This window comes from Salmo salar, chromosome ssa26, assembly GCF_905237065.1.
Source record: "Salmo salar chromosome ssa26, Ssal_v3.1, whole genome shotgun sequence".
In the NCBI taxonomy this organism is placed as follows: Eukaryota; Metazoa; Chordata; class Actinopteri; order Salmoniformes; family Salmonidae; genus Salmo; species Salmo salar.
Window position 1 is genome coordinate 39394315 of NC_059467.1, and position 72089 is coordinate 39466403.

Consider the following 72089-nt stretch of genomic DNA (forward strand, 5'->3'; position numbering starts at 1 on the left):
GGACCCTGGGGTGGGGGGTCACCTTGGACCCTGGGGTGGGGGTCAGCATGGACCCTGGGGTGGGGGGGTCACCATGGACCCTGGGGTGGGGGGGTCACCTTGGACCCTGGGGTGGGGGGTCAGCATGGACCCTGGGTAGGTAGGGGGGGTCACCATGGACCCTGGGGTGGGGGTCAGCATGGACCCTGGGGTTGGGGTCACCTTGGACCCTGGGGTGGGGGTCAGCATGGACCCTGGGGTGGGGGTCACCTTGGACCCTGGGGTGTGGGGTCAGCATGGACCCTGGGGTGGGGGGGACACCATGGACCCTGGGGTGGGGGGGTCACCATGGACCCTGGCGTGGGGGTCAGCATGGACCGTGGGGTGGGGGGTCACCTTGGACCCTGGGGTGGGGGGTCAGCATGGACCCTGGGGTGGGGGGGGTCACCATGGACCCTGGGGTGGGGGGGTCACCATGGACCCTGGGGTGGGGGTCAGCGTGGACCCTGGGGTGGGCGGGTCAGCATGGACCCTGGGGTGGGGGGGTCAGCATGAACCCTGGGGTGGGGGTCACCATGGAACCTGGGGTGGGGGGGGTCAGCATGAACCCTGGGGTGGGGGGGGTCAGCATGGACCCTGGGGTGGAGGGGTCAGCATGAACCCTGGGGTGGGGGGGTCACCATGGACCCTGGGGTGGGGGGGTCAGCATGAACCCTGGGGTGGGGGTCACCATGGAACCTGGGGCGGGTGTTCACCATGGACCCTTGGGTGGGGGGGGGTCCAAATCCTTGGGGACTGAAAGTGTTTGGGGATGGAAAAGTGGTAACGGGAGTTGAGAGTGTGTGCATGAGTTTGTGCGGTGGTTAAGAGTCGGGTATATGAGTAAGTTGTGTTTGTGTGTTTGTGTGTGTGTGCTTGCTGACTTACGTTTGTGCTTCCGTGCATGTGCGTGCTTGCATACAGTAAGTGTGTATATGGGAGTGGGAGGTCAGGGGGAGGAGGGAGGGGGGAGAACCCAGCTGACGAGGTCGCTCTCTGGGACACTGGCAGGCCAAACATCCCCCAGGCTGGCCTCTGAGCTCCACCTCTGACAGCCCTGATAGTTATTGCTCAATGACATTCCATGCTTTCCTTCAGTTTCCTGTAAGATTGATTTCTCAGATAGGTTTGAAATATCTCCAGAACCCTAGAGCAGGGTGACTGGCACCGTGGCATTGACAGAAAAGAGAAGGAGAGAGAAAGAGCGAGAACGAGTGAGAGAGAAAGACAGAAAGACCAAAGAGAGAGAAAGAGAGAAAGACCAAAGAGAGAGAAAGAGAGAAAGACAGAAAAGAGAGAAAGAGAGAGAGAGAGAAAGACAGAGAAAGAGAGAAAGGGGAGACAGAGACGGAGAGATAGAGATAGAGGGAAAGAGAGGAGGGGGTAGTGAATATGAGAGAGGATAGAAAAGGGAGACAGAGACAGAGAGATAGAGATAGAGGGAAAGAGAGGAGGGGGTAGTGAATATGAGAGAGGATAGAAAGGGGACAAACATTATACATATTAAGCACGGAGAATAGATGGCAGAATGAATATCATGTCAATTACAATTCCCCAAATACACTATAGACAATCCTGTCTCCCTGCCTCAAAAGAGCAAAGACATTTCCTGAGAGAAAAATGTACTTTATCTGGCGTGACTTCTGATGTATATTTTTGAATTGAATCAAAAGCGTCACGTTTGAAGTTGTTTCTAAAAGAGCTATTGAAACCAATCAGAACCAATTTGGGCACAGGCCTATACATAAACAACTGATATGATGCTTGCATGACCATTATCTTTCAGCCTTTTACAGTACACTGTGATAGCCCTCCCCGAGTGACTTCTAGAATTGGACTGCCTCCTGATAAAGTGTTTCTCTTCTCCTCCAAAGCTCAGCGTTCCCCTGTGCACATTACTCTGCGTTATGTTTCACTATCACTGAGCATTTGAACACATTAACTGTTTGTTATTTAGAGGGGGTGTGCATCGCATTTAAACTCTTTAATGCAATTTAACAATGCCACGTATTCTCTTCACGTTTCATTGGGGTCTCCTACGTGTGAAATCGCCGGGGCTCGCCTTGCCCTGGCGCCACGGCACGGTCGGCACGGCGACGCTAGGGCCACATCGTAGAGCGGCAGATGTGGGAGGGAGAGCGAAATTAATTGCTTCACATTGTTCAGTGGGTGTGTGGGCACCTTCAGCGAATTAACCGCAGTCGGAGCTCTCCGACCGTCCGCCTCATGGAAATTAGGTGCGAAGCGTCTCACTCGCAGCTGAAACCAATCGCAGGCATTGCATCCAATTAGCTTATCTAGACCCCAATCCGCATGCTTAACTTAGCGTTTGGCGACGCGTAAAAGGGGAAAATATATATTTTTTTACAATATACTGTAAATAGGCATCTCTGATTGTTTAATGTTATTTTCCCTGCCAGATAATGCCTTACTCTGTTAACAGTGTTATGTTATTTTCCCTGCCAGATAATGCCTTACTCTGTTAACAGTTTTATGTTATTTTCCCTGCCAGATAATGCCTTAGTCTGTTAACAGTGTTGTTATTTTCCCTGCCAGATAATGCCTTACTCTGTTAACAGTGTTGTTATTTTCCCTGCCAGATAATGCCTTACTCTGTTAACAGTTTTATGTTATTTTCCCTGCCAGATAATGCCTTACTCTGTTAACAGTGTTGTTATTTTCCCTGCCAGATAATGCCTTACTCTGTTAACAGTGTTGTTATTTTCCCTGCCAGATAATGCCTTACCCTGTTAACAGTTTTATGTTATTTTCCCTGCCAGATAATGCCTTACTCTGTTAACAGTGTTGTTATTTTCCCTGCCAGATAATGCCTTACTCTGTTAACAGTGTTATGTTATTTTCCCTGCCAGATAATGCCTTACTCTGTTAACAGTTTTATGTTATTTTCCCTGTCAGATAATGCCTTACCCTGTTAACAGTTTTATGTTATTTTCCCTGCCAGATAATGCCTTACTCTGTTAACAGTGTTATGTTATTTTCCCTGCCAGATAATGCCTTACCCTGTTAACAGTTTTATGTTATTTTCGCTGCCAGATAATGCCTTACTCTGTTGACAGTTTTATGTTATTTTCCCTGCCAGATAATGCCTTACTCTGTAAACAGTTTTATGTTATTTTCCCTGCCAGATAATGCCTTACTCTGTTAACAGTGTTATGTTATTTTCGCTGCCAGATAATGCCTTACTCTGTTGACAGTTTTATGTTATTTTCCCTGCCAGATAATGCCTTACTCTGTTAACAGTTTTATGTTATTTTCCCTGCCAGATAATGCCTTACTCTGTTAACAGTTTTATGTTATTTTCGCTGCCAGATAATGCCTTACTCTGTAGTAGTTTTTCAAAAATAAAAAACGTTGTCTTGAGTTTTCCTACGATTTTAGTCCAAAAACGTTGTTTCAGAAAGAAAAATCAACCGCTGGACATTGCCTTTAAATTCTCAACCATCTGGTAGAGCATGTTTTGACAACGGATTTGGAAGTGGAAAAAAATATTCACTTGAACTTGATTGGTCAACTCTCCCAGCCATCCTGCATCAATTTGCATAATTTGTATAATTTTGGGTTGCTGCAGTTCAGTGGTGGCACTTTAACGTTGCCCACTCAGAGGGCTGTCAGAAAATTCAGAATCAGAGACGTGATAAAAGTTAGGAATTCAGTTGGTGAGGGATTAATATTGCACCATTACTTTTAGTAGAGACCTTGAAGAGTAAGAATATGAAAATAAATACTTAAAATCTAAAAAGGCAAAACATATAACAATTTATAACAATATAACAATATGATTGAATATGACTGAATTGTTGAAAACACTATATTAGGCAACATAAATAGGTTAAACCACATTTCATGACCCATGATGGGGTCAATGAATCAATATTCTGACTTGAGGTCGCACATAAAATAATGCCTTTAATAGTAATAAAAAGGTCTCTGACATCTATTATTTCAGAATGTAGTCTGAACATGGTGGAAGAATCTGGATCATTTGACATTTAACAAAACCATTTTCAGGGACATTGGAATATACACCACCTAAAACCGCATTGATTTCAAGGTCATTTAATACTCATGTTGGACATACAAAATCGCCATACATTTGACATCATTCCTTATCTATCCATGCTTAACTACCTACAAAAGCCATTGAAGCAGACCTAAAGTAATGTTTGTAATATTCTTGAAGTGTGTAAAAATGCTATGCAAATTGTGATTCTAATATGGCATTGCTGGTATGAACTTTTGACTTCTCAACAACTTGATAGAACTCTGTTATTTCCCAAATAAACATCAGTTGGAAAAATAAATATGGCATGTTGTTATTTAAATAGTTAGGAATGTAAGATGAAAGTGAGTGCTGAAGTGAGTGCTATAAATAATGTATACATGTTTTGAATGACCAGAAAAATTGGTTACATAAAGATGGGCATGCCATTGGTAGACATTCCATCAGTACCTGGTGAAATAACTAGCACACAACACACAGGATGTTTAATCAAATATATATTCATGTCTGAATAACTACATTACTAACATGTACACACGTGGGAGTAATGATTTATAAATGGTGAGCAAAATGTTTATAAATGCCTTATAAATGTTTTATTGTGGACCGAAAGTGCAACTATTCAGTGAATGTCTCTGTCCTAAATATTTTAAACTGCACATTGTTTTGAAGATACAATCACTTTCTTTCAACTGACATTGTTTCAATAACAAACGTCAACTATATCCTTTATCAGTCCGTCATGATGAAATATACTGTTATCCAGCGTAGGAGTAATGCTGATAATGTTGTGATGGTCAGAATGTGTCCTCAGCCCTGGACTAGGACCATACTAGACTTGGTAATGAGGTAAAACACTGAGGCGATGCTCATTAATGACTGTTGGACGACAATCATTAGCAGCATATGGTGCTGTCTTACCATAACGACAGAGCAGAATATATCCACACACACATCAACTGAGATCCAGACTGAAGGCTCGTTCATTAACTGATCCCTAATTACTGATTAGATGACATCGCAACGTCATTTAGCTTTAATAAGTGACATTGGCAACTAGTGGAGTTTGTAATTATAGTGTTTAAGCATTTTGCTTTACCCTGTGTAGTCATGTTCTATCAAGTACTTGTTGTTAGAAGGATTTGAGATGATTCTAAACATTGCTCCATAGACTTCTACAGTATTCCTATGTAGGCCTGTAGACATGTACTTCATGTTTCTCTATCTGACATCATACTGACAGCATCCTTTGTGTGGCATGTAGAATGTGACAGGGCCTATTATCACCTCTGACCCTGCTGTAAACCATGTAGATATACAGTTGAACAATTCCTGACTTTAATCCCAGTAAACATTCCCTGTCTTAGGTCAGTTAGGATCACCACTTTTTTTAAGAATGTGAAATGTCAGAATAATAGTAGAGAGTATGATTTATTTCAGCTTTTATTTCTTTCATCACATTCCCAGTGGGTAAGAAGTTTACATACACTCAGTTAGTATTTGGTAGCATTGCCTTTAAATTGTTTAACTTGGGTCAAATGTTTCGGGTAGCCTTCCACAAGCTTCCCACAATAAGTTGGGTGAATTTTGGCCCATTCCTCCTGACTGAGCTTGTGTAACTGAGTCAGGATTATAGGCCTCCTTTCTCGCACACGCTTTTTCAGTTCTGCCCACAAATGTTCTATAGGATTGAGGTCAGGGCTTTGTGATGGCCACTCCAATACCTTGACTTTGTTGTCCTTAAGCCATTTTGCCACAACTTTGGAAGTATGCTTGGGGTCATTGTCCATGCTTCATGGTTGGGATGGTGTTCTTCGGCTTGCAAGCATTCCCCTTTTTCCTCCAAACATAACGATGGCCATTATGACCAAACAGTTCTATTATTGTTTCATCAGACCAGAGGACATTTCTCCAAAAAGTACGATCTTTGTCCCCATGTGCTGTTGCAAACCGTAGTCTGGCTTTTTTACTGTCGGTTTTGGAGATGCGACTTCTTCCATACTGAGCGGCCTTTCAGGTTATGTCGATAAAGGACTCCTTTTACTGTGGCTATAGATACTTTTGTACCTGTTTCCTCCAGCATCTTCACAAGGTCCTTTGCTGTTGTTCTGGGATTGATTTGCACTTTTTGCACCAAAGTACATTAACCTCTTGGGGCTAGGTGGGACGCTAGCGTGCCACCCGTGGTGCACTCCATCAACAGCAGGTGCATTTCAAGAGCGGCAAATTTGAATCCAAATAAATGTCAAAATTCAAATTTTTCAAAAATACAACTATGTTACACCATTTGAAAGATAAACATCTCCTTAATCTAACCACGTTTTACGATTTCAAAAAGGTTTTACGGCGAAAGCATAAATTTAGAGTATGTTAGGACAGTACATTTACAAGAGTTGTGTGTAATGTTTTGTCAAGTCAAAGACAGGGTCACCAAAACCATAAAACCAGCTAAAATGATGCACTAACCTTTTACAATCTCCATCAGATGACACTCCTAGGACATTATGTTAGACAATGCATGCATTTTTAGTTCTATCAAGTTCATATTTATATACAAAAACAGCGTTTTACTATGGCATTGATGTTGAGGAAATCGTTTCCCTCCAATAACCGGCAGTCAAGTCAGCGTCAGAAATTAAATAATTAAAATTAGAAAACATTGGTAAAATATTATATTGTCATTTAAAGAATTATAGATTTACATCTCTTGAACGCAATCAACTTGCCAGATTTAAAAATAACCTTACTGGGAAATCACACTTTGCAATAATCTGAGCACTGCGCCCAGAAAAATACGCGTTGCGATACAGACTAGACGTCATGTTGGGGAGATCTAAAATCGAAAATACTATGTAAATAATCCATTACCTTTGATTCTCTTCATCAGATGTCACTTCCAGGTATCACAGGTCCATAACGAATGTAGTTTTGTTCAAAAAAGCTCATCATTTATGTCCAAAAATCTCCGTCTCGTTAGCACATGATGTAAGCCAGCCGGACTTCTCGTCATGAACGAGGGGAAAAAATATATTTCCGTTCGTTCAAACATGTCAAACGTTGTATAGCATAAATCATTAGGGCCTTTTTTAACCAGAACATGAATAATATTCAAGGTGGACGAATGCATACTCTTTTATAACGTATTGGAACGAGGGTACCCAACATGAAGTAGCGCGCCAGGTGTCTAATGGGACATCACCGTTCCATGGCTCTTGTTCGGTCAGATCTCCCTCCAGAAGACTCAAAACACTTTGTAAAGGCTGGTGACATCTAGTGGAAGCAATAGGAAGTGCCAAAATATTCCTAAACCCCTGTGTTTTTCAATGGGATAGGTTTAAAGTCAATACAACACATCAGGTATCCACTTCCTGTCAGAAAATGTCTCAGGGTTTTGCCTGCCAAATGAGTTCTGTTATACTCACAGACACCATTCAAACAGTTTTGGAAACTTTAGAGTGTTTTCTATCCATATATAATAAGTATATGCATATTCTAGTTACTGGGTAGGATTAGTAACCAGATTAAATTGGGTACATTTTTTTTATCCAGACGTGCAAATGCTGCCCCCTAGACCCAACAGGTTAATCTCTAGGAGACAGAACGCTTCTCCTTCCTGAGCGGTATGACGACTGCGTGGTCCCATGGTGTTTATACTTGCGTACTATTGTTTGTACAGATGAATGTGGTACCTTCAAGCGTTTGGAAATTGCTCCCAAGGATGAACCAGACTTGTGGAGGTCTACAGTTTTTTTCCTGAGGTCTTGGCTGATTTCTTTTGATTTTTCCATGATGTTAAGCAGAAACACTGAGTTTGAAGGTAGGCCTTGAAATACATCAACAGGTACACCTCCAATTGGCTCAAATTATGTCAATTAGTCTATCAGAAGCTTCTAAAGCCATGACATCATTTTCTGGAATTTTCCAAGCTTTTTAAAGGCACAGTCAACTTAGTGTATGTAAACTTCTGACCCACTGGAATTGTGACAGTGAAGTATAAGTGAAGTAATCTGTCTGTAAACAATTGTTGGAAAAATGACTTGTGTCATGCACAAAGTAGATGTCCTAACCGACTTGCTCGAACTATAGTTTGTTAACAAGAAATTTGTGGAGTGGTTGAAAAATGAGTTTTAATGACTCCAACCTAAGTGTATGTAAACTTCCGACTTCAACTGTGTAACGCCCTGGCCATAGAGAGGGTTTTTTTGTTCTTTATTTTGGTTAGGCCAGGGTGTTACATTGTTCTATGTTCCTTTTTTCTATGTTTTTGTATTTCTTTGTTTTGGGCCGAGTAGGGTTCCTAATCAGAGGCAGCTGTCTATCGTTGTCTCTGATTAGGAATCATACTTAGGCAGCCTGTTTTCCTTTGGGGTTTTGTGGGTAGTTGTTTCTGTTGTGTGGTTTGCACCGACAGAACTGTTGGCGTTCATTTGTGTCTTATGTTCAAGTGTTTTGTATTATTAAAATTCAATATGAACACTCACCACGCTGCATCTTGGTCCCCTCTTCCAGACAATCGTTACAGAACTACCCACCACAACTGGATCAAGCAGCATGCTCGGGAGGAAATGGACACCTGGTCTCATCAGGAGTGGATTGGGAGGAGAGACTGGACTTGGGGCCAGGTGATTGACAGATATCGGAGCCTACCCGGGAAGAACGAGAGGCAGCCCCCACATTTTTTTTGGGGGGGACACACGGGTAGTTCGGCTGGACCAGGGGTGAGGCCTGAGTCAACTACCCATGCTTTTCAGGTGCCTGCCTCTCGCACTCTCTCTCCAGTACGTCCTGTTCCTGCTCCTCGCACTAGCCTTGTAGTGCCTCCTCCCAGGACCAGGCCTCCAGTGGGTCTCCCCAGCCTGGTGAGTCCTGTGCCTGCGCCCAGAGCCAGGCCTCCTTCATGTCTCCCCAGCCTGGTGAATCCTGGGCCAGAGCCGCCCCGCCAGTCTGGAGCCGCCAGAGCTGCCCGCCAGGCCAGAGCCGCCAGGGCCGCCCACCAGTCCGGAGCTGCCAGAGCTGCCCGCCAGTCCGGAGCCGCCAGAGCCGACCGCCAGTCCGGAGCCGCCAGAGCCGCCCGCCAGTCCGGAGCCGCCAGAGCCGCCCACATGTCCGGAGCCGCCAGAGCCGCCCACCAGCCTGGTGAGACCTGTGCCTGCGCCCAGGGCCAGGCCTCCTTCATGTCTCCCCAGCCTGGTGAATCCTGGGCCAGAGCCGCCCGCCAGCCCGGAGCCGCCAGAGCCGCCCGCCAGCCTGGTGAGTCCTGTGCCTGCGCCCAGGGCCAGGCCTCCTTCATGTCTCCCCAGCCTGGTGAATCCTGGGCCAGAGCCGCCAGAGCCGCCCGCCAGCCCGGAGCCGCCAGGGCCATCCGCCAGCCCGGAGCCGCCAGGGCCGCCCGCCAGCCCGGAGCCGCCGGAGCCGCCCGCCAGCCTGGAGCCACCAGAGCAGCCAGGGTCGCCCGCCAACCGGGCGCAGCCAGGGTCGCCCGCCAGCCGGGCGCAGCCAGGGTCGCCCGCCAGCCGGGCGCAGCCAGGGTCGCCCGCCAGCCGGGCGCAGCCAGGGTCGCCCGCCAGCCGGGAGCAGCCAGGGTCGCCCGCCAGCCGGGAGCAGCCAGGGTCGCCAGCCAGCCGGGAGCAGCCAGGGTCGCCCGCCAGCCGGGCGCAGCCAGGGTCGCCCGCCAGTCCTCCGGTGCAGCCAGGGTCGCCCGCCAGCCGGGAGCAGCCAGGGTCGCCCGCCAGCCGGGCGCAGCCAGGGTCGCCCGCCAGCCGGGAGCAGCCAGGGTCGCACGCCAGCCGGGAGCAGCCAGGGTCGCCCGCCAGCCGGGCGCAGCCAGGGTCGCCCGCCAGTCCTCCGGCGCAGCCAGGGTCACCCGCCACCCGGGAGCAGCCAGGGTCGCCCGCCAGCCGGGAGCAGCCAGGGTCGCCCGCCAGCCGGGCGCAGCCAGGGTCGCCCGCCAGTCCTCTGGCGCAGCTAGGGGCGCCACCTAAGTGGCCGAAGCCAAGGGTGGAGCGGGGTCCACGTCCCGCACCCGAGCCGCCGCCGTAGGAAGGCCCACTCGGACCCTCCCCTTCAGAGTCAGGTTTTGCGGCCGGAGTCCGCACCTTTGGGGGGGACTGTAACGCTCTGGCCATAGAGAGGGGTTTTTTGTTCTTTATTTTGGTTAGGCCAGGGTGTTACATTGGGTGGGCGTTCTATGTTCCTTTTTCTATGTTTTTGTATTTCTTTGTTTTGGGCCGAGTAGGGTTCCTAATCAGAGGCAGCTGTCTATCGTTGTCTCTGATTAGGAATCATACTTAGGCAGCCTGTTTTCCTTTGGGGTTTTGTGGGTAGTTGTTTCTGTTGGCGTTCGTTTGTGTCTTATGTTCAAGTGTTTTGTATTATTAAAATTCAATATGAACACTCACCACGCTGCATCTTGGTCCCCTATTCCAGACGATCGTTACAAACTGTATATATACTGCTCAAAGAAATAAAGGGAACACTTAAACAACACATCCTAGATCTGAATTAAAGAAATAATCTTATTAAATACTTTTTTCTTTACATAGTTGAATGTGCTGACAACAAAATCACACAAAAATAATCAATGTAAATCCAATTTATCAAGCCATGGAGGTCTGGATTTGGAGTCACACTCTAAATTAAAGTGGAAAACCACACTACAGGCTGATCCAACTTTGATGTAATGTCCTTAAAACAAGTCAAAATGAGGCTCAGTAGTGTGTGTGGCCTCCATGTGCCTGTATGACCTCCCTACAACGCCTGGGCATGCTCCTGATGAGGTGGCGGATGGTCGCCTGAGGGATCTCCTCCCAGACCTGGACTAAAGCATCCGCCAACTCCTGGACAGTCTGTGGTGCAACGTGGCATTGGTGGATGGAGCGAGACATGATGTCCCAGATGTGCTCAATTGGATTCAGGTCTGGGGAACGGGCTGGCCAGTCCATAGCATCAATGCCTTCCTCTTGCAGGAACTGCTGACACACTCCAGTCACATGAGGTCTAGCATTGTCTTGCATTAGGAGGAACCCAGGGCCAACCGCACCAGCATATGGTCTCACAAGGGGTGAGACCTAATGGCAGTCAGGCTACATCTGGCGAGCACATGGAGGGCTGTGCGGCCCCCCAAAGAAATGCCACCCCACACCATGACTGGCCCACCGCCAAACCGGTCATGCTGGAGGATGTTGCAGACAGCAGAACGTTCTCCACGGCGTCTCCAGACTCTGTCACGTCTGTTACATGTGCTCAGTGTGAACCTGCTTTCATCTGTGAAGAGCACAGGGCGCCAGTGGCGAATTTGCCAATCTTGGTGTTCTCTGGCAAATGCCAAACGTCCTGCACGGTGTTGGGCTGTAAGCACAACCCCCACCTGTGGACGTCGGGCCCTCATACCACCCTCATGGAGTCTGTTTCTGACCGTTTGAGCAGACACATACACATTTGCGGCCTGCTGGAGGTCATTTTGCAGGGCTCTGGCAGTGCCTCTCCTGCTCCTCCTTGCACAAAGGCGGAGGTAGAGGTCCTGCTGCTGGGTTGTTGCCCTCCTACGGCCTCCTCCACGTCTCCTGATGTACTGGCCTGTCTCCTGGTAGCGCCTCCATGCTCTGGACACTACGCTGACAGACACAGCAAACCTTCTTGCCACAGCTCGCATTGATGTGCCATCCTGGATGAGCTGCACTACCTGAGCCACTTGTGTGGGTTGTAGACTCCGTCTCATGCTACCACTAGAGTGAAAGCACCGCCAGCATTCAAAAGTGACCAAAACATCAGCCAGGAAGCATAGGAACTGAGAAGTGGTCTGTGGTCCCCACCTGCAGAACCACTCCTTTATTGAGGGTGTCTTGCTAATTGCCTATAATTTCCACCTGGTGTCTATTCCATTTGCACAACAGCATGTGACATGTATTGTCAATCAGTGTTGCTTCCTAAGTGGACAGTTTGATTTCACAGAAGTGTGATTGACTTGGAGTTACATTGTGTTGTTTAAGTGTTCCCTTTATTTTTTTGAGCAGTGTATATATATATATTATGACCTCTGACCCTGCTGTAAACCATGTACTGTAGAGATATATATTTTATCACCTCTGACCCTGCTGTAAACTATATATATATATATATATATATATATATATATATATATATATATATATTATGACCTCTGACCCTGCTGTAAACCATGTAGATTTATATTATGACCTCTGACCCTGCAGTAAACCATGTAGATATCTTTATGTGTATCTATGCTAGTGAGTTAGGAGGACAGCAGTAGCCTTGCTCCACTGTTCCAGACTAATCCACTATAATAGCACACCTCACCCATCCACCTGCCCTCCCCCCCCCAATCCCCCATCTGTTTTTCTTAGGGGGGGGTTGGACAGGGGAGAGGGAGGGGAGAGAGGGTCGGGGGGCTGGGGTGTTGATGGAGAGGTGGTGCCCCCCTACCCCTGGGGCTATCCGCTGGAGCATGGCGACCGAGCTTGTCGCCCAGTGACCTGTGACAGGGGCATTATGAAGTGTGAGTGGCTGTCACCCTAACCGCCTGTGACAGCACAGCTCCCGGCACAGCTGCCCCAGCCTGCTCCGGCCAGGGACCGAAAGACAGAGGGAGGGGGAGAGAGAGACTATGGAGGAAGTAGGAGAGGAGGCTATGGTGAGTAAAGAGGGGAGCACGGACGAGGGATAGGGTGGGGGGGATGGAAGAGCGGAAAGAGGGGAGCAGAATGGGGGAATGGAAGGGGACAGGAGTATATTGGGGGTGCCATGCAGGTGAGACGGGGTCAGGGGGGAGTATATTGGGGGTGCCATGCAGGAGAGACGGGGACAGGAGGTGGTATACTGGGGGTGCCACGCAGGTGAGACGGGGTCAGGGGGAGTATATTGGGGGTGCCATGCAGGAGAGACGGGGACAGGAGGTGGTATACTGGGGGTGCCACGCAGGTGAGACGGGGTCAGGGGGAGTATATTGGGGGTGCCATGCAGGAGAGACGGGGACAGGAGGGGGTATACTGGGGGTGCCACGCAGGTGAGACGGGGTCAGGGGGAGTATATTGGGGGTGCCACGCAGGACAGAGGGGGGACAGGAGGGGGTATATTGGGGGTACCATGCAGGAGAGACGGGGACAGGAGGTGGTATACTGGGGGTGCCACGCAGGAGAGAGGGGGTCAGGGGGGAGTATATTGGGGGTGCCATGCAGGAGAGACGGGGTCAGGGGGAGTATATTGGGGGTGCCATGCAGGAGAGACGGGGTCAGGGGGAGTATATTGGGGGTGCCATGCAGGAGAGAGGGGGTCAGGGGGGCATATATTGGGGGTGCCATGCAGGAGACAGGGGGTTAGGTGGGAGTATATTGGGGGTGCCATACAGGAGAGAGGGGATCAGGGGGGAGTATATTGGGGGTGCATGCAGAAGAGAGGGGGTCAGGGGGAGTATATTGCGGGTCCCACGCAGAAGAGAGGGGGAAGGGGGGAGTATATTGGGGGTGCCATGCAAGAGAGAGGGGGTCAGGGGGGAGTATATTGGGGGTGCCATAGCTATAGCTGTGGTGACCCCTCTATCCTCTACTGTGTTCCTATAGCTGTGGTGACCCCTCTATCCTCCACTGTGTTCCTATAGCTGTGGTGATCCCTCTATCCTCCACTGTGTTCCTATAGCTGTGGTGACTCCTCTATCCTCTACTGTGTTCCTATAGCTGTGGTGACTCCTCTATCCTCCACTGTGTTCCTATAGCTGTGGTGACCCCTCTATCCTCCACTGTGTTCCTATAGCTGTGGTGACCCCTCTATCCTCTACTGTGTTCCTATAGCTGTGGTGACCCCTCTATCCTCTACTGTGTTCCTATAGCTGTGGTGACCCCTTTATCCTCCACTGTGTTCCTATAGCTGTGGTGACCACTCTATCCTCTACTGTGTTCCTATAGCTGTGTTGACCCCTCTATCCTCCACTGTGTTCCTATAGCTGTGGTGACCCCTCTATCCTCCACTGTGTTCCTATAGCTGTGGTGACCCCTCTATCCTCTACTGTGTTCCTATAACTGTGTTGACCCCTCTATCCTCCACTGTGTTCCTATAGCTGTGGTGACTCCTCTATCCTCTACTGTGTTCCTATAACTGTGTTGACCCCTCTATCCTCCACTGTGTTCCTATAGCTGTGGTGACTCCTCTATCCTCTACTGTGTTCCTATAACTGTGTTGACCCCTCTATCCTCCACTGTGTTCCTATAGCTGTGGTGACCCCTCTATCCTCCACTGTGTTCCTATAGCTGTGGTGACCCCTCTATCCTCCACTGTGTTCCTATAGCTGTGGTGACCCCTCTATCCTCTACTGTGTTCCTATAGCTGTGGTGACCACTCTATCCTCTACTGTGTTCCTATAGCTGTGTTGACCCCTCTATCCTCCACTGTGTTCCTATAGCTGTGGTGACCCCTCTATCCTCCACTGTGTTCCTATAGCTGTGGTGATCCCTCTATCCTCCACTGTGTTCCTATAGCTGTGGTGACTCCTCTATCCTCTACTGTGTTCCTATAGCTGTGGTGACCCCTCTATCCTCTACTGTGTTCCTATAGCTGTGGTGACCCCTCTATCCTCTACTGTGTTCCTATAGCTGTGGTGACCCCTCTATCCTCCACTGTGTTCCTATAGCTGTGGTGATCCCTCTATCCTCCACTGTGTTCCTATAGCTGTGGTGACTCCTCTATCCTCCACTGTGTTCCTATAGCTGTGGTGACCCCTCTATCCTCCACTGTGTTCCTATAGCTGTGGTGACCCCTCTATCCTCCACTGTGTTCCTATAGCTGTGGTGACCCCTCTATCCTCCACTGTGTTCCTATAGCTGTGGTGACTCCTCCACCCAGCCCAGCACCCATCCATGCCACAGCAGGCACTCAGAGAGAGAGAGGAGGATGAGGGGGAGCGTGGAAGAGGGAGAGAAAAGGGAGGACTAGCTGTTACCCACCAGGGCTAGCATTAGATGTGATCATGTTCTCTTTTTCTTTCTCTCTCTCTTTCTCTTTCCCTCTCTCTTTCTCTCTCACCCCCCCTCTCTTTCTCTTTCCCTCTCTCTTTCTCTCTCCCTCCCTCTCTCTTTCTCTCTCCCTCTCTTTTTCTCTCCTTCTCTCTCACTTTCTCTTTCTCTCTTTCTCTCTCCTCTCTCTCTTCCTCTCTCTTTATTATCAGTGTGGAGGAGCTCTGTTTTATCTTGTTCTCCTCGTGTATTAACTAACTTCTCATCCCTGTTCCTTCTCTAGGGGTCAGAGATCTTTGACACGTCTGAGCCCTCGTTACGAACCTCGTTAGAATAATTAACTCTTGTTATCATCTCAGAGAAAGGAGGGATGGTGACTTAATCCTATAAGGCTCAACAGCTCCTCTCTCCTCTCCTCAATCCCTCTTTCTTTTCAACCCTGTTTCATTCATTCACGACATACTCTCTACTTGCCCTCCCTCACACCTTCCATAGAAACCTCTGACAAAGAGGCAACGCCTGGTGATTAGAGCTGGTTACTGTTTTAAGCCAGGGCTAATGGGGAGCAGGCTAAGGGAATATGGTTACTGTTTTAAGCCAGGGCTAATGGGGAGCAGGCTAAGGGAATATGGTTACTGTTTTAAGCCAGGGCTAATGGGGAGCAGGCTAAGGGAATATGGTTACTGTTTTAAGCCAGGGCTAATGGGGAGCAGGCTAAGGGAATATGGTTACTGTTTTAAGCCAGGGCTAATGGGGAGCAGGGTAAGGAAATATGGTTACTGTTTTAATCCAGGGCTAATGGGGAGCAGGCTAAGGGAATATGGTTACTGTTTTAATCCAGGGCTAATGGGGAGCAGGGTAAGGAAATATGGTTACTGTTTTAAGCCAGGGCTAATGGGGAGCAGGCTAAGGGAATATGGTTACTGTTTTAATCCAGGGCTAATGGGGAGCAGGCTAAGGGAATATGGTTACTGTTTTAATCCAGGGCTAATGGGGAGCATGCTAAGGGAATATGGTTACTGTTTTAAGCCAGGGCTAATGGGGAGCAGGCTAAGGGAATATGGTTACTGTTTTAAGCCAGGGCTAATGGGGAGCAGGCTAAGGGAATATGGTTACTGTTTTAAGCCAGGGCTAATGGGGAGCAGGCTAAGGGAATATGGTTACTGTTTTAAGCCAGGGCTAATGGGGAGCAGGGTAAGGAAATATGGTTACTGTTTTAAGCCAGGGCTAATGGGGAGCAGGCTAAGGGAATATGGTTACTGTTTTAAGCCAGGGCTAATGGGGAGCAGGCTAAGGGAATATGGCATCACGAGGGGGTGGTCCCCCTCACCTTTCTCCCTGTCAGGATGTCCGTCAGGGCTGGAGCCTTCTATTCATCTAAATGAAGAATGATGTCGCTGGGTTGAGACATCAAGGCATATTCCATATTGGCGCTGATGAGCTGTTAATGATTTGTTTCTGTTTCAGTTCAATAAAGGACATTTTATTTTCAGGAACACAGTTAACGTCATTAGTGTCTTTGTTAATTTAATCATTGCTTCTTTTTCAGTACAGAATTACACAGATAAAATAAGCAGTAGCATCCAAAACAGAGAAGTGGAACACTGAAGTCATTATTTTGACTTAGACCTTCAAACTCCTTCAGAACACACTCTATATGGTTCTCTTCTCTCTATCCATCCTTCTCTCTATCCCTCTATCACGGCTGAGCTGAGTCCCCCCTCTTCGGGGGCTCTCTCTCCTGGTAGTCCCAGCTGGCACACTGAGCCTGGGCTGGACAGCTAGGAGGTCGTGCCAACTCTACTGGTGTAGAAAGGAACACACCAGGCAGGCCTGATGTTAACGTGCTGCATGCCATCTCCCCAGCCGCTGGCTGCCACGTATACACAAACATAATGTATACACACACACAAACAGACAGACAGACACACACACACACACACACACACACACACACACACACACACACACACACACACACACACACACACACACACACACACACACACAACCTCACAGAGACACAGACAGACACACTCACACACACAGAGACTCACACACACACACACACACACACACACACACACACACACACACACACACACACACACACACACACACACACACACAGACAGACAGACAGACAGACAGACAGACAGACAGACAGACAGACAGACAGACAGACAGACAGACAGACAGACAGACAGACAGACAGACAGACAGACAGACAGACAGACAGACAGACAGACGTAAACACACACACACTGTACTTCTCCTGTTCTATTCCTCCAGAGTTAGAAGGTGCAGGGCCTTTCTCAGTCAGAAACCCTTTCTGAATACACATCATTTCCCAGGCATGTAACAGCACACAGTATCAGTTCCTGCCAGTCGTTAGCAGAAGACCCTGGAGGGTCAGCTGTCCTGGGGGCTTGGTGTATATTGAGAACATGGAGAGTGGATGGATGAATGACCTGCCTGTAGTTATCCAACTTTGACTCCTCTGCCCGGGGCATGGCTCTGGCCCATCTCCCCTTAGCACTACCAAAGCCCTATCACACCATCAGTTCTCCAGCCAGTCCCCAATACCTCAGTAACCACTAGTACCACTAGCACTGGAATCATTAGATTCACCATCTTAGGTCAAGTTGGTAAATAGAACATACACAAATAGGGTGTAATATAGTGTAACTAGTGTAATATACTGTAATATAGTATAACTGGTGTAATATACTGTAATATAGTATAACTGGTGTAATATACTGTAATATAGTATAACTGGTGTAATATACTGTAATATAGTATAACTGGTGTAATATAGTATAACTGGTGTAATATAGCGTAATATAGTATAACTGGTGTAATATACTGTAATATAGTATAACTGGTGTAATATACTGTAATATAGTGTAATACACTGTAACTGGTGTAACATAGTGTAACTAGTGTAATATGGTGTAATGTAGTTTAACTAATGTAACTAGTGTAATATAGTGTAATATAGTGTAACTGGTGTAATATAGCGTAATATAGTATAACTGGTGTAATATAGTATAATTGGTGTAATATAGTGTAATATAGTGTAACTGGTGTAATATAGTGTAATATAGTATAACTGGTGTAATATAGTGTAATATAGTGTAACTGGTGTAATATAGTGTAATATAGTGTAACTAGTGTAATATACTGTAATATAGTGTAATACACTGTAACTGGTGTAACATAGTGTAACTAGTGTAATATGGTGTAATGTAGTTTAACTAATGTAACTAGTGTAATATAGTGTAATATAGTGTAACTGGTGTAATATAGTGTAACTGGTGTAATATAGTGTAACTGGTGTAATATAGTGTAATATAGTGTAACTGGTGTAATATAGTGTAACTGGTGTAATATAGTGTAATATAGTGTAACTGGTGAAATATAGTGTAACTGGTGTAATATAGTGTAATATAGTATAACTAGTGTTATATAGTGTAACTGGTGTAATATAGTGTAATATAGTGTAACTAGTGTAATATACTGTAATATAGTGTAATACACTGTAACTGGTGTAACATAGTGTAACTAGTGTAATATGGTGTAATATAGTTTAACTAATGTAACTAGTGTAATATAGTGTAATATAGTGTAACTGGTGTAATATAGTGTAACTGGTGTAATGTAGTGTAATATAGTGTAACTGGTGTAATATAGTGTAACTGGTGTAATATAGTGTAACTGGTGTAATATAGTGTAATATAGTGTAACTGGTGAAATATAGTGTAACAGTGTAATATAGTGTAATATAGTGTAACTGGTGTAATATAGTGTAACTGGTGTAATATAGTGTAATATAGTGTAACTGGTGTAATATAGCGTAATATAGTATAACTGGTGTAATATAGTGTAACTGGTGTAATATAGTGTAATATAGTGTAACTGGTGAAATATAGTGTAACTGGTGTAATATAGTGTAATATAGTGTAACTGGTGTAACATAGTGTAACTAGTGTAATATGGTGTAATGTAGTTTAACTGGTGTAATATAGTGTAATATAGTGTAACTGGTGTAATATAGCGTAATATAGTGTAACTGGTGTAATATAGCGTAATATAGTGTAACTAGTGTAATATAGTGTAACTGGTGTAATATAGTGTAACTGGTGTAACATAGTGTAACCAGTGTAATATGGTGTAATGTAGTTTAACTAATGTAACTAGTGTAATATAGTGTAATATAGTGTAACTGGTGTAATATAGCGTAATATAGTGTAACTAGTGTAATATAGTGTAACTGGTGTAATATAGTGTAATATAGTGTAACTGGTGTAATATATTGTAACTGGTGTAATATAGTGTAATATAGTGTAACTGGTGTAATATAGTGTAATATAGTGTAACTGGTGTAATATAGCGTAATATAGTGTAACTAGTGTAATATAGTGTAATATAGTGTAATATGGTGTAACTGGTGTAATATAGTGTAATATAGTGTAACGAGTGTAATATAGTGTAATATAGCGTAACTAGTGTAATATAGTGTAATATAGTGTAACTAGTGTAATATAGGGTAATATAGTGTAACTGGTGTAATATAGTGTAACTGGTGTAATATACTGTAATATAGTATAACTGGTGTAATATACTGTAATATAGTATAACTGGTGTAATATAGTATAACTGGTGTAATATAGCGTAATATAGTATAACTGGTGTAATATACTGTAATATAGTATAACTGGTGTAATATACTGTAATATAGTGTAATACACTGTAACTGGTGTAACATAGTGTAACTAGTGTAATATGGTGTAATGTAGTTTAACTAATGTAACTAGTGTAATATAGTGTAATATAGTGTAACTGGTGTAATATAGCGTAATATAGTATAACTGGTGTAATATAGTATAATTGGTGTAATATAGTGTAATATAGTGTAACTGGTGTAATATAGTGTAATATAGTATAACTGGTGTAATATAGTGTAATATAGTGTAACTGGTGTAATATAGTGTAATATAGTGTAACTAGTGTAATATACTGTAATATAGTGTAATACACTGTAACTGGTGTAACATAGTGTAACTAGTGTAATATGGTGTAATGTAGTTTAACTAATGTAACTAGTGTAATATAGTGTAATATAGTGTAACTGGTGTAATATAGTGTAACTGGTGTAATATAGTGTAACTGGTGTAATATAGTGTAATATAGTGTAACTGGTGTAATATAGTGTAACTGGTGTAATATAGTGTAATATAGTGTAACTGGTGAAATATAGTGTAACTGGTGTAATATAGTGTAATATAGTATAACTAGTGTTATATAGTGTAACTGGTGTAATATAGTGTAATATAGTGTAACTAGTGTAATATACTGTAATATAGTGTAATACACTGTAACTGGTGTAACATAGTGTAACTAGTGTAATATGGTGTAATATAGTTTAACTAATGTAACTAGTGTAATATAGTGTAATATAGTGTAACTGGTGTAATATAGTGTAACTGGTGTAATGTAGTGTAATATAGTGTAACTGGTGTAATATAGTGTAACTGGTGTAATATAGTGTAACTGGTGTAATATAGTGTAATATAGTGTAACTGGTGAAATATAGTGTAACAGTGTAATATAGTGTAATATAGTGTAACTGGTGTAATATAGTGTAACTGGTGTAATATAGTGTAATATAGTGTAACTGGTGTAATATAGCGTAATATAGTATAACTGGTGTAATATAGTGTAACTGGTGTAATATAGTGTAATATAGTGTAACTGGTGAAATATAGTGTAACTGGTGTAATATAGTGTAATATAGTGTAACTGGTGTAACATAGTGTAACTAGTGTAATATGGTGTAATGTAGTTTAACTGGTGTAATATAGTGTAATATAGTGTAACTGGTGTAATATAGCGTAATATAGTGTAACTGGTGTAATATAGCGTAATATAGTGTAACTAGTGTAATATAGTGTAACTGGTGTAATATAGTGTAACTGGTGTAACATAGTGTAACCAGTGTAATATGGTGTAATGTAGTTTAACTAATGTAACTAGTGTAATATAGTGTAATATAGTGTAACTGGTGTAATATAGCGTAATATAGTGTAACTAGTGTAATATAGTGTAACTGGTGTAATATAGTGTAATATAGTGTAACTGGTGTAATATATTGTAACTGGTGTAATATAGTGTAATATAGTGTAACTGGTGTAATATAGTGTAATATAGTGTAACTGGTGTAATATAGCGTAATATAGTGTAACTAGTGTAATATAGTGTAATATAGTGTAATATGGTGTAACTGGTGTAATATAGTGTAATATAGTGTAACGAGTGTAATATAGTGTAATATAGCGTAACTAGTGTAATATAGTGTAATATAGTGTAACTAGTGTAATATAGGGTAATATAGTGTAACTGGTGTAATATAGTGTAACTGGTGTAATATAGTGTAATATAGTGTAACTGGTGTAACATAGTGTAACTAGTGTAATATGGTATTAATGTAGTTTAACTAATGTAACTAGTGTAATATAGTGTAATATAGTGTAACTGGTGTAATATAGCGTAATATAGTGTAACAAGTGTAATATAGTGTAACTGGTGTAATATAGTGTAATATAGTGTAACTGGTGTAATATAGTGTAATATAGTGTAACTGGTGTAATATAGCGTAATATAGTGTAACTAGTGTAATATAGTGTAATATAGTGTAACTGGTGTAATATAGTGTAATATAGTGTAACTAGTGTAATATAGTATAATATAGTGTAACTGGATTAATATAGTGTAATACAGTGTAACTGGTGTAATATAGTGTAACTGGTGTAATATAGTGTAATATAGTGTAACTGGTGAAATATAGTGTAACTAGTGTAATATAGTGTAATATAGTGTAACTGGTGTAATATAGTGTAACTGGTGTAATATAGTGTAATATAGTGTAACTGGTGTAATATAGCGTAATATAGTATAACTGGTGTAATATAGTGTAACTGGTGTAATATAGTGTAATATAGTGTAACTGGTGAAATATAGTGTAACTGGTGTAATATAGTGTAATATAGTGTAACTGGTGTAACATAGTGTAACTAGTGTAATATGGTGTAATGTAGTTTAACTGGTGTAATATAGTGTAATATAGTGTAACTGGTGTAATATAGCGTAATATAGTGTAACTGGTGTAATATAGCGTAATATAGTGTAACTAGTGTAATATAGTGTAACTGGTGTAATATAGTGTAACTGGTGTAACATAGTGTAACCAGTGTAATATGGTGTAATGTAGTTTAACTAATGTAACTAGTGTAATATAGTGTAATATAGTGTAACTGGTGTAATATAGCGTAATATAGTGTAACTAGTGTAATATAGTGTAACTGGTGTAATATAGTGTAATATAGTGTAACTGGTGTAATATATTGTAACTGGTGTAATATAGTGTAATATAGTGTAACTGGTGTAATATAGTGTAATATAGTGTAACTGGTGTAATATAGCGTAATATAGTGTAACTAGTGTAATATAGTGTAATATAGTGTAATATGGTGTAACTGGTGTAATATAGTGTAATATAGTGTAACGAGTGTAATCTAGTGTAATATAGCGTAACTAGTGTAATATAGTGTAATATAGTGTAACTAGTGTAATATAGTGTAATATAGTGTAACTGGTGTAATATAGTGTAACTGGTGTAATATAGTGTAATATAGTGTAACTGGTGTAACATAGTGTAACTAGTGTAATATGGTGTAATGTAGTTTAACTAATGTAACTAGTGTAATATAGTGTAATATAGTGTAACTGGTGTAATATAGCGTAATATAGTGTAACAAGTGTAATATAGTGTAACTGGTGTAATATAGTGTAATATAGTGTAACTGGTGTAATATAGTGTAATATAGTGTAACTGGTGTAATATAGCGTAATATAGTGTAACTAGTGTAATATAGTGTAATATAGTGTAATATAGTGTAACTGGTGTAATATAGTGTAATATAGTGTAACTAGTGTAATATAGTATAATATAGTGTAACTGGATTAATATAGTGTAATACAGTGTAACTGGTGTAATATAGTGTAACTGGTGTAATATAGTGTAATATAGTGTAACTGGTGAAATATAGTGTAACTAGTGTAATATAGTGTAATATAGTGTAACTGGTGTAATATAGTGTAATATAGTGTAACTGGTGTAATATAGTGTAACTGTCTGTGCCTGGCCGGTTTCCCCTCTTTCCACTGGGATTCTCTGCCTCTACCCCTATTACGGGGGCTGAGTCACTGGCTTACTGGTGTTCTTCCATGCCGTCCCTGGGAGGGGTGCGTCACTTGAGTGGGTTGAGTCACTGACGTGGTCTTCCTGTCTGGGTTGGTGCCCCCCCTTGGGCTGTGCCGTGGCGGAGATCTTTGTGGGCTATACTCGGCCTTGTCCTGGGATGGTATGTTGGTGGTTGGAGATATCCCTCCGGTGGTGTGGAGGCTGTGCTTTGGCAAAGTGAGTGGGGTTATATCCTACCCGTTTGGCCTAGGAAGAAACCTGGTGTAAAATAGTGTAATATAGTGTAACAGGTGTAATAGTGTAACTGGTGTAATATAGTGTAATATAGTGTAACTGGTGAAATATAGTGTAACTGGTGTAATATAATGTAATACAGTGTAACTGGTGAAATATAGTGTAACTGGTGTAATATAGTGTAATATAGTGTAACTGGTGTAATATAGCGTAATATAGTGTAACTAGTGTAATATAGTGTAACTAGTGTAATATAGTGTAATATGGTGTAACGGGTGTAAAATAGTGTAATATAGTGTAACTGGTGTAATATAGTGTAATATAGTGTAACTAGTGTAATATAGTGTAACTGGTGTAGTATAGTGTAATATAGTGTAACTGGTGTAATATAGTGTAATATAGTGTAACTGGTGAAATATAGTGTAATATAGCGTAATATAGTGTAACTAGTGTAATATAGTGTAATATAGTGTAATATGGTGTAACTGGTGTAATATAGTGTAATATAGTGTAACTGGTGTAATATAGTGTAATATAGTGTAATATAGTGTAACTAGTGTAATATAGTGTAATATTGTGTATCTGGTGTAATATAGTGTAATATAGCGTAATATAGTGTAACTAGTGTAATATAGTGTAACTGGTGTAATATAGTGTAACTAGTGTAATATAGTGTAACTGGTGTAATATAGTGTAACTAGTGTAATATAGTGTAATATAGTGTAACTGGTGTAATATAGTGTAATATAGTGTAACTGGTGAAATATAGTGTAACTGGTGTAATATAATGTAATACAGTGTAACTGGTGAAATATAGTGTAACTGGTGTAATATAGTGTAATATAGTGTAACTGGTGTAATATAGCGTAATATAGTGTAACTAGTGTAATATAGTGTAACTAGTGTAATATAGTGTAATATGGTGTAACGGGTGTAAAATAGTGTAATATAGTGTAACTGGTGTAATATAGTGTAATATAGTGTAACTAGTGTAATATAGTGTAACTGGTGTAGTATAGTGTAATATAGTGTAACTGGTGTAATATAGTGTAATATAGTGTAACTGGTGAAATATAGTGTAATATAGCGTAATATAGTGTAACTAGTGTAATATAGTGTAATATAGTGTAATATGGTGTAACTGGTGTAATATAGTGTAATATAGTGTAACTGGTGTAATATAGTGTAATATAGTGTAATATAGTGTAACTAGTGTAATATAGTGTAATATTGTGTATCTGGTGTAATATAGTGTAATATAGCGTAATATAGTGTAACTAGTGTAATATAGTGTAACTGGTGTAATATAGTGTAACTAGTGTAATATAGTGTAACTGGTGTAATATAGTGTAACTAGTGTAATATAGTGTAATATAGTGTAACTGGTGTAATATAGTGTAATATAGTGTAACTGGTGTAATATAGTGTAACTGGTGTAATATAATGTAATATAGTGTAACTGGTGTAATATAGTGTAACTGATGTAATATAGTGTAATATAGTGTAACTGGTGTAATATGGTGTAACTGGTGTAATATAGTGTAATATAGTGTAACTGGTGTAATATAGTGTAACTGGTGTAATATAGTGTAATATAGTGTAACTAGTGTAATATAGTGTAACTGGTGTAATATAGTGTAATATAGTGTAACTGGTGTAATATAGTGTAACTGGTGTAATATAGTGTGGGGTTATATCCTACCTGTTTGGCCCTGTCCGGGGGTTTCATCGGATGGGGCCACAGTGTCTCCTGACCCCTCCTGTCTCAGCCTCCAGTATTTATGCTGCAGTGGTTTATGTGTCGGGGGGCTAGGGTCAGTCTGTCACATCTGGAGTATTTCTCTTGTCTTTTCCGGTGTCCTGTGTGAATTTAAATATGCTCTCTCTAATTCTCTCTTTCTCCTTCTTTCTTTCTCTCTCTCAGAGGACCTGAGCCCTAGGACCATGCCTCAGGACAACCTGGCTTGATGACTCCTTGCTGTCCCCAGTTCACCTGGCCGTGCTGCTGCTTCAGTTCCAACTGTTCTGCCTGCAGCTATGGAACCCTGACCTGTTCACCGGACGTGCTACCTGTCCCAGACCTGTTGTCCCAGACCTGCTGGAACCCTGACCTATTCACCGGACGTGCTACCTGTCCCAGACCTGCTGTTTTCAACTCTCTAGAGACAGCAGGAGCGGTAGAGATACTCTCAAAGATCGGCTATGAAAAAGCCAACTGACACTTACTCTTGTGTTGCTGACTTGTTGCACCCTCGACAACTACTATTATTATTATTATTTGACAATGCTGGTCATTTATGAACATTTGAACATCTAGGCCATGTGCTGTTATAATCTCCACCCGGCACAGACAGAAGAGAACTGGCCACCCCTCATAGCCTGGTTCCTCTCTAGGTTTCTTCCTAGGTTTTGGCCTTTCTAGGGAGTTTTTCCTAGCCACCGTGCTTCTACACCTGCATTGCTTGCTGTTTGGGGTTTTAGGCTGGGTTTCTGTACAGCACTTTGAGATATCAGCTGATGTAAGAAGGGCTATATAAATACATTTGATTTGATTTGATTTAGTGTAACTAGTGTAATATAGTGTAACTGGTGTAATATAGTGTAATATAGTGTAACTGGTGTAATATAGTGTAATATAGTGTAACTAGTGTAATATAGTGTAATATAGTGTAACTGGTGTAAAATAGTGTAATATAGTGTAACAGGTGTAATAGTGTAACTGGTGTAATATAGTGTAATATAGTGTAACTGGTGAAATATAGTGTAACTGGTGTAATATAATGTAATACAGTGTAACTGGTGAAATATAGTGTAACTGGTGTAATATAGTGTAATATAGTGTAACTGGTGTAATATAGCGTAATATAGTGTAACTAGTGTAATATAGTGTAACTAGTGTAATATAGTGTAATATGGTGTAACGGGTGTAAAATAGTGTAATATAGTGTAACTGGTGTAATATAGTGTAATATAGTGTAACTAGTGTAATATAGTGTAACTGGTGTAGTATAGTGTAATATAGTGTAACTGGTGTAATATAGTGTAATATAGTGTAACTGGTGAAATATAGTGTAATATAGCGTAATATATAGTGTAACTAGTGTAATATAGTGTAATATAGTGTAATATGGTGTAACTGGTGTAATATAGTGTAATATAGTGTAACTGGTGTAATATAGTGTAATATAGTGTAATATAGTGTAACTAGTGTAATATAGTGTAATATTGTGTATCTGGTGTAATATAGTGTAATATAGCGTAATATAGTGTAACTAGTGTAATATAGTGTAACTGGTGTAATATAGTGTAACTAGTGTAATATAGTGTAACTGGTGTAATATAGTGTAACTAGTGTAATATAGTGTAATATAGTGTAACTGGTGTAATATAGTGTAATATAGTGTAACTGGTGTAATATAGTGTAACTGGTGTAATATAATGTAATATAGTGTAACTGGTGTAATATAGTGTAACTGATGTAATATAGTGTAATATAGTGTAACTGGTGTAATATGGTGTAACTGGTGTAATATAGTGTAATATAGTGTAACTCGTGTAATATAGTGTAACTGGTGTAATATAGTGTAATATAGTGTAACTAGTGTAATATAGTGTAACTGGTGTAATATAGTGTAATATAGTGTAACTGGTGTAATATAGTGTAACTGGTGTAATATAGTGTAACTGGTGAAATATAGTGAAACTAGTGTAATATGGTGTAATATAGTTTAACTAGTGTAATATAGTTTAACTAATGTAACTAGTGTAATATAGTGTAACTGGTGTAATATAGTATAATATAGTGTAAGACAGTGTAATGGATGGGGGATGAAATGGAAATAGGTGTCGGTGGACTCTACAGCTGGAGCATGTCTGATCCCTAAATACAGTATCCCTCACCTGCCCCCAGTCTGATCCCTACATACAGTATTCCTCACCTGCCCCAGTCTGATCCCTAAATACAGTATTCCTCACCTGCCTCCAGTCTGATCCCTAAATACAGTATCCCTCACCTGCCCCCAGTCTGACCCCTACATACAGTATTCCTCACCTGCCCCAGTCTGATCCCTACATACAGTATCCCTCACCTGCCCCCAGTCTGATCCCTACATACAGTATCCCTCACCTGCCCCCAGTCTGATCCCTAAATACAGTATCCCTCACCTGCCCCCAGTCTGATCCCTACATACAGTATCCCTCACCTGCCCCCAGTCTGATCCCTAAATACAGTATTCCTCACCTGCCCCAGTCTGACCCCTACATACAGTATCCCTCACCTGCCCCCAGTCTGATCCCTACATACAGTATCCCTCACCTGCCCCAGTCTGATCCCTAAATACAGTATCCCTCACCTGCCCCCAGTCTGATCCCTACATACAGTATCCCTCACCTGCCCCCAGTCTGATCCCTAAATACAGTATCCCTCACCTGCCCCCAGTCTGATCCCTACATACAGTATCCCTCACCTGCCCCCAGTCTGATCCCTAAATACAGTATCCCTCACCTGCCCCCAGTCTGATCCCTACATACAGTATTCCTCACCTGCCCCAGTCTGATCCCTAAATACAGTATCCCTCACCTGCCCCCAGTCTGATCCCTACATACAGTATTCCTCACCTGCCCCCAGTCTGATCCCTACATACAGTATTCCTCACCTGCCTCAGTCTGATCCCTACATACAGTATCCCTCACCTGCCCCCAGTCTGATCCCTAAATAAAATATTCCTCACCTGCCCCCAGTCTGATCCCTACATACAGTATCCCTCACTTGCCCCAGTCTGATCCCTACATACAGTATCCCTCACCTGTCCCCAGTCTGATCCCTACATACAGTATACCTCACCTGCCTCAGTCTGATCCCTACATACAGGATCCCTCACCTGCCCTAGTCTGATCCCTAAATACAGTATCCCTCACCTGCCCCCAGTCTGATCCCTACATACAGTATACCTCACTTGCCCCAGTCTGATCCCTACATACAGTATCCCTCACTTGCCCCCAGTCTGATCCCTACATACAGTATCCCTCACCTGCCTCCAGTCTGACCCCTACATACAGTATTCCTCACCTGCCCCCAGTCTGATCCCTACATACAGTATTCCTCACCTGCCCCCAGTCTGATCCCTACATACACTATCCCTCACCTGCCCCAGTCTGATCCCTACATACAGTATCCCTCACCTGCCCCAGTCTGATCCTTACATACAGTATCCCTCACCTGCCCCCAGTCTGATCCCTACATACAGTATCCCTCACCTGCCCCAGTCTGATCCCTACATACAGTATTCCTCACCTGCCCCCAGTCTGATCCCTACATACAGTATCCCTCACCTGCCCCAGTCTGATCCTTACATACAGTATCCCTCACCTGCCCCCAGTCTGATCCCTACATACAATATTCCTCACCTGCCTCAGTTTGATCCCTACATACAGTATCCCTCACCTGCCCCCAGTCTGATCCCTAAATAAAATATTCCTCACCTGCCCCCAGTCTGATCCCTACATACAGTATCCCTCACTTGCCCCAGTCTGATCCCTACATACAGTATCCCTCACCTGTCCCCAGTCTGATCCCTACATACAGTATACCTCACCTGCCTCAGTCTGATCCCTACATACAGTATCCCTCACCTGCCCCAGTCTGATCCTTACATACAGTATCCCTCACCTGCCCCCAGTCTGATCCCTACATACAGTATCCCTCACCTGCCCCAGTCTGATCCCTACATACAGTATTCCTCACCTGCCCCCAGTCTGATCCCTACATACAGTATCCCTCACCTGCCCCAGTCTGATCCCTACATACAGTATCCCTCACCTGCCCCCAGTCTGATCCCTACATACAGTATTTCTCACCTGCCCCAGTCTGATCCCTACATACAGTATCCCTCACCTGCCCCAGTCTGATCCCTAAATACAGTATCCCTCACCTGCCCCCAGTCTGATCCCTACATACAGTATTCCTCACCTGCCCCCAGTCTGATCCCTACATACACTATCCCTCACCTGCCCCAGTCTGATCCCTACATACAGTATCCCTCACCTGCCCCAGTCTGATCCTTACATACAGTATCCCTCACCTGCCCCCAGTCTGATCCCTACATACAGTATCCCTCACCTGCCCCAGTCTGATCCTTACATACAGTATCCCTCACCTGCCCCCAGTCTGATCCCTACATACAGTATCCCTCACCTGCCCCCAGTCTGATCCCTACATACAGTATCCCTCACCTGCCCCCAGTCTGATCCCTACATACAGTATTCCTCACCTGCCCCCAGTCTGATCCCTACATACACTATCCCTCACCTGCCCCAGTCTGATCCCTACATACAGTATCCCTCACCTGCCCCAGTCTGATCCCTAAATACAGTATCCCTCACCTGCCCCCAGTCTGATCCCTACATACAGTATTCCTCACCTGCCCCCAGTCTTATCCCTACATACACTATCCCTCACCTGCCCCAGTCTGATCCCTACATACAGTATCCCTCACCTGCCCCAGTCTGATCCTTACATACAGTATCCCTCACCTGCCCCCAGTCTGATCCCTACATACAGTATCCCTCACCTGCCCCAGTCTGATCCTTACATACAGTATCCCTCACCTGCCCCCAGTCTGATCCCTACATACAGTATCCCTCACCTGCCCCCAGTCTGATCCCTACATACAGTATCCCTCACCTGCCCCAGTCTGATCCCTACATACAGTATCCCTCACCTGCCCCCAGTCTGATCCCTACATACAGTATCCCTCACCTGCCCCCAGTCTGACCCCTACATACAGTATCCCTCACCTGCCCCCAGTCTGATCCCTAAATACAGTATCCCTCACCTGCCCCCAGTCTGATCCCTACATACAGTATTCCTCACCTGCCCCAGTCTGATCCCTAAATACAGTATTCCTCACCTGCCTCCAGTCTGATCCCTAAATACAGTATCCCTCACCTGCCCCCAGTCTGACCCCTACATACAGTATTCCTCACCTGCCCCAGTCTGATCCCTACATACAGTATCCCTCACCTGCCCCCAGTCTGATCCCTACATACAGTATCCCTCACCTGCCCCCAGTCTGATCCCTAAATACAGTATCCCTCACCTGCCCCCAGTCTGATCCCTACATACAGTATCCCTCACCTGCCCCCAGTCTGATCCCTAAATACAGTATTCCTCACCTGCCCCAGTCTGACCCCTACATACAGTATCCCTCACCTGCCCCCAGTCTGATCCCTACATACAGTATCCCTCACCTGCCCCAGTCTGATCCCTAAATACAGTATCCCTCACCTGCCCCCAGTCTGATCCCTACATACAGTATCCCTCACCTGCCCCCAGTCTGATCCCTAAATACAGTATCCCTCACCTGCCCCCAGTCTGATCCCTACATACAGTATCCCTCACCTGCCCCCAGTCTGATCCCTAAATACAGTATCCCTCACCTGCCCCCAGTCTGATCCCTACATACAGTATTCCTCACCTGCCCCAGTCTGATCCCTAAATACAGTATCCCTCACCTGCCCCCAGTCTGATCCCTACATACAGTATTCCTCACCTGCCCCCAGTCTGATCCCTACATACAGTATTCCTCACCTGCCTCAGTCTGATCCCTACATACAGTATCCCTCACCTGCCCCCAGTCTGATCCCTAAATAAAATATTCCTCACCTGCCCCCAGTCTGATCCCTACATACAGTATCCCTCACTTGCCCCAGTCTGATCCCTACATACAGTATCCCTCACCTGTCCCCAGTCTGATCCCTACATACAGTATACCTCACCTGCCTCAGTCTGATCCCTACATACAGGATCCCTCACCTGCCCTAGTCTGATCCCTAAATACAGTATCCCTCACCTGCCCCCAGTCTGATCCCTACATACAGTATACCTCACTTGCCCCAGTCTGATCCCTACATACAGTATCCCTCACTTGCCCCCAGTCTGATCCCTACATACAGTATCCCTCACCTGCCTCCAGTCTGACCCCTACATACAGTATTCCTCACCTGCCCCCAGTCTGATCCCTACATACAGTATTCCTCACCTGCCCCCAGTCTGATCCCTACATACACTATCCCTCACCTGCCCCAGTCTGATCCCTACATACAGTATCCCTCACCTGCCCCAGTCTGATCCTTACATACAGTATCCCTCACCTGCCCCCAGTCTGATCCCTACATACAGTATCCCTCACCTGCCCCAGTCTGATCCCTACATACAGTATTCCTCACCTGCCCCCAGTCTGATCCCTACATACAGTATCCCTCACCTGCCCCAGTCTGATCCTTACATACAGTATCCCTCACCTGCCCCCAGTCTGATCCCTACATACAATATTCCTCACCTGCCTCAGTTTGATCCCTACATACAGTATCCCTCACCTGCCCCCAGTCTGATCCCTAAATAAAATATTCCTCACCTGCCCCCAGTCTGATCCCTACATACAGTATCCCTCACTTGCCCCAGTCTGATCCCTACATACAGTATCCCTCACCTGTCCCCAGTCTGATCCCTACATACAGTATACCTCACCTGCCTCAGTCTGATCCCTACATACAGTATCCCTCACCTGCCCCAGTCTGATCCTTACATACAGTATCCCTCACCTGCCCCCAGTCTGATCCCTACATACAGTATCCCTCACCTGCCCCAGTCTGATCCCTACATACAGTATTCCTCACCTGCCCCCAGTCTGATCCCTACATACAGTATCCCTCACCTGCCCCAGTCTGATCCTTACATACAGTATCCCTCACCTGCCCCCAGTCTGATCCCTACATACAGTATTTCTCACCTGCCCCAGTCTGATCCCTACATACAGTATCCCTCACCTGCCCCAGTCTGATCCCTAAATACAGTATCCCTCACCTGCCCCCAGTCTGATCCCTACATACAGTATTCCTCACCTGCCCCCAGTCTGATCCCTACATACACTATCCCTCACCTGCCCCAGTCTGATCCCTACATACAGTATCCCTCACCTGCCCCAGTCTGATCCTTACATACAGTATCCCTCACCTGCCCCCAGTCTGATCCCTACATACAGTATCCCTCACCTGCCCCAGTCTGATCCTTACATACAGTATCCCTCACCTGCCCCCAGTCTGATCCCTACATACAGTATCCCTCACCTGCCCCCAGTCTGATCCCTACATACAGTATCCCTCACCTGCCCCAGTCTGATCCCTACATACAGTATCCCTCACCTGCCCCCAGTCTGATCCCTACATATAGTATTCCTCACCTGCCCCCAGTCTGATCCCTACATACACTATCCCTCACCTGCCCCAGTCTGATCCCTACATACAGTATCCCTCACCTGCCCCAGTCTGATCCCTAAATACAGTATCCCTCACCTGCCCCCAGTCTGATCCCTACATACAGTATTCCTCACCTGCCCCCAGTCTTATCCCTACATACACTATCCCTCACCTGCCCCAGTCTGATCCCTACATACAGTATCCCTCACCTGCCCCAGTCTGATCCTTACATACAGTATCCCTCACCTGCCCCCAGTCTGATCCCTACATACAGTATCCCTCACCTGCCCCAGTCTGATCCTTACATACAGTATCCCTCACCTGCCCCCAGTCTGATCCCTACATACAGTATCCCTCACCTGCCCCCAGTCTGATCCCTACATACAGTATCCCTCACCTGCCCCAGTCTGATCCCTACATACAGTATCCCTCACCTGCCCCCAGTCTGATCCCTACATACAGTATCCCTCACCTGCCCCCAGTCTGACCCCTACATACAGTATCCCTCACCTGCCCCCAGTCTGACCCCTACATACAGTATCCCTCACCTGCCCCCAGTCTGACCCCTACATACAGTATCCCTCACCTGCCCCCAGTCTGACCCCCTACATACAGTATCCCTCACCTGCCCCCAGTCTGACCCCTACATACAGTATCCCTCACCTGCCCCCAGTCTGACCCCCTACATACAGTATCCCTCACCTACCTCCAGTCTGATCCCTACATACAGTATCCCTCACCTGCCCCCAGTCTGACCCCTACATACAGTATCCCTCACCTGCCCCCAGTCTGATCCCTACATACAGTATCCCTCACCTACCTCCAGTCTGATCCCTACATACAGTATCCCTCACCTGCCCCCAGTCTGACCCCTACATACAGTATCCCTCACCTGCCCTCAGCTTTCCTGTACCTTTACACCCCCTCACCTCTCCTCCCCTGTTCTTCCGCCCAAACAACCCCCCTCAACTCTCACCCCCCACCAACCCCCCTTACCTCTCCTCCCCCCTAACAACCCCCCTCACCTCTCCTCCCCACTAACAACCCCCCTCACCTCTCCTCCCCCTAACAACCCCCCTCATCTCTCCTTCCCCTATCAACTCCCCCTCATCTCTCCTCCCCTAACAACCCCACTCAGCTCTCCTCCCCTAACAACCCCCCTCATCTCTCCTTCCCCCTAACAACTCCCCCTCGCCTCTCCTCCCCCGTAACAACCCCCTCACCTCTCCTCCCCGAACTTTCCTCCACCTAACAACCCCCCCACCTCTCCTCCCCCCTAACAGCCCCCTCACCTCTCCTCCCCCTAACAACTCCCCTCACCTCTCTTTCCCCTAACAACCCCCCCTCACCTCTCCTCCCCCTAACTTTCCTCCCCCTCATCTCTCCTTCCCCCTAACAACTCCCCCTCATCTCTCCTTCCCCTAACAACCCCCCCACCTCTCCTCCCCCTAACAACCCCCCCACCTCGCCTCCCCCTAACAACCCCCTCACCTCTCCTCCCCCTAACAACTCCCCCTCATCTCTCCTCCCCCTTAACATCCCCCCTCACCTTTCCTCCCCCTAACAACTCCCCCTCATCTCTCCTTCCCCCTAACAACTCCCCTCATCTCTCCTCCCCTTAACAACCCCCCTCACCTCTCCACCCCTAACAACTCCCCCTCATCTCTCCTTCCCCTAACAACTCCCCTCATCTCTCCTCCCCCTTAACAACCCCCCTCACCTCTCCACCCCCTAACAACTCCCCCTCATCTCTTCTTCCCCCTAACAACTCCCCTCATCTCTCCTTCCCCCTAACAACCCCCCCACCTCTCCTCCCCCCTAACAACCCCCCCACCTCTCCTCCCCCTTAACAACCCCCTCACCTCTCCTCCCCCCTAAAAACCCCCTCACCTCTCCTCCCCCTAACACATCTCATTACTGTACTCAGGATTTGAAGCACACTTCCGTCTCAGAGCTGCTGATGAGGAAGACACACACACACACACACACACACACACACACACACACACACACACACACACACACACACACACACACACACACACACACACACACACACACACACACACACACACACACACACACACACACACACACACACACACACACACACACAGTATATGGCCAGACATGGGGGCCTTACTCAGCTCATCCGACTGTGAGATTCCCCCTTGTCTTCTCCTGCTCTGCCATCGTCTCCCTAATGGTGTTTCTCTCTCTTCTCCATAGGAGGTAAATGAAGCTTTTACAGAGGGAGGAAGGAGGGGGAAGAGAGAGAACATTAATCGACTTTCTGGTCTGGAAAGCCGCCAATATCCTCCATCAGAACCGTACAGGAGGTTGGATGTGAGGTGAGAGGTGAGTTCCCTCTAGTGTACTCAGCAAATAGATCCCAGTAACAGGTACATCAGCTTCTATTCACATTCCCACCTCATATCGGAAATGATTAGTCTGTATTAGGCTGTCAACGCAAATAGAGATCCACCAGATGTTTCTGTACCAATTTATTATCAGTGTGTCCCTGTGTGTGCGTGTGTGTGTGTGTGTGTGTGTGTGTGTGTGTGTGTGTGTGTGTGTGTGTGTGTGTGTGTGTGTGCATATGTGTATACACACACACACACACACACACACACACACACACTGAAATTCTCCTGTCAGGGTTAATCTCTTTGTCAGGAGCCGTCTGTTGGAGATTTGTCCGTCTGATTTGCTGGGCGTCCGAGTGGCAGGTCCGGCGTTAGTGCCACAGGGTGTGTGTGTGTGTGTGTGTGTGTGTGTGTGTGTGTGTGTGTGTGTGTGTGTGTGTCTTCACCCTTGTCAGAGTGTATTTCTGTCTGGTCTCATACCTCTGCACCATCAGCACCCATTGAGCCAGGGGTGGTGGTGATAGTGTGATAGTTAGATGGAGGGTGTCTTAAGGCCTGGGCACCTCTGGTCCTGTCTGGTATGAATCACAACAGAGACAGAGGTGTGAACATGGAGCTCTATTGTCTATGAGATGTTTGTGGCTGTCTGTGTTGGTTCTCTTCCATTGTGCTTGACAGTGACGGTGACATATGTGAATTATGACTGCTGACAGTCTCTGTATTCATACTATACCGGTACAAAAATCTGCAGATTGAGTGAACTTCTTCTCCTTCTTCTAAAACTCCATATTGATTGCTTTAAAATACTGGACATGCAAAAAGAGGGACCTATCTATCTAACCAGGTTCATTTAGTCATATGAATGTAGACATACTGACGGCAATGTCCTAGTTGGTCCACTAGATGCCACTGTTGTCTATGTATTTCCTTTGCAGGCATTAGGTTTCTTTACAAGACTTGTATTGTTGAATATTGTGTCTATTTGTAAGTTAGTACGTATTTCTAAGCGATTGTCTTTGCAACACATGTGTACTTGCCGTGCAAATAATTCACTTTGGAACAATACTGAACTTTAAACCTGTGTTTTTTTTCTCTTTCACCTACAGCCTTTCTCCTCAGTTTGTCTTGTTTTGGTAGATATTGTACTGTTACATTGAGGCTCTGTCTGTGGCACTCCCTAATGGTGCAATAGAGAACTGTCTGTGGCACTCCCTAATGGTGCAATAGAGAACTGTCTGTGACACTCCCTAATGGTGCAATAGAGAACTGTCTGTGGCACTCTCTAATGGTGCAATAGAGAACTGTCTGTGACACTCCCTAATGGTGCAATAGAGAACTGTCTGTGACACTCCCTAATGGTGCAATAGAGAACTGTCTGTGGCACTCCCTAATGGTGCAATAGAGAACTGTCTGTGGCACTCCCTAATGGTGCAATAGAGAACTGTCTGTGACACTCCCTAATGGTGCAATAGAGAACTGTCTGTGGCACTCTCTAATGGTGCAATAGAGAACTGTCTGTGACACTCCCTAATGGTGCAATAGAGAACTGTCTGTGACACTCCCTAATGGTGCAATAGAGAACTGTCTGTGACACTCCCTAATGGTGCAATAGAGAACTGTCTGTGGCACTCCCCTAATGGTGCAATAGAGAACTGTCTGTGACACTCCCCTAATGGTGCAATAGAGAACTGTCTGTGACACTCCCTAATGGTGCAATAGAGAACTGTCTGTGGCACTCCCTAATGGTGCAATAGAGAACTGTCTGTGGCACTCCCTAATGGTGCAATAGAGAACTGTCTGTGGCACTCCCTAATGGTGCAATAGAGAACTGTCTGTGACGCTCCCTAATGGTGCAATAGAGAACTGTCTGTGGCACTCCCTAATGGTGCAATAGAGAACTGTCTGTGACACTCCCTAATGGTGCAATAGAGAACTGTCTGTGACACTCCCTAATGGTGCAATAGAGAACTGTCTGTGACACTCCCTAATGGTGCAATAGAGAACTGTCTGTGACACTCCCTAATGGTGCAATAGAGAACTGTCTGTGGCACTCCCTAATGGTGCAATAGAGAACTGTCTGTGGCACTCCCTAATGGTGCAATAGAGAACTGTCCCTGACACTCCCTAATGGTGCAATAGAGAACTGTCTGTGACACTCCCTAATGGTGCAATAGAGAACTGTCTGTGGCACTCCCTAATGGTGCAATAGAGAACTGTCTGTGACACTCCCTAATGGTGCAATAGAGAACTGTCTGTGACACTCCCTAATGGTGCAATAGAGAACTGTCTGTGGCACTCCCTAATGGTGCAATAGAGAACTGTCTGTGGCACTCCCTAATGGTGCAATAGAGAACTGTCTGTGGCACTCCCTAATGGTGCAATAGAGAACTGTCTGTTACACTCTCTAATGGTGCAATAAAGAACTGTCTGTGGCACTCCCTAATGGTGCAATAGAGAACTGTCTGTGACACTCTCTAATGGTGCAATAGAGAACTGTCTGTGACACTCCCTAATGGTGCAATAGAGAACTGTCTGTGACACTCCCTAATGGTGCAATAGAGAACTGTCTGTGACGCTCCCTAATGGTGCAATAGAGAACTGTCTGTGACACTCCCTAATGGTGCAATAGAGAACTGTCTGTGGCACTCCCTAATGGTGCAATAGAGAACTGTCTGTGACACTCCCTAATGGTGCAATAGAGAACTGTCTGTGACACTCCCTAATGGTGCAATAGAGAACTGTCTGTGACACTCCCTAATGGTGCAATAGAGAACTGTCTGTGGCACTCCCTAATGGTGCAATAGAGAACTGTCTGTGGCACTCCCTAATGGTGCAATAGAGAACTGTCTGTGGCACTCCCTAATGGTGCAATAGAGAACTGTCTGTGACACTCCCTAATGGTGCAATAGAGAACTGTCTGTGACACTCCCTAATGGTGCAATAGAGAACTGTCTGTGACACTCCCTAATGGTGCAATAGAGAACTGTCTGTGACACTCCCTCCTTCCTCTATCTATCTGTTGTTTTGGAGCATCTCGTTGGTTCGTCGCTCCTCTGTAATCATCCCAGCAGGGCTTCTTGTCTACAGCCGTCGACTACCATCCCATAATTCCCTCTGCTCCTGCCGCCTCCACACTTAAGTGTCTGAGCTGATGGACCAGCCACACCCACCTGACACACCTACACAGACGCTAAAAGGTTTACACGGTGAGGTGTGTGTGTGTGTGTGTGTGTGTGTGTGTGTGTGTGTGTGTGTGTGTGTGTGTGTGTGTGTGTGTGTGTGTGTGTGTGTGTGTGTGTGTGTGTAATGTGAGTAATAAGAGTGTGAAAAGTTCAGGGGGGCAGAGGGTGGGGGAGAGCAAAGAGAGAGCGTCCCATCCACCAAACTACCAGGTGTGAAAGAGGGAAGAGACTCAGGGGGTATGCTAATTTGGTATAGAGCAGACCTAACCCAATCTATTAAATAAGTCAAAACAGGAACATTTTACATCTGGCTAGAAATGAATAAGGACATTATCTCAACAGAGAAAAATGTCCTCCTGTGTGCTACCTATATCCCCCCAGTAGAATCCCCATACTTTAACCTCTTACATCTAGACGTTCCGCTAGCGGAACACCTGCTCCAATATCCAATGATGGGCGTGGCGCGAAATACAAATTCCTCTAAAATCCGAAAACTTCCATTTTTCAAACATATGACTATTTTACAGCATTTTAAAGACAAGACTCTCGTTAATCTAACCACACTGTCCGATTTCAAAAAGGCTTTACAACGAAGGCAAAACATTAGATTATGTCAGCAGAGTACCCAGCCAGAAATAATCAGACACCCATTTTTCAAGCAAGCATATAATGTCACAAAAAACAAAACCACAGCTAAATGCAGCACTAACCTTTGATGATCTTCATCAGATGACAACCCTAGGACATTATGTTATACAATGCATGCATGTTTTGTTCAATCAAGTTCATATTTATATCAAAAACCAGCTTTTTTACATTAGCATGTGACGTTCAGAACTAGCATACCCCCCGCAAACATCCGGTGAATTTACTAAATTACTCACGATAAACGTTCACAAAAAACATAACAATTATTTTAAGAATTATAGATACAGAACTCCTTTGTGCAATCGAGGTGTCCGATTTTAAAATAGCTTTTTGGTGAAAGCACATTTTGCAATATTCTCAGTAGATAGCCCAGCCATCACGGCTAGCCATTTAGACACCGACCAAGTTTAGCCCTGATCAAACTCCGATTTACTATTACAAAAGTTTCATTACCTTTGTTGTCTTCGTCAGAATGCACTCCCAGGACTGCTACTTCAATAACAAATGTTGGTTTGGTCCAAAATAATCCATCGTTATATCCAAATTGCGGCGTTTTGTTCGTGCGTTCCAAGACACTATCCGAAATGGTAAATCAGGGTCGCGAGCATGGCGCAATTCGTGACAAAAGATTTCTAAATATTCCATTACCGTACTTCGAAGCATGTCAACCGCTGTTTAAAATCCATTTTTATGCCATTTTTCTCGTAAAAAAGCGATAATATTCCGACCGGGAATCTCCGTTTAGCTAAACAGAGGAAAGAAAACAAAGCTTTCGGTCGACGCGGGCACGAGCCTGAGTCTCACAGTACTGTAACCAGCCACTACCCAAACGCGCTACTTTGTTTCAGCCAGAGCCTGCAAAGCCACGATTCAGCATTTTGCCGCCTTCTGAGAGCCCATGTGAGCCGTAAAAAGTGTCACGTAAGAGCAGAGATCCCCTGTAATTGATAGAGATAATCAACAAGGCCAAGAAATGGTCAGACAGGGTACTTCCTGTACAGAATCTTCTCAGGTTTTGGCCTGCCAAATTAGTTCTGTTATACTCACAGACACCATTCAAACAGTTTTAGAAACTTTGGAGTGTTTTCTATCCAAAGCTAATAATTATATGCATATTCTAGTTTCTGGGCAGGAGTACTAATCAGATTAAATCGGGTACGTTTTTTATCCTTCCGTGAAAATACTGCCCCCTAGCCATAACAGGTTAATGAAGACAGCTTCTCCATCCTAGAAGGGGAGATCAACCATTTCCAGGCCCAGGGACATGTACTAGTCTGTGACGACCTAAATGACAGAACTGGACAAGAACCTGACAACCTCAGCACACAGGGGGACAAACACCCACCTGGAGGTGACAGCATTCCCTCCCCCATATGCCCCCCTAGACAGAGCTACGACAATGTAACTGTCACGCCCTGATCGGTTTCACCTGTCCTTGTGCTTGTCTCCACCCCCCTACAGGTGTTTCCCATCTTCCCCACTTATCCCCTGGGTACTTAAACCTGTGTTTTCTGTCTGTCTGTGCCAGTTTGTTTTGTTCATTCAACCTACCAGCGGTTTCCCTTGCTCCTGTCTTTGCTATAGTCCCTGTTTTCTAGTTTCCCGGTTTTAACCTTTCCTGCCTGCCCTGACCCTGAGCCTGCCTGGCGTCCTCTACCTTTGCCTCTACTCTGGATTATCGACCTCTTCCTGCCCTGACCCTGAGCCTGCCTGCTGTTCCGGTGCCTTACACCCTCTCTGGATTATTGACCCCTGCCCGCCTTGACCTGTCGTTTGCCTGCCCCTTACTAAAGAATACACTTTTGTTTCTTCTACACTGTCTGCACCTGGGTCATACCTTAAAACATGATAGTACGAACTGGCCAAGACTGACCCCTCAGACTTGGACTAGCTCCATCTCCTCCCAAGGAGCCCTCATTGGTAGACATGAGGAGTTGCTTTGTGGTCTGATGGAAGGGTTCCATGACTTGGCCAAACTTCACGACCTAGCATTGAACACATTGCGGGTGTCACGTCCTGACCAATATAAGTTGTTATTTTCTATGGTAGAGTGGTCAGGGTGTGACGGGGGTGTTTTTTGTGTGTGATCTATGTTATCTATTTCTATGCTTGAGTTCTAGTTATCTATTTCTATGGTGAGGTTTATTGGGTTGACCTTCAATTGGAGGCAGCTGTTCCTCGTTGCCTCTAATTGGAGGTCATATTTAGTAGGGGTGTTTTTTCCTGTCGTTTGTGGGTATTTGTTTCCTGTTTAGTGTATGTTCACCTGACGGAACTGTTGATGGTCGTTTTTGTTATTAGTGTTTCATTAAAGTTAAATATGAGCACTTCACACGCCGCGCCTTGGTCCCCTTTGTTCGACCCGCGTTACAGCGAGAGCAATTCCGTGGGCTGTTTACTAGGCAGCCCACCATGACGGTAACCTCCCAGCCTCTCAGTAACCCGGCTGGTAGCAGCGCCGTCATTACGGTTTCCCAGGAACCCCACTTACCTCCCCCGGAGCGCTTTGGTGGGGAGTTGTGGGAGAATTTTCCAATCATCTGGTGATTTTCAGTAACCTATACTGTTCTCTTTGAAGTAGAAAGAATAATCGATATAAGTTTAAACATGTGTAAGGAGAATGAAAGCTGAGCCCATGTGAGTGTACAAAGCTGGATCAACATCGAATTGACCATTGGACATGTAAAAAAACAGAACGTAAGCAGAATCTGTGTGGATGAGGCAAGGTAAACCAACAAGACATGTCTGGTCTGGGCTATATCTGATCTTGTGAAGGCTACTGGACATGCACATGAGTTAATCATACATAGACAACATCGGCCTGAACTTGTGAAGACCTTTGGACAGGAACATTAGCTAATCAGTGATAGGCACCATTAGGAGTATGCATGTCACACCACCAATAGAATCTATGCCCCAATGTCTGAGCCAATAAGAGAATGGAAACTAAGTAAGACAACAAGATTCATAAAGTGGAGTGACGATGTTATGTAAGGGTAAGACTGTATAAAAGCCAAGCACTAAGAATGAAGAGTTAGTTCTTCCATGGAATTGCTTGGCTTTGTTACTTTCTGTAATAAAGTATTTTTGAATTCACAAGCTCCGGTATCTGAGAAGTATTTGATTCAATATTTTCCACAACAGAGTCAGGCACCTGTCGGGTGTTTCTCGCTCAGTGTTCCCTCATCATGGACCTGCAGCCTTCCTCCTTCCCCTCGGACCTCTCTAAGATAGCGTACCTCCTCATGCTGATGTCCGGGAGGGCCCTCGCCTGGGCTACAGCTGTTTGGGAACAGCTGGGGGGTTTCGTGGCGGAGGTGAAAAAAGTTTTCTAGGAGTGGAGGGTGCCTGGAACCCGGAAGCGCTCTTTCGCCACGTTCCTGCTCGGATTATCGGAGGAATGATGGACGGCTACGGGAACGTAGGAGGGAGAAGAGGTCTGATTGTGGTCCCAATCACTCACTCAAGGATCCCACCTTGCATCTAAGTCCTCGAGAGGATTTGAGCATACCCGAGTTCCTCCGAGAGCCTCCGAAGACTGCCAATTGACCTCTTCCCGAGCCGATGCAGCTCGGCAGGGCTAGGCTGTCTCCAGCCGAACATGTAGGCAGACTTAACACCCAGAGTTGTTTGTATTGCGGTACTGCCGGTCATTATGTGTCTACCTGTACCTTCAAGAGACCCAACTAATTTGTAGGAATGAGTACTCTGGTGGGTCTTAAGGACATTTTTGCTTCTCCCCCTACTCGCCCCCCTCTCCATGCCACCCTGCTGTGGGGGGACCAGTCCAAGTCTCTCCAGATACTCATCGACTCGGGGGCCGATATGAGTCTCATGGACGTTACCCTGGCATCCGATCTGGGCATCCCCACTCAACCTCTCTCAATTCCAATGGATGTTAGAGCGCTGGCCGGGCTCTCTATTGGTCGGGTCACCCAGCATACCACCCCCATCAACCTACGAGTGTCGGGGAACCACAGCGAGATGATCCAATTCCTGCTAATTGAGTCTCCGCAGGTTCCCATGGTATTGGGATTCTCTTGGCTCCAGCAACACAATCCCTCAATTGACTGGTCTACTAATGCCATTGTGGGCTGGAGCTCATTCTGCCACATTCATTGCCTGAAGTCAGCTCTGCCTGCCCTGGGACGTCTTCCTGGGGGCTTGGAAATTGCCCCGGACCTCTCCGACCAGCCCCACGGAGTACCAGGACTTCCAGGAGGGGTTCAGTAAGGCCTGGGCCACTTCGCTTCCGCAGCACCGACCGGTATCCAAGAAGGTCAAGCCAGATGCGCTGGCACGCCACTATAGCCCCGTGGCTACACCCCCTGAAGCGGAGACCTTTCCCCCCCGCTCCCTGTGGCTCAATTGGTAGAGCATGGTGTTTGCAATGCCAGCATGGTGTGTGCAACGCCAGGGTTGTGGGTTCGATTCCCACGGGGGGCCAGTACAAAAAAATTAAAAATTAAAAAATAAAAAATGCATGTAATGAAATGTATGCATTCAATACTGTAAGTCGCTCTGGATAAGAGCGTCTGTTAAATGACTAAAATGTAAATGTAAGATCATTAGCCCCTCTGCTGTTTGTCCTCTGTTGCCCTGTACCCTCCGCATACTTCCTACCATTACAATTATAGACTGATCATTTCTTTGTCAGTGGGCAAATGTACAAAATCAGCAGGGGATCAAATACTTTTTTCCCTCACTGTAGATGTAAGGAAAGTAGTGTGGAAACCTACCAAAAAACAATTAGGCAACAACATATTCAATCCCTTTAAGATAATTTACTGGACAAAATGTTTCACTGTAATAGCGAAGGTGTAAACTTGGCAGTAGAAAACCTAAACAGTATTTTTGACCTCTTTGACCCTATCAAATCTAAAAATGTCAAGCAGACAACCTAAGAAAATTATCAACAATGACAAATGGTTTGATGAAGAATGCAAAAACCTAAGAAAGACATTGAGAAACTTATCCAAACAAAAACATAGAGACCCGGAGAACCTGAGTCTATGCCTTCACTATGGTGAATCACTAAAACAATACAGAAATACACTATGGAAAAGAAGTAACAGCACGTCAGAAATCAGCTCAATGTAATTGAAGATCCATAGAATCTATCCACTTCTGGGGAAATTGGAACACACTAAACAAACAACAACACGAACAATTATCTATCCAAAATGGAGATGTATGGGTAAACCACTTCTCCAATCTTTTTGGCTCCATAGCAAAGAACAAACAGCAAAAACACATGATCAAATACAAATCTTAGAATCAACTGTTAAAGACTGCCAGAACCCACTCATTGAATGAACTACAGGACAAAATAAAAACCCTCCAACCCAAAAAGGCATGTGGGGTTGATAGTATCCTAAATGAAATGATAAAGTATACAGACCACAAATTCCAATTGGCTATATTTAAACTCTTTAACATCATCCTCAGCTCTGGCATATTCCCCAATATTTGGAACCAAGGACTGATCACCCCAATCCACAAAAGTGGAGACAAATTTGACCCCAATAACTACCATGGGATATGCATCAACAGCAACCTTGGGAAAATCCTCTCTGCATTATCATTAACAGCAGACTCGTACATTTCCTCAGCGAAAACAATGTACTGAGCAAATCTCAAATTGGCTTTTTACCAAATTACCATACGACAGACCACGTATTCACACTGCACACCCTAATTGACAAACAAACAAACCAAAACAAAGGCAAAGTCTTCTCATGCTTTGTTGATTTCAAAAAAGCTTTTGACTCAATTTGGCATGAGGGTCTGCTATACAAATTGATGGAAAGTGGTGTTGGGGGAAAAATACATGACATTATAAAAATCCATGTACACAAACAACAAGTGTGCGCTTAAAATTGGCAAAAAAACACACACATTTCTTTCCACCGGGCCGGAGGTGAGACAGGGATGCAGCTTAAGTCCCACCCTCTTTAATTACTTAAAAATCATACAATGTGATTTTCTGGATTTTTGTTTTAGATTCCGTCTCTCACAGTTGAAGTGTACCTATAATAAAAATTACAGACCTCTACATGCTTTGTAAGTACGAAAACCTGCACAATCGGCAGTGTATCAAATATTTGTTCTCCCCACTGTATATCAACAAATTGGCGAGGCCACTAGAACGGTCTGCAGCACCCGGCCTCACTCTAATAGAATCTGAAGTCAAATGTCTACTGTTTGCTGATGATCTGGTGCTTCTGTCCCCAATCAAGGTTGGCCTACAGCAGCACCTAGATCTTCTGCACAGATTCTGTCAGACCTGGGCCCTGACAGTAAATCTCAGTATGACCAAAATAAACATCAGCGCCACAGGTAACTTCCACAAAGCTGTGAACAATCTGAGAGACAAGGCAAGAAGGGCCTTCTATGCCATCAAAAGGAACATAAAATTCAACATACCAATTAGGATCTGGCTAAAAATACTTGAATCAGTTATAGAACCCATTTCCCTTTATGGTTGTGAGGTCTGGGATCCGCTCACCAACCAAGAATTCACAAAATGGGACAAACACCAAATTGAGACTGCATGCAGAATTCTGCAAAAATATCCTCCGTGTACAACGTAAAATACCAAATAATGCATGCAGAGCAGAATTAGGCCAATTCCCGCTAATTATCAAAATCCAGAAAAGAGCGGTTAAATTCTACAACCACCTAAAAGGAAGCGATTCACAAACCTTCCATAACAAAGCCATCTCCTACAGAGAAATGAACCTTGAGAAGAGACCCCTAAGCAAGCTGGTGAGAGCCCCAGGATAGCAACACAATTAGACCCAACCAAATTATGAGAAAACAAAAATCAAATTACTTGACACTGGAGTGATATTTGGCCCTAAACAGAGAGTACACAGTGGCAGAATACCTGGCCACTGTGACTGACCCAAACTTAAGCAAATCTTTACTACTGTATGTACAGATTCAGTGAGCATAGCCTTGCTACTGAGAAAGGCCGCCAAAGGCAGACCTGGCTCTCAAGAAAAGACAGGCTATGTGCACACTGCCCACAAAACTACATGGAAACTGAGCTGTACTTCCTAACCTCCTGCCAAATGTATGACCATATTAGAGACACACATTTCCCTCAGATTACACAGACCCACAAAGAATTCGAAAACAAACCCAATTTTGATCAACTCCCATATCTATCGGGTGAAATACCACAGTGTGACATCACAGCAGCAAGATTTGTGACCTGTTGCCACAAGAAAAGGTCAACCAGTGAAGAACAAACACCATTGTAAATACAACCCATATTTATGTTGATTTAGTTTCCCTTTTGTACTTTAACCATTTATGCATTGTTACAACACTGTATATAGATAGACATGATATAACATTTGAACTGTCTTTATTCTTTTGGAACATTTGGAAGAGTAATGTTTATGGTAATGTTTTTTTTATTTTATTTTTTTATTTATTTTATTTATTTCACTTGCTTTGGCAATGTAAAGATATGAGCGAGAAAAAGACAGCATAAGTAGATTGGCAGTGCTCTGTCTCCATCTAGAGGCCATGTCACCCTCTTCCTATTTCATTACAGGATCGGCAGTGTTCTGTCGCCATCTAGTGGCCATGTCACCCTCTTCCTATTTCATTACTGGATCGGCAGTGTTCTGTTTCCATCTAGTGGCCATGTCACCCTCTTCCTATTTCATTACTGGATCGGCAGTGTTCTGTCTCCATCTAGTGGCCATGTCACCCTCTTCCTATTTCATTACTGGATCGGCAGTGTTCTGTCTCCATCTAGTGGCCATGTCACCCTCTTCCTATTTCATTACTGGATCGGCAGTGTTCTGTCTCCATCTAGTGGCCACATCACAATCTTCCTATTTCATTATTGGGAACGACAGTAGACATCATTAAATGACCGGGTGGAATATTTCCTATCTCAAACTAACACGTGGGCTGCAGTTCATTAGCCTTTAATAACTGCCTAAGTGTTTTATCATGCCTTTACCTGCTTTCAATGAAGGATGAGCAGCCAGTCAGATATGAAACCAAATGGACATGCCAGGTAAAGCCAAGCCTGAAATTTCATTCATCCTCCATTTCTGATTCATTAACTATTATCATTATGGAAAGTGGCAGTAAAATAGTTCAATTGGCATTAGTTCACACATTTTGTATTTTGGAACATACTTTCTGGCAATTCAGAGTTCTGAGTTAAGTCAGCTGGGTACCTTTTTCTAAGAAGTTATCCTATACTCAGACTTACCATTGTACAAAATGTTTATTATACATATTATTTGTCATAGGAGAACCTTTCACAATATACTGTACACTGTACAGCATGTAAAAAAATAACAGTTTGTCACAATGTGAATGCAGAGATGGTACAGTGGTTTGATTTGAACACGTTATTCTAATGAAAAGAGAAACAGTCAAAGCTTGAGAGAGAGAGATATAGAGGAAGGTAGGGGGACAGTACAGGCCCTTCTCTCATGTGATATAGAGGAAGGTAGGGGGACAGTACTGGCCCTTCTCTCATGTGATATAGAGGAAGGTAGGGGGACCGTACTGGCCCTTCTCTCATGTGATATAGAGGAAGGTAGGGGGACAGTACAGGCCCTTCTCTCATGTGATATAGAGGAAGGTAGGGGGACAGTACAGGCCCTTCTCTCATGTGATATAGAGGAAGGTAGGGGGACAGTACTGGCCCTTCTCTCATGTGATATAGAGGAAGGTAGGGGGACCGTACTGGCCCTTCTCTCATGTGATATAGAGGAAGGTAGGGGGACAGTACTGGCCCTTCTCTCATGTGATATAGAGGAAGGTAGGGGGACAGTACAGGCCCTTCTCTCATGTGATATAGAGGAAGGTAGGGGGACAGTACTGGCCCTTCTCTCATGTGATATAGAGGAAGGTAGGGGGACAGTACTGGCCCTTCCTTCTCTCATGTGATATAGAGGAAGGTAGGGGGACAGTACTGGCCCTTCTCTCATGTGATATAGAGGAAGGTAGGGGGACAGTACTGGCCCTTCTCTCATGTGATATAGAGGAAGGTAGGGGGACAGTACTGGCCCTTCCTTCTCTCATGTGATATAGAGGAAGGTAGGGGGACAGTACTGGCCCTTCTCTCATGTGATATAGAGGAAGGTAGGGGGACAGTACTGGCCCTTCTCTCATGTGATATAGAGGAAGGTAGGGGGACAGTACAGGCCCTTCTCTCATGTGATATAGAGGAAGGTAGGGGGACAGTACTGGCCCTTCTCTCATGTGATATAGAGGAAGGTAGGGGGACAGTACTGGCCCTTCTCTCATGTGATATAGAGGAAGGTAGGGGGACAGTACTGGCCCTTCTCTCATGTGATATAGAGGAAGGTAGGGGGACAGTACTGGCCCTTCTCTCATGTGATATAGAGGAAGGTAGGGGGACCGTACTGGTCCTTCCTTCTCTCATGTGATATAGAGGAAGGTAGGGGGACCGTACTGGTCCTTCCTTCTCTCATGTGATATAGAGGAAGGTAGGGGGACAGTACTGGCCCTTCTCTCATGTGATATAGAGGAAGGTAGGGGGACCGTACTGGTCCTTCCTTCTCTCATGTGATATAGAGGAAGGTAGGGGGACCGTACTGGTCCTTCCTTCTCTCATGTGATATAGAGGAAGGTAGGGGGGCAGTACTGGCCCTTCTCTCATGTGATATAGAGGAAGGTAGGGGGACAGTACTGGCCCTTCTCTCATGTGATATAGAGGAAGGTAGGGGGACAGTACAGGCCCTTCTCTCATGTGATATAGAGGAAGGTAGGGGGACAGTACTGGCCCTTCTCTCATGTGATATAGAGGAAGGTAGGGGGACAGTACTGGCCCTTCCTTCTCTCATGTGATATAGAGGAAGGTAGGGGGACAGTACTGGCCCTTCCTTCTCTCATGTGATATAGAGGAAGGTAGGGGGACAGTACTGGCCCTTCCTTCTCTCATGTGATATAGAGGAAGGTTGGGGGACAGTACAGGCCCTTCCTTCTCTCATGTGATATAGAGGAAGGTAGGGGGACAGTACTGGCCCTTCCTTCTCTCATGTGATATAGAGGAAGGTAAGGGGACAGTACTGGCCCTTCCTTCTCTCATGTGATATAGAGGAAGGTAGGGGGACAGTACTGGCCCTTCCTTCTCTCATGTGATATAGAGGAAGGTAGGGGGACAGTACTGGCCCTTCTCTCATGTGATATAGAGGAAGGTAGGGGGACAGTACTGGCCCTTCCTTCTCTCATGTGATATAGAGGAAGGTAGGGGGACAGTACTGGCCCTTCCTTCTCTCATGTGATATAGAGGAAGGTAGGGGGACAGTACTGGCCCTTCCTTCTCTCATGTGATATAGAGGAAGGTAGGGGGACAGTACTGGCCCTTCCTTCTCTCATGTGATATAGAGGAAGGCAGGGGGACAGTACTGGCCCTTCCTTCTCTCATGTGATATAGAGGAAGGTAGGGGGACAGTACTGGCCCTTCCTTCTCTCATGTGATATAGAGGAAGGTAGGGGGACAGTACTGGCCCTTCCTTCTCTCATGTGATATAGAGGAAGGTAGGGGGACAGTACTGGCCCTTCCTTCTCTCATGTGATATAGAGGAAGGTAGGGGGACAGTACTGGCCCTTCCTTCTCTCATGTGATATAGAGGAAGGTAGGGGGACAGTACTGGCCCTTCTCTCATGTGATATAGAGGAAGGTAGGGGGACAGTACTGGGCCCTTCCTTCTCTCATGTGATATAGAGGAAGGTAGGGGGACAGTACTGGCCCTTCCTTCTCTCATGTGATATAGAGCAAGGTAGGGGGACAGTACTGGCCCTTCATTCTCTCATGTGATATAGAGGAAGGCAGGGGGACAGTACTGGCCCTTCTCTCATGTGATATAGAGGAAGGTAGGGGGACAGTACTGGCCCTTCCTTCTCTCATGTGATATAGAGGAAGGTAGGGGGACAGTACAGGCCCTTCCTTCTGTCATGTGATATAGAGGAAGTTAGGGGGACAGTACTGGCCCTTCTCTCATGTGATATAGAGGAAGGTAGGGGGACAGTACTGGCCCTTCTCTCATGTGATATAGAGGAAGGCAGGGGGACAGTACTGGCACTTCCTTCTCTCATGTGATATAGAGGAAGGTAGGGGGACAGTACTGGCCCTTCCTTCTCTCATGTGATATAGAGGAAGGCAGGGGGACAGTACTGGCCCTTCCTTCTCTCATGTGATATAGAGGAAGGTAGGGGGGCAGTACAGGCCCTTCTCTCATGTGATATAGAGGAAGGTAGGGGGGACAGTACTGGCCCTTCTCTCATGTGATATAGAGGAAGGTAGGGGGACAGTACTGGCCCTTCCTTCTCTCATGTGATATAGAGGAAGGCAGGGGGACAGTACTGGCCCTTCCTTCTCTCATGTGATATAGAGGAAGGTAGGGGGACAGTACTGGCCCTTCCTTCTCTCATGTGATATAGAGGAAGGTAGGGGGACAGTACTGGCCCTTCTCTCATGTGATATAGAGGAACGTAGGGGGACAGTACTGGCCCTTCCTTCTCTCATGTGATATAGAGGAAGGTAGGGGGACAGTACTGGCCCTTCTCTCATGTGATATAGAGGAAGGTAGGGGGACAGTACTGGCCCTTCCTTCTCTCATGTGATATAGAGGAAGGTAGGGGGACAGTACTGGCCCTTCTCTCATGTGATATAGAGGAAGGTAGGGGGACAGTACTGGCCCTTCCTTCTCTCATGTGATATAGAGGAAGGTAGGGGACAATACTGGCCCTTTCTATCTCTCATGTGATATAGAGGAAGGTAGGGGGACAGTACTGGCCCTTCCTTCTCTCATGTGATATAGAGGAAGGTAGGGGGACAGTACTGGCCCTTCCTTCTCTCATGTGATATAGAGGAAGGTAGGGGGGCAGTACAGGCCCTTCTCTCATGTGATATAGAGGAAGGTAGGGGGACAGTACTGGCCCTTCTCTCATGTGATATAGAGGAAGGTAGGGGGACAGTACTGGCCCTTCCTTCTCTCATGTGATATAGAGGAAGGCAGGGGGACAGTACTGGCCCTTCCTTCTCTCATGTGATATAGAGGAAGGTAGGGGGACAGTACTGGCCCTTCCTTCTCTCATGTGATATAGAGGAAGGTAGGGGGACAGTACTGGCGCTTCTCTCATGTGATATAGAGGAAGGTAGGGGGACAGTACTGGCCCTTCCTTCTCTCATGTGATATAGAGGAAGGTAGGGGGACAGTACTGGCCCTTCTCTCATGTGATATAGAGGAAGGTAGGGGGACAGTACTGGCCCTTCCTTCTCTCATGTGATATAGAGGAAGGTAGGGGACAATACTGGCCCTTCCTTCTCTCATGTGATATAGAGGAAGGTAGGGGGACAGTACTGGCCCTTCCTTCTCTCATGTGATATAGAGGAAGGTAGGGGGACAGTACTGGCCCTTCCTTCTCTCATGTGATATAGAGGAAGGTAGGGGGACAGTACTGGCCCTTCCTTCTCTCATGTGATATAGAGGAAGGTAGGGGGACAGTACTGGCCCTTCCTTCTCTCATGTGATATAGAGGAAGGTAGGGGGACAGTACTGGCCCTTCTCTCATGTGATATAGAGGAAGGCAGGGGGACAGTACTGGCCCTTCCTTCTCTCATGTGATATAGAGGAAGGTAGGGGGACAGTACAGGCCCTTCCTTCTGTCATGTGATATAGAGGAAGTTAGGGGGACAGTACTGGCCCTTCTCTCATGTGATATAGAGGAAGGTAGGGGGACAGTACTGGCCCTTCTCTCATGTGATATACAGGAAGGCAGGGGGACAGTACTGGCCCTTCCTTCTCTCATGTGATATAGAGGAAGGCAGGGGGACAGTACTGGCACTTCCTTCTCTCATGTGATATAGAGGAAGGTAGGGGGACAGTACTGGCCCTTCCTTCTCTCATGTGATATAGAGGAAGGTAGGGGGACAGTACTGGCCCTTCTCTCATGTGATATAGAGGAAGGTAGGGGGACAGTACTGGCCCTTCCTTCTCTCATGTGATATAGAGGAAGGCAGGGGGACAGTACTGGCCCTTCCTTCTCTCATCTGATATAGAGGAAGGTAAGGGGGCAGTACAGGCCCTTCTCTCATGTGATATAGAGGAAGGTAGGGGGACAGTACTGGCCCTTCTCTCATGTGATATAGAGGAAGGTAGGGGGACAGTACTGGCCCTTCCTTCTCTCATGTGATATAGAGGAAGGCAGGGGGACAGTACTGGCCCTTCCTTCTCTCATGTGATATAGAGGAAGGTAGGGGGACAGTACTGGCCCTTCCTTCTCTCATGTGATATAGAGGAAGGTAGGGGGACAGTACTGGCCCTTCTCTCATGTGATATAGAGGAAGGTAGGGGGACAGTACTGGCCCTTCCTTCTCTCATGTGATATAGAGGAAGGTAGGGGGACAGTACTGGCCCTTCTCTCATGTGATATAGAGGAAGGTAGGGGGACAGTACTGGCCCTTCCTTCTCTCATGTGATATAGAGGAAGGTAGGGGGACAGTACTGGCCCTTCTCTCATGTGATATAGAGGAAGGTAGGGGGACAGTACTGGCCCTTCCTTCTCTCATGTGATATAGAGGAAGGTAGGGGACAATACTGGCCCTTTCTATCTCTCATGTGATATAGAGGAAGGTAGGGGGACAGTACTGGCCCTTCCTTCTCTCATGTGATATAGAGGAAGGTAGGGGGACAGTACTGGCCCTTCCTTCTCTCATGTGATATAGAGGAAGGTAGGGGGGCAGTACAGGCCCTTCTCTCATGTGATATAGAGGAAGGTAGGGGGACAGTACTGGCCCTTCTCTCATGTGATATAGAGGAAGGTAGGGGGACAGTACTGGCCCTTCCTTCTCTCATGTGATATAGAGGAAGGCAGGGGGACAGTACTGGCCCTTCCTTCTCTCATGTGATATAGAGGAAGGTAGGGGGACAGTACTGGCCCTTCCTTCTCTCATGTGACATAGAGGAAGGTAGGGGGACAGTACTGGCGCTTCTCTCATGTGATATAGAGGAAGGTAGGGGGACAGTACTGGCCCTTCCTTCTCTCATGTGATATAGAGGAAGGTAGGGGGACAGTACTGGCCCTTCTCTCATGTGATATAGAGGAAGGTAGGGGGACAGTACTGGCCCTTCCTTCTCTCATGTGATATAGAGGAAGGTAGGGGGACAGTACTGGCCCTTCCTTCTCTCATGTGATATAGAGGAAGGTAGGGGGACAGTACTGGCCCTTCCTTCTCTCATGTGATATAGAGGAAGGTAGGGGGACAGTACTGGCCCTTCCTTCTCTCATGTGATATAGAGGAAGGTAGGGGGACAGTACTGGCCCTTCTCTCATGTGATATAGAGGAAGGTAGGGGGACAGTACTGGCCCTTCCCTTCTCTCATGTGATATAGAGGAAGGTAGGGGGACAGTACTGGCCCTTCCTTCTCTCATGTGATATAGAGGAAGGCAGGGGGACAGTACTGGCCCTTCCTTCTCTCATGTGATATAGAGGAAGGTAGGGGGACAGTACTGGCCCTTCCTTCTCTCATGTGATATAGAGGAAGGTAGGGGGACAGTACTGGCCCTTCCTTCTCTCATGTGATATAGAGGAAGGTAGGGGGACAGTACTGGCCCTTCCTTCTCTCATGTGATATAGAGGAAGGTAGGGGGACAGTACTGGCCCTTCCTTCTCTCATGTGATATAGAGGAAGGTAGGGGGGACAGTACTGGCCCTTCTCTCTCATGTGATATAGAGGAAGGTAGGGGGACAGTACTGGCCCTTCCTTCTCTCATGTGATATAGAGGAAGGCAGGGGGACAGTACTGGCCCTTCCTTCTCTCATGTGATATAGAGGAAGGTAGGGGGACAGTACTGGCCCTTCATTCTCTCATGTGATATAGAGGAAGGCAGGGGGACAGTACTGGCCCTTCTCTCATGTGATATAGAGGAAGGTAGGGGGACAGTACTGGCCCTTCCTTCTCTCATGTGATATAGAGGAAGGTAGGGGGACAGTACTGGCCCTTCCTTCTCTCATGTGATATAGAGGAAGGTAAGGGGACAGTACTGGCCCTTCCTTCTCTCATGTGATATAGAGGAAGGTAGGGGGACAGTACTGGCCCTTCCTTCTCTCATGTGATATAGAGGAAGGTAGGGGGACAGTACTGGCCCTTCCTTCTCTCATGTGATATAGAGGAAGGCAGGGGGACAGTACTGGCCCTTCTCTTATGTGATATAGAGGAAGGTAGGGGGACAGTACTGGGCCCTTCCTTCTCTCATGTGATATAGAGGAAGGTAGGGGGACAGTACTGGCCCTTCCTTCTCTCATGTGATATAGAGGAAGGCAGGGGGACAGTACTGGCCCTTCCTTCTCTCATGTGATATAGAGGAAGGTTGGGGGACAGTACAGGCCCTTCCTTCTGTCATGTGATATAGAGGAAGTTAGGGGGACAGTACTGGCCCTTCTCTCATGTGATATAGAGGAAGGTAGGGGGACAGTACTGGCCTTCCTTCTCTCATGTGATATAGAGGAAGGTAGGGGGACAGTACTGGCCCTTCCTTCTCTCATGTGATATAGAGGAAGGCAGGGGGACAGTACTGGCCCTTCCTTCTCTCATGTGATATAGAGGAAGGTAGGGGGCAGTACAGGCCCTTCTCTCATGTGATATAGAGGAAGGTAGGGGGACAGTACTGGCCCTTCTCTCATGTGATATAGAGGAAGGTAGGGGGACAGTACTGGCCCTTCCTTCTCTCATGTGATATAGAGGAAGGCAGGGGGACAGTACTGGCCCTTCCTTCTCTCATGTGATATAAAGGAAGGTAGGGGGACAGTACTGGCCCTTCCTTCTCTCATGTGATATAGAGGAAGGTAGGGGGGACAGTACTGGCCCTTCTCTCATGTGATATAGAGGAAGGTAGGGGGACAGTACTGGCCCTTCCTTCTCTCATGTGATATAGAGGAAGGTAGGGGGACAGTACTGGCCCTTCTCTCATGTGATATAGAGGAAGGTAGGGGGACAGTACTGGCCCTTCCTTCTCTCATGTGATATAGAGGAAGGTAGGGGGACAGTACTGGCCCTTCTCTCATGTGATATAGAGGAAGGTAGGGGGACAGTACTGGCCCTTCCTTCTCTCATGTGATATAGAGGAAGGTAGGGGACAATACTGGCCCTTCCTTCTCTCATGTGATATAGAGGAAGGTAGGGGGACAGTACTGGCCCTTCCTTCTCTCATGTGATATAGAGGAAGGTAGGGGGACAGTACTGGCCCTTCCTTCTCTCATGTGATATAGAGGAAGGCAGGGGGACAGTACAGGCCCTTCCTTCTCTCATGTGATATAGAGGAAGGTAAGGGGACAATACTGGCCCTTCCTTCTCTCATGTGATATAGAGGAAGGTAGGGGGACAGTACTGGCTCTTCCTTCTCTCATGTGATATAGAGGAAGGTAGGGGGACAGTACTGGCCCTTCCTTCTCTCATGTGATATAGAGGAAGGTAGGGGGACAGTACTGGCCCTTCTCTCATGTGATATAGAGGAATGTTGGTGGACAGTACAGGCCCTTCTCTCATGTGATATAGAGGAAGGTAGGGGGACAGTACTGGCTCTTCTCTCATGTGATATAGAGGAAGGTAGGGGGACAGTACTGTCCCTTCTCTCATGTGATATAGAGGAAGGCAGGGGGACAGTACTGTCCCTTCTCTCATGTGATATAGAGGAAGGCAGGGGGACAGTACTGGCCCTTCTCTCATGTGATATAGAGGAATGTTGGTGGACAGTACAGGCCCTTCTCTCATGTGATATAGAGGAAGGTAGGGGGACAGTACTGGCCCTTCTCTCATGTGATATAGAGGAAGGTAGGGGGACAGTACTGTCCCTTCTCTCATGTGATATAGAGGAAGGTAGGGGGACAGTACTGGCCCTTCCTTCTCTCATGTGATATAGAGGAAGGTAGGGGGACAGTACTGGCCCTTCCTTCTCTCATGTGATATAGAGGAAGGTAGGGGGGCAGTACAGGCCCTTATCTCATGTGATATAGAGGTAGGTAGGGGGACAGTACTGGCCCTTCTCTCATGTGATATAGAGGAAGGTAGGGGGACAGTACTGGCCCTTCTCTCATGTGATATAGAGGAGGGCAGGGGGACAGTACTGGCCCTTCCTTCTCTCATATGATATAGAGGAAGGTAGGGGGGCAGTACTGGCCCTTCTCTCATGTGATATAGAGGAAGGTAGGGGGACAGTACTGGCCCTTCTCTCATGTGATATAGAGGAAGGTAGGGGGACAGTACTGGCCCTTCCTTCTCTCATGTGATATAGAGGAAGGCAGGGGGACAGTACTGGCCCTTCCTTCTCTCATGTGATATAGAGGAAGGTAGGGGGACAGTACTGGCCCTTCCTTCTCTCATGTGATATAGAGGAAGGTAGGGGGACAGTACTGGCCCTTCTCTCATGTGATATAGAGGAAGGTAGGGGGACAGTACTGGCCCTTCCTTCTCTCATGTGATATAGAGGAAGGTAGGGGGACAGTACTGGCCCTTCTCTCATGTGATATAGAGGAAGGTAGGGGGACAGTACTGGCCCTTCCTTCTCTCATGTGATATAGAGGAAGGTAGGGGGGACAGTACTGGCCATTCTCTCATGTGATATAGAGGAAGGTAGGGGGACAGTACTGGCCCTTCCTTCTCTCATGTGATATAGAGGAAGGTAGGGGACAATACTGGCCCTTCCTTCTCTCATGTGATATAGAGGAAGGTAGGGGGACAGTACTGGCCCTTCCTTCTCTCATGTGATATAGAAGAAGGTAGGGGGACAGTACTGGCCCTTCCTTCTCTCATGTGATATAGAGGAAGGTAGGGGGACAGTACTGGCCCTTCCTTCTCTCATGTGATATAGAGGAAGGTAGGGGGACAGTACTGGCCCTTCCTTCTCTCATGTGATATAGAGGAAGGTAGGGGGACAGTACTGGCCCTTCCTTCTCTCATGTGATATAGAGGAAGGTAGGGGGACAGTACTGGCCCTTCTCTCATGTGATATAGAGGAAGGTAGGGGGACAGTACTGGCCCTTCCTTCTCTCATGTGATATAGAGGAAGGTAGGGGGACAGTACTGGCCCTTCCTTCTCTCATGTGATATAGAGGAAGGTAGGGGGACAGTACTGGCCCTTCCTTCTCTCATGTGATATAGAGGAAGGCAGGGGGACAGTACTGGCCCTTCCTTCTCTCATGTGATATAGAGGAAGGTAGGGGGACAGTACTGGCCCTTCCTTCTCTCATGTGATATAGAGGAAGGTAGGGGGACAGTACTGGCCCTTCCTTCTCTCATGTGATATAGAGGAAGGTAGGGGGACAGTACTGGCCCTTCCTTCTCTCATGTGATATAGAGGAAGGTAGGGGGACAGTACTGGACCTTCCTTCTCTCATGTGATATAGAGGAAGGTAGGGGGACAGTACTGGCCCTTCTCTCATGTGATATAGAGGAAGGTAGGGGGACAGTACTGGCCCTTCCTTCTCTCATGTGATATAGAGGAAGGCAGGGGGACAGTACTGGCCCTTCCTTCTCTCATGTGATATAGAGGAAGGTAGGGGGACAGTACTGGCCCTTCATTCTCTCATGTGATATAGAGGAAGGCAGGGGGACAGTACTGGCACTTCTCTCATGTGATATAGAGGAAGGTAGGGGGACAGTACTGGCCCTTCCTTCTCTCATGTGATATAGAGGAAGGTAGGGGGACAGTACTGGCCCTTCCTTCTCTCATGTGATATAGAGGAAGGTAAGGGGACAGTACTGGCCCTTCCTTCTCTCATGTGATATAGAGGAAGGTAGGGGGACAGTACTGGCCCTTCCTTCTCTCATGTGATATAGAGGAAGGTAGGGGGACAGTACTGGCCCTTCCTTCTCTGATGTGATATAGAGGAAGGCAGGGGGACAGTACTGGCCCTTCTCTTATGTGATATAGAGGAAGGTAGGGGGACAGTACTGGGCCCTTCCTTCTCTCATGTGATATAGAGGAAGGTAGGGGGACAGTACTGGCCCTTCCTTCTCTCATGTGATATAGAGGAAGGCAGGGGGACAGTACTGGCCCTTCCTTCTCTCATGTGATATAGAGGAAGGTTGGGGGACAGTACAGGCCCTTCCTTCTGTCATGTGATATAGAGGAAGTTAGGGGGACAGTACTGGCCCTTCTCTCATGTGATATAGAGGAAGGTAGGGGGACAGTACTGGCCCTTCTCTCATGTGATATAGAGGAAGGCAGGGGGACAGTACTGGCACTTCCTTCTCTCATGTGATATAGAGGAAGGTAGGGGGACAGTACTGGCCCTTCCTTCTCTCATGTGATATAGAGGAAGGCAGGGGGACAGTACTGGCCCTTCCTTCTCTCATGTGATATAGAGGAAGGTAGGGGGGCAGTACAGGCCCTTCTCTCATGTGATATAGAGGAAGGTAGGGGGACAGTACTGGCCCTTCTCTCATGTGATATAGAGGAAGGTAGGGGGACAGTACTGGCCCTTCCTTCTCTCATGTGATATAGAGGAAGGTAGGGGGACAGTACTGGCCCTTCCTTCTCTCATGTGATATAGAGGAAGGTAGGGGGACAGTACTGGCCCTTCCTTCTCTCATGTGATATAGAGGAAGGTAGGGGGACAGTACTGGCCCTTCTCTCATGTGATATAGAGGAAGGTAGGGGGACAGTACTGGCCCTTCCTTCTCTCATGTGATATAGAGGAAGGTAGGGGACAATACTGGCCCTTCCTTCTCTCATGTGATATAGAGGAAGGTAGGGGGACAGTACTGGCCCTTCCTTCTCTCATGTGATATAGAGGAAGGCAGGGGGACAGTACTGGCCCTTCTCTTATGTGATATAGAGGAAGGTAGGGGGACAGTACTGGGCCCTTCCTTCTCTCATGTGATATAGAGGAAGGTAGGGGGACAGTACTGGCCCTTCCTTCTCTCATGTGATATAGAGGAAGGCAGGGGGACAGTACAGGCCCTTCCTTCTCTCATGTGATATAGAGGAAGGTAGGGGGACAATACTGGCCCTTCCTTCTCTCATGTGATATAGAGGAAGGTAGGGGGACAGTACTGGCTCTTCCTTCTCTCATGTGATATAGAGGAAGGTAGGGGGACAGTACTGGCCCTTCCTTCTCTCATGTGATATAGAGGAAGGTAGGGGGACAGTACTGGCCCTTCTCTCATGTGATATAGAGGAATGTTGGTGGACAGTACAGGCCCTTCTCTCATGTGATATAGAGGAAGGTAGGGGGACAGTACTGTCCCTTCTCTCATGTGATATAGAGGAAGGCAGGGGGACAGTACTGGCCCTTCTCTCATGTGATATAGAGGAATGTTGGTGGACAGTACAGGCCCTTCTCTCATTTGATATAGAGGAAGGTAGGGGGACAGTACTGGCCCTTCTCTCATGTGATATAGAGGAAGGTAGGGGGACAGTACTGTCCCTTCTCTCATGTGATATAGAGGAAGGTAGGGGGACAGTACTGGCCCTTCCTTCTCTCATGTGATATAGAGGAAGGTAGTCGGGACAGTACTGGCCCTTCCTTCTCTCATGTGATATAGAGGAAGGTAGGGGGGCAGTACAGGCCCTTATCTCATGTGATATAGAGGTAGGTAGGGGGACAGTACTGGCCCTTCTCTCATGTGATATAGAGGAAGGTAGGGGGACAGTACTGGCCCTTCCTTCTCTCATGTGATATAGAGGAAGGCAGGGGGACAGTACTGGCCCTTCCTTCTCTCATATGATATAGAGGAAGGTAGGGGGGCAGTACTGGCCCTTCTCTCATGTGATATAGAGGAAGGTAGGGGGACAGTATTGTCCCTTCCTTCTCTCATGTGATATAGAGGAAGGCAGGGGGACAGTACTGGCCCTTCTCTCATGTGATATAGAGGAAGGTAGGGGGACAGTACTGGCCCTTCCTTCTCTCATGTGATATAGAGGAAGGTAGGGGGACAGTACTGGCCCTTCCTTCTCTCATGTGATATAGAGGAAGGTAGGGGGACAGTACTGGCCCTTCCTTCTCTCATGTGATATAGAGGAAGGTAGGGGGACAGTACAGGCCCTTCCTTCTCTCATGTGATATAGAGGAAGGTAGGGGGACAGTACTGGCTCTTCTCTCATGTGATATAGAGAAAGGTAGGGGGACAGTACTGGCCCTTCCTTCTCTCATGTGATATAGAGGAAGGTAGGGGGACAGTACTGGCCCTTCCTTCTCTCATGTGATATAGAGGAAGGTAGGGGGACAGTACTGGCCCTTCTCTCATGTGATATAGAGGAAGGTAGGGGGACAGTACTGGCTCTTCCTTCTCTCATGTGATATAGAGGAAGATAGGGGGACAGTACTGGCCCTTCCTTCTCTCATGTGATATAGAGGAAGGTAGGGGGACAGTACTGGCCCTTCCTTCTCTCATGTGATATAGAGGAAGGTAGGGGGACAGTACTGGCCCTTCCTTCTCTCATGTGATATAGAGGAAGGCAGGAGGACAGTACTGGCCCTCCCTTCTCTCATGTGATATAGAGGAAGGTAGGGGGGCAGTACTGGCCCTTCCTTCTCTCATGTGATATAGAGGAAGGTAGGGGGACAGTACTGGCCCTTCTCTCATGTGATATAGAGGAAGGTAGGGGGACAGTACTGGCCCTTCCTTCTCTCATGTTATATAGAGGAAGGTAGGGGGACAGTACTGGTCCTTCCTTCTCTCATGTGATATAGAGGAAGGTAGGGGGACAGTACTGGCCCTTCCTTCTCTGGTGTGATATAGAGGAAGGCAGGAGGACAGTACTGGCCCTTCCTTCTCTCATGTGATATAGAGGAAGGTAGGGGGACAGTACTGGCCCTTCCTTCTCTCATGTGATATAGAGGAAGGTAGGGGGACAGTACTGGCCCTTCCTTCTCTCATGTGATATAGAGGAAGGTAGAGGGACAGTACTGGCCCTTCCTTCTCTCATGTGATATAGAGGAAGGTAGGGGGACAGTACTGGCTCTTCCTTCTCTCATGTGATATAGAGGAAGGTAGGGGGACAGTACTGGCCCTTCCTTCTCTCATGTGTATAGTACCAATTAGAGACACTGGCCATGACACAACACCCTCCACACATCCCACCCTTCCGCCTCCATTCAACAGTGTGCAATAAGTGTGTGTGTGTGTGTGTGTGTGTGTGTGTGTGTGTGTGTGTGTGTGTGTGTGTGTGTGTGTGTGTGTGTGTGTGTGTGTGTGTGTGTGTGTGTGTGTGTGTGTATGTGTGTGTGTGTGTGTGTGTGTGTGTGTGTGTGTGTGTGTGTGTGTGTGTGTGTGTGTGTATGTGTGTGTGTGTGTGTGTGTGTGTGTGTGTGTGTGTGCGTGCGTGTTAGGACCTCCTAATGGTCCATTTCATGCCAGCCCCAGAGGACGGACCAGCGCTAATTAGATTTGTGTGGGCGCGCCGCCTCCTTGGCAGGTGATGCTCGCTCGGTGCGACCCTGAACAAACATGCGTAGCAATTAGCCGCTAATTCACTTATTCACTTCACGAGTTATTATCACAAAACAAGCACAGACCACGCCGGGCAAGAGATTAGCATTCTGCTACAGCCATAGGCTAAGCACTGTACATGTTATGCTAGGCTACACTTGATTCACTGACAGTCTCCTCAAAAGTAGGCTACAGGTGTTGAATTGTAAACGTGGTCCGTGAGCTTACTGTTTAGCAAACTAGAATTCTCAAAGCCGTAGCCACCAAATGTCACTGACAGCCCATTGGCTGCACCGTATATAATGAAACTCAGGACCACGTATTATGGCCAAAGTAAATGGAGATTTAATATAGCTTATTTTTATTTTACACCTTTACTTCTTTACATATTTTACATTTATTTTACATTTTCTTTTTATGGCCCTCAGGCTGAATATAACAAACAAATCATATTATGGGTGGCAATACAGAAGGGCTCCTCACAGAGACACCATATGTCATTGTTCTCCCGGGCCCAGAACCCGGACCCAGAACCCAGGAGAATTGAAGACCGACCCCATAGCACCCAAGTAAATTTGCTTCCCTTCTGTCACAGGTGCAGCTCATCACCTGTGATCAGAACTAGAGGGAGGAGAGAGAAGGAACAAAGAGAGAACAAAATGATAGCACAACTAAATGACAACATACTGTCATTCATACAACTACTGAAAAATAACCCATCAGGATGTAATGATGAAAGAATGCATATAAATATGGATTATGATACTGGCCAGTATAGTATAGTATAAACATATAGACATTCATACTTCCACTCTCTCATACTCAGCCCTCCCATCACCATGTGCAGACCTCCTTTCATAGAGTTGTATGGAAGTACAGCTTCTAGCACGGTTTCTAGCTTTTGATAAGGTTGTACTCTAAGTCTGAGAAGTATTCCAGAAAAACATGTCCGTTCTCCTCCATGACCAGGTAAGTAAGTACACCTCGTCTGAGCCAGAACTGCCTATAAGCAAGAGCCCATCTCCTGATTCTGTAGCATGAGGCTAGAATCAGGATGCTAGTTGATGGAAGGGCCTCACCCCCAAACTCCTTAATGCTGACTCCCAAGCAGAGAAGCACCAGGAACCATTTCACCCCCAAACTCCTTAATGCTGACTCCCAAGCAGAGAGGCACCAGGAACCATTTCACCCCCAAACTCCTTAATGCTGACTCCCAAGCAGAGAGGCACCAGGAACCATTTCACCCCCAAACTCCTTAATGCTGACTCCCAAGCAGAGAGGCACCAGGAACCATTTCACCCCCAAACTCATTAATGCTGACTCCCAAGCAGAGAGGCACCATGAACCATTTCACCCCCAAACTCATTAATGCTGACTCCCAAGCAGAGAGGCACCAGGAACCATTTCACCCCCAAACTCCTTAATGCTGACTCCCAAGCAGAGAGGCACCAGGAACCATTTCACCCCCAAACTCATTAATGCTGACTCCCAAGCAGAGAGGCACCAGGAACCATTTCACCCCCAAACTCCTTAATGCTGACTCCCAAGCAGAGAGGCACCAGGAACCATTTCACCCCCAAACTCCTTAATGCTGACTCCCAAGCAGAGAGGCACCAGGAACCATTTCACCCCCAAACTCCTTAATGCTGACTCCCAAGCAGAGAGGCATCAGGAACCATTTCACCCCCAAACTCATTAATGCTGACTCCCAAGCAGAGAGGCACCAGGAACCATTTCACCCCCAAACTCCTTAATGCTGACTCCCAAGCAGAGAGGCACCAGGAACCATTTCACCCCCAAACTCATTAATGCTGACTCCCAAGCAGAGAGGCACCAGGAACCATTTCACCCCCAAACTCATTAATGCTGACTCCCAAGCAGAGAGGCACCAGGAACCATTTCACCCCCAATCTCCTTAATGCTGACTCCCAAGCAGAGCGGCACCGGGAACCATTTCACCCCCAAACTCCTTAATGCTGACTCCCAAGCAGAGAGGCACCAAGAACCATTTCACCCCCAAACTCCTTAATGCTGACTCCCAAGCAGAGCGGCACCAGGAACCATTTCACCCCCAAATCCAGGTATCAGGAACCATTTTAAGTCTTTGGGTATAGCTAGACCAGGGATCAAACCCACATCCTTCCAATCTCAGGGCAGACACTCTAACCACAAGGCCACTGAATCTGTGGGTTGAAAGGCTACATGGTCAATCCGAAGTCTGCATTGGCCGTACAGCATTTACAGTGACATGGCCTCTGCAGAAGTCAGGGAATTCATACTTCTTGCGCTTCGCCGAGCAGCGCAGAGATGTTGTGAAGGAAATTGTCAAGGAAGTGAGTTCATGTTTATACAGGACCTCCCGCCCTCACCTACCATCAACCAATCATGTCAATGCAGAGCTATACGGAGCCCTCCACATTGTTACAAAATTTAAGAGGCGCACGGCGATGTGGTACAGATCTCAGTTTGGCCTCTGTGTACCTCCAGAGGGTCCGCAACACCATCCATACGGTGCCGCCGACATTTTCAGATCAAGCATAAATTGTCTCTAAGGTAAGTGGTCTATTTCTGGAGAAATACCCACCATTTTGTTTGCCCCCATTTTCTCCTTGCTTGGAAAGCTTGTTGGGATAAATGGGGTGGTGTGGATGAGGATTTTACCAAGATGAAAGAATCCCAAACATCTCCACAAGCACTGACATTATGATGCTGTCTAGGAAGCAATGTGGCAGCAGCAACGTTAGCCATACATTTCCCAGATAAGAGCTACTGTATATAGACAGAAGCATTACTATAATACGATATCTATTACTACACCATTTCCCAGATAGGAGCTACTGTATATAGACAGAAGCATTACTATAATACGATATCTATTACTACACCATTTTCATATTAGCCTAGTCACAACAGTTCTTAGTAACTCATTGATTCACATTTATATTTTCCTTATTCTGTTGTTTATTGATAATGTGAGGTTTGTACATGAACATCAGGGGGCGGAATAACCATTCATTTGCAACAACTCCCATATCTCAATGGGTCTGTAGCTTCCTGTTCCAGCCGTAGTGCAGGTCTTTCTGTGTGTGTTGCTCTTGTACAGCAACATCTGTTCTAAATGACAAATACAAACCCGATAAAAACACTGCGCAGCTGTTTCTCTTGTCGTCTCTTCTTCGTCTCTCTCTCCTGGGAACATCAGGATTTAGATCATCAGAGAAAGACATCAGAAACAGGTCTGAGGCACATAGACATGTATCTCGTACGGAGGCAGATTGGACTGGTCTCCACACCTGTCACCGTTGTCATGTAATGAACAGGGAAACAGCATGAATCCCTTTTCTTTACGTCACTCGGTAATAAACCACGACAGGGTTGTCAATTAGGTTATGTGGCGAACAAACGCTTCAGATAATTGGCAATGAAAATCACTTACTCTAGCTTAAAAATGTGTGTGTGTGTATATGTGTGTGTGTCACATAGAACAGGGTGACCGTTGGGACCTGTATGAGGCCTTGACATAGGTGAGTTCATCCAATCAGAATCACTGTTTGGAAGCTTTGCAGAGAGGTCACTGGACGGCGTGGACCAATCACCTCTGCTGTTGCTGCCCCTGTTCTCTCGCACAGACAGAGGTTAATGTGTCCTGGACATGTCAACACTGAAATCAATGGCGAAAACACATACATTAATATCATCATTCACTGGCTGATTTGTGACGTTTGTCCCATTGCAGCGAAATGTCATTGCTATTTCACAGTAAATAATTCTAAACAGTCATAGAGTATAGCGATGTGGAATATTAACAGATGCTATTATTCCCCTTCTTTTCAAAAGCACTTCTGTTCATTCTCCATTGTCCTGTGTTGGTGACTTAACTTCTCCTGTGATGTGTTCCCCGTCTGCCACTGAAGAGCTGTAGGACAGCTGTAGTCGAGGTCTTCTCTCAGCCTCTATCTCCGGCAGTGTGTGTATCTGACCTTGCATCAAGGGTTCACTCTCACACACTCCGACAGGTATGGAGAGCTTTTTGGAGGGCTTTTGAAAACCCTACACACCCCCATTAGTTTGTACAGCATGCACATACACACATGCTAAGAGACACACACACACACACACACACACACACACAAACACACACTCTTACACACACACTTACACATATATACGTGGCTCTTGCATACTGCCGGCACTGAATTAGCATAGTGAAGACGCTGCATTATGTAAATTAATTCAATTTCCTCTCTGATCATGCAGGGAAATTGGAGGATGTTTTATGATGATGCTAGACAGTGTTTAAACAATGTTGGATCAATGTGTTTAATACTACTTTGATATGTATCCATCCAACCCCTCCTTTAAAAGGCCAGGATGTAAACAATTGTAGATACATGTGCATTGTAATTACACTATAGCTATTATCCCTGTGGTCAAATAAAATCACTAAATGGTTTTGGATCATATAAAAAGCATACTTCTACAGTAACTAGGCAGATTCCCCTCACAGGTAGATTCTACAGTTACTAGGTAGATTCCTCTCACAGGTAGATTCTACAGTAACTATGTAGATTCACTCACAGGTAGATTCTACAGTAACTAGGTAGATACCCCTCACAGGTAGATTCTACAGTAACTACCGTAATTTCCGGACTATAAGCCGCAACTTTTTTCCCACGCTTTGAACCTCGCGGCTTAAACAATGACGCGGCTAATATATGGATTTTTCCCGCTTTCAATTTTTTTTGAAAGGAGATGACTTCAGTGGTTTCAGTGCACAGGAGGAGGAAGATAGTGACCAATGACTTTCTTGGTAGGCTACTGTTTACTGCTAATGTTTTCTTTTTTGTTACAAGCCGTGTTTCGTTAAAGCCTATTTATTTTTGTTACAAGCCGTGTTTCGTTAAAGCCTATTTATTTTTGTTACAAGCCGTGTTTCGTTAAAGCCTGTGTAAAGTTAATTTGTTTCAATGTACCGGTAGGCACCTGCGGCTTATAGACATGTGCGGCTTATTTATGTTCAAAATAAAATAAAAAATTTAATTCAGTGGGTGCGGCTTATATTCAGGTGCGCTCAATAGTCTGGAAATGACGGTAGGTAGATTCCTCTCACAGGTAGATTCTACAGTAACTATGTAGATTCACTCACAGGTAGATTCTACAGTAACTAGGTAGATTCCTCTCACAGGAAGATTCTACAGTAACTATGTAGATTCCCTCACAGGTAGATTCTACAGTAATTAGGTAGATACTCCTCACAGGTAGATTCTACAGTAACTATGTAGATTCCCTAACAGGTAGATTCTACAGTAATTAGATAGATACTCCTCACAGGTAGATTCTATAGTAACTAGGTAGATTCCCCTCACAGGTCGATTCTACAGTAACTAGGTAGATTCTACAGTAATTAGGTCGATTCTAGAGTAACTAGGTAGATTTCCCTCACAGGTAGATTCTACAGTAACTAGGTAGATTTCCCTCACAGGTCGATTCTACAGTAACTAGGTAGATTCTACAGTAATTAGGTAGATTCTAGAGAAACTAGGTAGATTTCCCTCACAGGTCGATTCTACAGTAACTAGGTCGATTCTACAGTAACTAGGTAGATTCCCTTCACAATGAGAGGTGCTTGTGTGCGACCAGTAGTTAGTAATCAAAGACATCTCTAAGGCAGGTTTGGTTTATTTTCCATTCCTTATTCTCCTTCCAGACATAATAGCCTGTGGAGAGAGGATATAGCTCTTTATCAGGTGAGCAGCTGTCACACTACAATCCTGTTATTCAGTCAAAAGGACTTATTCCTGTGGAGGTTAGCAATACAACGCATACCGTAATAGAATACGATGCAATGAAGTTAGACAGGATTCATTTAAATGGATAGAAGAGGTCAGATTCCTGGATAATAAACAAGAAACTAGCTAATCTGGTTATAGTGGATAAGACTGGGAGACATAGAGGAGTAAAAGAAATGAGACAGACACACACACACAGCCACGCACACAAACACACACACACACACACACACACAGACCCCCCCCAACACTCACTGACATGGTTGGCCATGGCCTTGGCTTTGTTCTAAAGCTCTTAGCCGTTTGTCTAGTGCTACACAGCCTCCATTTACTCAAGATTGGCTGTGACTGCTGACCCCTGACCCCAATCCACACAGGTGCTGCAGGAGGAACCATTAATACTGGCAGCAGGTTGTTTTTGTCTCTAGGCCACTAGATAAATGATGCCCTTGGCGGGCACACACAAACACACACACACACACACACACACACACACACACACACACACACACACACACACACACACACACACACACACACACACACACACACACACACACACACACACACACACACACACACACACACATACAGAAACATACAAAGACACATTCTCAAACACAAAGACACAAAATAAATCATTTTCCTAAGCAAATGTGCCCACACATAAACAGAGGTAATAAAATACACACAAACACATGTACTCTGGGCTCAGACAGTCAGGAAGGTAGGCTGACAGATTATACACATTAAACACATGTACTCTGGGCTCAGACAGTCAGGAAGGTAGGCTGACAGATTATACACATTAAACACATGTACTCTGGGCTCAGACAGTCAGGAAGGTAGGCTGACAGATTATACACATTAAACACATGTACTCTGGGAGTAGGCTGACACAAACACAGATAAAACGTACAACAAATGAGCACACACACACACCCATTTTGATGGACTGGTCCCTTCTACCATCACCTAGTATGATGCCCTGGGGAAAATAGAAGATATATCATCATATCAGCCCCCCCTCCTCCTCCTCCTCCCATCTACCCCCTCTCCATCTCCCCCTCCTCCTATCTACATTTTAGTCATTTAGCAGACGCTCTTATCCAGAGCAACTTACAGTAGTGAATGCATACATTTCATACATATTATTTTTTTTTTTCCCATACTGGTCCCCCGTGGGAATTGAACCCACAACCCTGGCGTTGCAAACACCATGCTCTACCAACTGAGCCACACGGGACTATCGCTCTCTACTTCCCCTATCTCCCCCTCTTCCTCCCCTCTCTCTCCCTCTCCTTCCCCTATCTCTCCCTCTCCTTCCCCAATCTCCCCCTATCCTTCCCCTATCTCCCCTCCTTCCCCTATCATCTCCCCTCCTTCCCCTATCATCTCCCCTCCTTCCCCTATCATCTCCCCTCCTTCCCCTATCTCCTCCCCTCCTTCCCCTATCATCTCCCCTCCTTCCCCTATCATCTCCCCTCCTTCCCCTATCTCCTCCCCTCCTTCCCCTATCATCTCCCCTCCTTCCCCTATCTCCTCCCCTCCTTCCCCTATCATCTCCCCTCCTTCCCCTATCTCCTCCCCTCCTTCCCCTATCATCTCCCCTCCTTCCCCTATCTCCTCCCCTCCTTCCCCTATCATCTCCCCTCCTTCCCCTATCTCCTCCCCTCCTTCCCCTATCATCTCCCCTCCTTCCCCTATCTCCTCCCCTCCTTCCCCTATCATCTCCCCTCCTTCCCCTATCTCCTCCCCTCCTTCCCCTATCATCTCCCCTCCTTCCCCTATCTCCTCCCCTCCTTCCCCTATCATCTCCCTTCCTTCCCCTATCTCTCTCTCCTTCCTCTATTTCTCTCCCTCCCCTATCTCTCCCTCTCCTTCCCCTATCTCTCCCTCTCCCTCCCCTATCTCTCCCTCTCCCTCCCTCTCCTTCCCCTATCTCGCCCTCCCCTATCTCTCCATCTCCTTCCCATATCTCTCCCTCTCCTTACCCTATCTCTCCCTCCCCTATCGCCCCTCCTTCCCCTATCTCCCCTGTCTCCCTCCCCTACCTCCCACTATCATTCCCCTATCTCCCCCTCCTTCCTCTTTCTCTTTCTCCCTCTCCTTCCCCTATCCCCCTCTCCTATCTCCCACTCTCCTTCCCCTATCTCCCACTCTCCTTCCCCTATCTCCCCCTCTTCTTCCCCGATCTCCCTCTCTTTCCCCATCTCCTCCTATCTTCAGCCCTGTCTGTGTCCCTTGTTACAGATGCAGCATATTTAGTTGTGGGGCCTTGCGTTGGCAGTTCATTCACCCCAAGTAACCCGACCTCCCTCCATCACCAGGGGACTAATGTATTCATCTCATCTCCGCCGGCCAGAGAGGTCACAGCCTTATCTACCCTGCCGCTGTACCGCTGTCAGCTACCCAGCCACTCACCATAACTTCTACTGCTAGCAGAGGGAGAGGAGAGAGAGAACGAGGAAGAATGAGTGGAAGACACAAAGGAAGGAAGGAAATGAAGAAAAAAGGAAGGAGGAGATGGAAGAACAGGGAGAGAGTGAGATGGAGGAATAAATAATAAAATGTACATTAAAATGATGGAGTAGGAGGAAGAGAGAGGTTGCAGGAGAGGGAGAACTTTAGCTGAACTGACAAAATGTCTTCTAGCTTGATTGCACCTAGGTTAAGAGAGACAGTGGTGGAGTGTTATATGTAGGAAGGGAAGGAGCTGCAGTAGGACATGTATAGGCTGCCCCCCTGCCCCCTCTCCCCCGATGGGAAGTGTTTTACAATGTAGCCGTCAGATGTAGAGGAAGGGACTCCGCCAGAGTCCAGTTAATTAACCACATCAGTTTCTTAATGTGATAAATTTTAATTAAACAGAATTTTAATAGGGAGCGGGGGGGGGGGGTCAGTGGTGTAACAGAGAGTGAAATGGGGGTGTGGAGGGATGGGGGGAATAAGCTATAACGAGCAGGTTGCTAACGTGTTCGCGCATGTGTGAGTGTGTGTGCTTAGGTGCCTATGTATTTGTGTGTGTGTGTGATGTGCACGCTACACTAACGGTAGGAGCTTAGGCTTCCCTCACTTCAGTTTTGCAGCTGTCTAATTAATATGGATGGAGCATTAAGCCTTTTGGACTCTGGTGCCTCTCATTTCATGACTATTAATGCTTTTAATGAACTGGGCTAATAAGGCCGTTTTTCTCTGCCACACTTTGGAGGGGCTGTCCAACACACACCACGGTCGGGAAGATGGGCTCCCACTCCCTCCACTGGGGAAATGAAAACAGCAATCACAAAGCCATCCTCAGCAGGCACAGCCTCATCCATACACTGACGAAGACCCTTCAGAATATACACAGGTTGGTAACAAATGAGGATCCATCTATTGACTTTAGGAGGATCTGTGCACTAAGATCAGCATGCGTTGATCATTCTTTTATAGTTATCTTTAATTTAGCCTTTTTCTATTACCATGAAGGTAAAGAGTTATCTTTTCTATTAGCATGAAGGTAGAGTTATCTTTTCTATTACCATGAAGGTAAAGAGTTATCTTTTCTATTACCATGAAGGTAAAGAGTTATCTTTTCTATTACCATGAAGGTAAAGAGTTATCTTTTCTATTACCATGAAGGTAGAGTTATATTTTCTATTACCATGAAGGTAAAGAGTTATCTTTTCTATTACCATGAAGGTAAAGAGTTGTCTTTTCTATTAACATGAAGGTAGAGTTATCTTTTCTATTACCATGAAGGTAAAGAGTTATCTTTTCTATTACCATGAAGGTAGAGTTATCTTTTCTATTACCATGAAGGTAAAGAGTTATCTTTTCTATTACCATGAAGGTAAAGAGTTACCTTTTCTATTACCATGAAGGTAAAGAGTTATCTTTTCTATTACCATGAAGGTAGAGTTATCTTTTCTATTACCATGAAGGTAAAGAGTTATCTTTTGTATTACCATGAAGGTAGAGTTATCTTTTCTATTACCATGAAGGTAAAGAGTTATCTTTTGTATTACCATGAAGGTAGAGTTATCTTTTCTATTACCATGAAGGTAAAGAGTTATCTTTTCTATTACCATGAAGGTAAAGAGTTATCTTTTCTATTACCATGAAGGTAAAGAGTTATCTTTTGTAGGATGGTCGTTTTTTTATGTCCCTTTGTCCTAGTGCTCAAATGCCGATCCAACAAAGAACCTTAAGACTATGGAAGGAACGGTCAAATGATTCATATATACTGTCTTGTTAACTTTGTCATAGAATACCGTAGAATACTGCACTTTTAGCGGAGGCTTTTTGACATTTTCCTTTCTTGTGGAAATGAACATTTCAATCAAATTACAGGAGAAAACTTCCAGGCCTGAGGTAAAAAAGAATGGGTCTTTCTGGTCCACTTCGTCATGTCTGATAGTTTGTGCCCTTCTGGTATATGATGGGTGGCTCAAGGTCAGGGATATGAAGTGTGGTTATACTGTTATAACAAGGACTCACTGACCTCTCTTCCACACACACACACACACACACACACACACACACACACACACACACACACACACACACACACACACACACACACACACACACACACACACACACAGTAAATGGAAATCCGGGACACTCAAATGAGTATGATGAGTTTGGTATTGTTACAAAAAGACAGAAGGTTACTTAAGGCTAAAACGATAGGAAGGTGCTTGGTGGGGGTGGATGGGTAGGTGTATAACACGGACGTCTAGCAACCCAAAGATTGGGTGCAAGAATTTCATCACGGACAGTTTTAGCTAATTAGCAACTTTGCAATTACTTGCTACTTTGCATGTTAGCTAACCCTTCCTCTAACCTTAACCCTTTACCCTAACTCCTAATCCTAACCTTAACCCTTTACCCTAACTCCTAATCCTAACCTTAATCCTTTACCC